The sequence below is a fragment of the Mytilus galloprovincialis genome, chromosome 11 (assembly GCF_965363235.1).
Source record: "Mytilus galloprovincialis chromosome 11, xbMytGall1.hap1.1, whole genome shotgun sequence".
Classification (NCBI taxonomy): Eukaryota; Metazoa; Mollusca; class Bivalvia; order Mytilida; family Mytilidae; genus Mytilus; species Mytilus galloprovincialis.
In genome coordinates, this window is record NC_134848.1 from 82,559,897 (window position 1) to 82,612,183 (window position 52,287).

At 35.1% G+C, this 52,287-nt stretch overlaps 1 protein-coding gene and 1 long non-coding RNA gene across 6 annotated transcripts; both read left to right on the plus strand.

Moving 5' to 3' along the window:
* The first annotated feature begins 8,098 nt into the window (after positions 1 to 8,098).
* On the plus strand, positions 8,099 to 41,758 carry LOC143052901 (paired amphipathic helix protein Sin3a-like). 5 transcript variants are annotated; one of them, XM_076226058.1, is made up of 29 exons: positions 8,099 to 8,248; positions 11,247 to 11,308; positions 12,125 to 12,240; positions 12,552 to 12,675; positions 14,664 to 14,717; positions 16,179 to 16,336; positions 17,343 to 17,544; positions 18,296 to 18,502; positions 19,188 to 19,274; positions 20,056 to 20,196; positions 20,991 to 21,131; positions 21,637 to 21,723; positions 23,429 to 23,547; positions 24,491 to 24,621; positions 25,097 to 25,194; positions 26,689 to 26,805; positions 27,144 to 27,261; positions 27,574 to 27,613; positions 28,943 to 29,023; positions 30,481 to 30,664; positions 31,024 to 31,150; positions 31,770 to 31,877; positions 33,640 to 33,869; positions 34,768 to 34,951; positions 35,896 to 36,065; positions 36,788 to 36,970; positions 37,536 to 37,711; positions 38,553 to 38,772; positions 39,993 to 41,758. In XM_076226058.1, exons 2-29 carry the CDS (start codon positions 11,285 to 11,287, stop codon positions 40,233 to 40,235), a joined length of 3,870 nt encoding a protein of 1,289 aa, XP_076082173.1. In that variant the 5' UTR covers positions 8,099 to 8,248; positions 11,247 to 11,284; the 3' UTR covers positions 40,236 to 41,758. The 5 variants fall into 5 exon arrangements, with proteins under 5 accessions (XP_076082173.1, XP_076082174.1, XP_076082172.1 ...); XM_076226059.1 differs by lacking the exon at positions 27,574 to 27,613 and adding an exon at positions 27,808 to 27,847; XM_076226057.1 differs by lacking the exon at positions 27,574 to 27,613 and adding an exon at positions 28,120 to 28,159.
* A 4,888-nt stretch (positions 41,759 to 46,646) lies between these two features.
* LOC143052902 (uncharacterized) lies at positions 46,647 to 48,224 on the plus strand. Its single transcript, XR_012971286.1, has 2 exons — positions 46,647 to 46,805; positions 47,738 to 48,224. It is a non-coding gene; the product is annotated as an uncharacterized LOC143052902 (long non-coding RNA).
* The last annotated feature ends 4,063 nt before the right edge of the window (positions 48,225 to 52,287 follow it).

Genomic DNA, 52,287 nt, shown 5'->3' on the forward strand with positions numbered 1-52,287 from the left:
ACAATGGTGTATCCAGGGTTGGTGACATGTTTTCCTGTTTGACTTGGAGTCACAATGGTGTATCTAGGGTTTGTGACAAGTCTTTCTGTTTGGCTTGGAGTCACAATGGTGTATCCAGTGTTGGTGACATGTCTTCCTGTTTGACTTGGAGTCACAATGGTGTATCTAGGGTTTGTGACGTGATTTCCTGTTTAACTTGCAGTCACAATGGTGTCTCCACGGTTGGTGACATGTCAACCTGTTTGACTTGGAGTTACAATGGTGTATCTAGGGTAGGTGGCATATCTTCCTGTTAGGCTTGGAGTCAAAATGGTGTGTCCAGGGTTGGTGACATGTCTTTCTGTTTGACTTGGAGTCACAATGGTGTATCCAAGGTTGGTGACATGTCTTCCTGTCTGGTTTGGAGTTACAATGGTTTATCCAGAGTTGGTGACATGTTTTTCTGTTTGACTTGGAGTCAGAATAGTGTATCCAGGGTTGGTGATATGTCTTCCTGTTTGGCTTGGAGTCAGATTGGTGTATCCAGGGTTGGTGACATGTCTTTCTATTTGACTTGGAGTCACAATGGTGTATCTAGGGTTGGTGACATGTCTACCTGTTTGACTTGGAGTCAAAATGGTGTATCTAGGGTTTGTTACGTGTCTTCCTGTTTAACTTGGAGTCACAATGGTGTATCCAGGGTTGGTGACATGTCTACCTGTTTGACTTGGAGTTACAATGGTGTATCTAGGGTAGGTGGCATGTTTTCCTGTTAGGCTTGGACTCAAAATGGTGTATCTAGGGTTGGTGACATGTCTTTGTGTCTGGTTTGGAGTTACAATGGTTTATCCAGAGTTGGTGACATGTCTTTCTATTTGACTTGGAGTCACAATGGTGTATCCAGGGTTGGTGTCATGTCTTCCTGTTTGGCTTGGAGTCAGATTGGTGTATCCAGGCTTGGTGACATGTCTTCTTGTTTGGCTTGGGGTCAGATTGGTGTATCCAGGGTTGGTGACATGTCTTTCTGTTTGACTTGGAGTCACAATGGTGTATCCAAGGTTGGTGTCATGTCTTCCTGTTTGGCTTGGAGTCAGATTGGTGTATCCAGGGTTGGTGACATGTCTTTCTGTTTGATTTGGAGTCACAATGGTGTATCATGGGTTGGTGACATGTCTTTGTTTGACTTGGAGTCAAAATGGTGTATCTAGGGTTTGTGATGTGTCTTTCTGTTTAATTTGGAGACACAATGGTGTATCCAGGATTGGTGACATGTCTACCTGTTTGACTTGGAGTTACAATGGTGTATCTAGCGTAGGTGGCATGATTTCCTGTTAGGCTTGGATTCAAAATGGTGTATCTAGGGTTGGTGACATGTCTATCTGTTTGACTTGAAGTCACAATGGTGTATCCAAGGTTGGTGCCATGTCTTCCTGTCTGGTTTGGAGTAACAATGGTATATCCAGAGTTGGTGACATGTTTTCCTGTTTGACTTGGAGTCAGAATGGTGTATCCAGGGTTGATGACATGTCTTTCTGTTTGACTTGGAGTCACAATGGTGTATCCAAGGTTGGTGTCATGTCTTCCTGTTTGACTTGGAGTAACAATGGTATATCCAGAGTTGATGACATGTTTTCCTGTTTGACTTGGAGTCAGAATGGTGTATCCAGGGTTGATGACATGTCTTTCTGTTTAGCTTGGAGTCACAATGGTGTATCCAGGGTTGGTGACATGTCTTCCTGTTTGGTTTAAAGTCACAATGGTGTATCCAGGGTTGGTGACATGTCTTCCTGTTTGGCTTAGAGTCACAAGTGTATCCAGGGTTGGTAACATGTCTCCCTGTTTGGCTTGGAGACACAATGGTGTATCCAGGGTTGGTGACATGTCTTCCTGTTTGACTTTGAGTTACAATGGTGTATCCAGGATAGGTGATATGTCTTCCTGTTTGGCTTAGAGTCACAATGGTGTATCCAGGGTTGGTGACATGTCTTCCTGTTTGACTTGGAGTCAGAATGGTGTATCCAGGGTTGGTGACATGTTTTACTGTTTGGTTTGGAGTCATAATGATGTATCAAGGGTTGGTGACATGTTTCCTGTTTGGCTTGAAGTCACAATGGTGTATCCAAGGTTGGTGTCATGTCTTCCTGTTTGGCTTGGAGTCAGATTGGTGTATCCAGGGTTGGTGACATGTCTTTCTGTTTGATTTGGAGTCACAATGGTGTATCATGGGTTGGTGGCATGTCTTTGTTGACTTGGAGTCAAAATGGTGTATCTAGGGTTTGTGACGTGTCTTTCTGTTTAACTTGGAGTCACAATGGTGTATCCAGGGTTGGTGACATGTCTACCTGTTTGACTTGGAGTTACAATGGTGTATCTAGCGTAGGTGGCATGTTTTCCTGTTAGGCTTGGACTCAAAATGGTGTATCTAGGGTTGGTGACATGTCTATCTGTTTGACTTGAAGGCACAATGGTGTATCCAAGGTTGGTGCCATGTCTTCCTGTCTGGTTTGGAGTAACAATGGTATATCCAGAGTTGGTGACATGTTTTCCTGTTTGACTTGGAGTCAGAATGGTGTATCCAGGGTTGATGACATGTCTTTCTGTTTGACTTGGAGTCACAATGGTGTATCCAAGGTTGGTGTCATGTCTTCCTGTTTGGCTTGGAGTCAGATTGGTGTATCCAGGGTTGGTGACATGTCTTTCTGTTTGGTTTGGAGTCACAATGGTGTATCTAGGGTTGGTGACATGTCTTTCTGTTTGACTTGGAGTCACAATGGTGTATCCAAGGTTGGTGTCATGTCTTCCTGCTTGGCTTGCAGTCAGATTGGTGTATCCAAGGTTGGTGACATGTCTTTCTGTTTGATTTTGAGTCATAATGGTGTATCTAGGGTTAGTAACATGTCTTACTGTTTGATTTGGAGTCAGAATGGTGTTCCCAAGGTTGGCGACATGTCTTTCTGTTTGACTTGGAGTCACAATGGTGTATCTAGGGTTGGTGACATGTCTTCCTGTTTGGCCTAGAGTCACAATGGTGAATCCAGGGTTGGTGACATGTTTTCCTGTTTGGCTTGGAGTCACAATGGTGTATCCAAGGATGGTGACATGCCTTCCTGTTTCCTTGGAGTCACAATGGTGTATCCTGGGTTGGTAACATGTCTTCCTGTTTGACATGGAGTCACAATGGTGTATCAAGGGTTGGTGACATGTTTACCTGTTTTGCTTGGAGTTACAATGATGTATCCATGATTGGTGACATATTTTCCTGTTTGGTTTCGAATCATAATGGTGAATCCAGGGTTGGTGACATGTTTTCCTGTTTGGCTTGGAGTCACAATGGTGTATCCAAGGATGGTGACATGCCTTCTTGTTTCCTTGGAGTCACAATGGTGTATCCTGGGTTGGTAACATGTCTTCCTGTTTGACATGGAGTCACAATGGTGTATCCAGGGTTGGTGACATGTTTACCTGTTTTGCTTGGAGTTACAATGATGTATCCATGATTGGTGACATATTTTCCTGTTTGGTTTGGAATCATAATGGTGCATCCAGGGTTGGTGACATGTCTTCCTGTTTGGTTTGGAGTCACAATGGTGTATCCAGGGTTGTTGGCATGTCTTCCTGTCTGACTTGGAGTCACAATGGTGTATCCTGTGTTGGTGACATGTCTTCCTGTTTGGCTTGGAGTCACAATGGTGTATCCAGGGTTGGTGACATGTCTTCCTGTTTGGCTTAAAGTCACAAGGGTGTATCCAGGGTTGGTGACATGTCTTCCTGTTTGGCTTAGAGTCACAATGGTGTATCCAGGGGTGGTAACATGTCTTCCTGTTTGGCTTAAAGTCACAATGGTGTATCCAGGGTTGGTAACATGTCTTACTGTTTGGCTTAGAGTCACAATTATGTATCCAGGGTTGGTGACATGTCTTCTTGTTTGGCTTGGAGTCACAATAGTGTATGCAGGGTTGGTGACATGTCTTCCTGTTTGACTTGGAGTCACAATGGTGTATCTAGGGTTGGTGACATGTCTACCTGTTTGACTTGGAGTCACAATGGTGTATCTAGGGTTTGTGACGTGTCTTCCTGTTTAACTTGGAGTCACAATGGTGTATCCAGGGTTGGTGACATGTCTACCTGTTTGCCTTGGAGTTACAATGGTGTATCTAGGGTAGGTGGCATGTCTTCCTGTTAGGCTTGGAGTCGAAATGGTGTATCTAGGGTTGGTGACATGTCTTTCTGTTTGACTTGGAGTCACAATGGTGTATCCAAGGTTGGTGCCATGTCTTCCTGTCTGGTTTGGAGTTACAATGGTTAATCCAGAGTTGATGACAAGTTTTCCTGTTTGACTTGGAGTCAGAATGGTGTATCCAGGGTTGGTGATATGTCTTCCTGTTTGGCTTGGGGTCAGATTGGTGTATCCAGGGTTGGTGACATGTCTTTCTGTTTGACTTGGAGTCATAATGGTGTATCCAAGGTTGGTGCCATGTCTTCCTGTTTGGCTTGGAGTCAGATTGGTGTATCCAGGGTTGGTGACATGTCTTTCTTTTTGATTTGGAGTCACAATGGTGTATCTAGGGTTGGTGACATGTCTTTCTGTTTGACTTGGAGTCACAATGGTGTATCCAAGGTTGGTGTCATGTCTTCCTGCTTGGCTTGGAGTCAGATTGGTGTATCCAGGGTTGGTGACATGTCTTTCTGTTTGATTTGGAGTCACAATGGTGTATCTAGGGTTGGTGACATGTCTTTCTGTTTGACTTGGAGTCAGAATGGTGTTCCCAAGGTTGGGGACATGTCTTTCTGTTTGACTTGGAGTCACAATGGTGTATCTAGGGTTGGTGACATGTCTTCCTGTTTGGCCTAGAGTCACAATGGTGAATCCAGGGTTGGTGACATGTTTTCCTGTTTGGCTTCGAGTCACAATGGTGTATCCAAGGATGGTGACATGCCTTCCTGTTTCCTTGGAGTCAGAATGGTGTATCCTGGGTTGGTGACATGTCTTCCTGTTTGACATGGAGTCACAATTGTGTATCCAGGGTTGGTGACATGTTTACCTGTTTGGCTTGGAGTTACAATGATGTATCCATGATTGGTGACATGTTTTCCTGTTTGGCTTGGAGTCATAATGGTGTATCCAGGGTTGGTGACATGTCTTCCTGTTTGGTTTGGAGTCACAATGGTGTGTCCAGGGTTGTTGGCATGTCTTCCTGTCTGACTTGGAGTCACAATGGTGTATCCAGTGTTGGTGACATGTCATCCTGTTTAGCTTGGAGTCACAATGGTGTATCCAGGGTTGGTGACATGTCTTCCTGTTTGGCTTAAAGTCACAATGGTGTATCCAGGGTTGGTGACATGTCTTCCTGTTTGGCTTAGAGTCACAAGTGTATCCAGGGTTGGTAACATGTCTCCCTGTTTGGCTTAGAGTCACAATGATGTATCCAGGGTTGGTGACATGTCTTCTTGTTTGGCTTGGAGACACAATGGTGTATCCAGGGTTGGTGACATGTCTTCCTGTTTGACTTTGAGTTACAATGGTGTATCCAGGGTAGGTGATATGTCTTCCTGTTTGGCTTAGAGTCACAATGGTGTATCCAGGGTTGGTGACATGTCTTCCTGTTTGACTTGGAGTCAGAATGGTGTATCCAGGGTTGGTGACATGTTTTACTGTTTGGCTTGGAGTCATAATGATGTATCAAGGATTGGTGACATGTTTCCTGTTTGGCTTGAAGTCACAATGGTGTATCCAGGGTTGGTTACATGTCTTCCTGTTTAGCTTGAATTCAGAATGGTGTATCCAAGGATGGTGACATACCTTCCTGTTTGCTTGGAGTCAGAATGGTGTATTAAGGGTTAATGACATGTCTCTTTGTTTTTGGCTTGGAGTCACAATGGTGAATCCAGGGTTGGTGACATGTCTTCCTGTTTTGCTTGGAGTCACAATGGTGTGTCAAAGGTTGTAGACATGTCTTCCTGATTGACTGGGAGTAAGAATGGTGTATCCAAGGTTGGTGACATGTCTTCCTGTTTGGCTTGGAGTGAGAATGGTGTATCCAGGGTTAGTGACATGTCTTCCTGTTTAAATTTGCTTGAAGTCAGAATGGTGTATCCAGGGTTGGTGACATGCAAATTAAATTTAAACAAACTTGATAAAAGTGTGTTCTGAAACAACTAGACCAAATATAACCAACTTTGTTACAATCTTTATTGAGGTATCTAATTTTAAAGATTATTTCCGATGACCTCGCTCGCTAACCAGTATATTGCTGAAGAACATATGTAGTAAAATGCTCGTTTTCTCTATAATCCTGAAAATCCTTATAGAAATAGAGGATCTGACAGTAAAACACGCTTTAAATGATTATACCGACTGTCTTGCATGCAACTTTAAATAGGAGATTTTGCCCAATTAAACATAAATTTCAAATAATAGAATTGTCTATCAATGCTTGAAAACTATTTTACATTGGTAAATAGATATAAACTTTTAAAAGCAAAATGATCAGCAAGCAAGATTTACAAATAAGTCTTATGATCAAGATCGTAAGTCGACTTGTATTGTCCATTAATGACAGTTTTCCGTTTTATAATTATAAATTTTTTTGTAGCATTTTCGGCGATTTTATCTTGGAAACTATTAAATATAGATGGATAGAAACTTTGAATCTCAAAAATATGATCAAGACAAGATCTACCAAAGCATAAGCAGTGGCGGATCCAGAAATTTTCATAAGTGGGGGCCCACTGACTGACCTAAGAGGGGGCCCGCTCAAGTCACGCTTCAGTGATTCCCTATATAAGCAACCAAATTTTTTCCCAAAAAGGGGGGGCCCGGGCCCCCTGCCCCCCCCCCTAAATCCGCCTCTGATAAGAATAAGAATAAGAATAAGAATATTTTATTTCCAATTAAAGGGCCCTATAAAGAGCTTTCATGACATTACATACAAGTATGTAAGATTAGACATAAATTAGAGACATATAATATAAGAAAACAACATTGTTTAATACTATTAAAAATGCTATAAAAGGCCAGGACAGAACCAGATAATACAATTTACATCTTTAAAATATACCATTTAATATACCACTCAAAATATGTATATTTATATCATAAATCTTAAGTTAATCTATCTTACTTTTCACTTCTTATATACCTTAATATATCAATATTAAGGTATATATAGGGGGTGGCATGAGACAATTTAGTGTCTGTGATTCTAATTCTTGGTTTAATATTGCTTTGAAAAGGTTGGATTCAGAATATTTCTTTTTGGAAAAAAAATAAACATAATTTTTTATAAATATATAAAAGTGGTCGTTCCCATGTAGAGTCTTATTGTCTTAGACAATAAGTTACGCCTAAAGCCCTTTCCTAAATCATGCATAGTCAAATAATTTTAAATCAATTCATGGGGAAACCCAGTAACCTTGATTATCTAATTTTAACACAGCACTTTGATTGGCTTCTATTTTTGCATAATTTTATGTTTGGAATTCCAAATTTCGGGCAGTTTGCCAATTCATAAAATATAAGACGAATGAAAATAATGTTTAGCATCCTGAATTTTTATGGGGAGTTTAGTCAAATTGTATTTTTAACAATAATCCACGTCTAGTTTCTGTGAAGTTGTAAACTAAAGCGAAAGAGGTGTCTGGTGATAGTACTCCAGTACACGTTTCTTGTGTATGTTGTTAAAAATGGACTCGTCTATGGATGAAAAGAAACCTTTTTAAATTATTCTTGTCCAAATGTCTGAGGATTTACTATGAGTATTCGTCTAATGCTCTTTTTAATCAAAGAAGAATACATAAATTTTTATAACAATTGATAAAAAAATAAATTTTCAAAACGTTCTCTCCGCGAAGAATAAATGTATCTAGGTCATGACTCACACAGGTGTTGTTTTTTTTTTTTTTTGTGTATACATTCGGAACACAATTCCCAATATATTATCATTTAAACAGGCGCGCGTCTTTTGGTCGTTTTACTTTATAATGAAATAGAAGCATATAGTTTACAAATGTAAATGAACCTTTTATTTCAATCACTAATTTTGTATACGTTAACTCTTTTTAGATGTCAAGGGCATGTATCGATAAAAATACTACCGAGACACGCACCTTTACAGTTGTGTTAGGACGAGTCCACTAAAATTACACACAGGGGAAGGCAGGCAGTTGTTTATACGGCCGACAAGTACGTCGGTGATACACAGCTGTGGAAAATGTTAATTTGTTAATGATTTAGGAAATTCCGATTTATGTGTTATATACGTTAGGAAAGGTAAGCTTTCATTGCAATACAAAACACTATTGGTCAACTATAACAAATATAGGATTTTGAAATTTGGGTGGAAACATAAAACTAATGTTTGAAAACCAATGTCGGCCATGATGAAACAGTGTGTGCTAAAAATATCCGCGGGAAAGGCGTTGCTTGTTCTGCATTTATCCTTCAACGTAATTACTATATTACATAGCACATAACGTTACATTTGTAAAAATAAAACAAAACAAAAACGGATTTTTTTTACATAAATTTTTGCCCCTCTCCCCCTTTCTGTGGTTGAAATTTTAGTGACGGTCAATAACAAATTGAGCTAGTGTTTAAACACCAAAATACGTTATCGTTTTAATATTATCTTAAGGTTTCCACGTAATGTTTTATAAGCAGTTCTTCATCTTTTTCTGTAAGCATGTGCTTTTATTCAGGTTACTGTTTGATGTTGATTGGTCCCTTTGCTTTTGTTACTTTGTTTACGTAGTCTTATGAGGGTGGGTCAAAGGGGTCCTGATCCCAAAATCCCTGGCTGAAAAAACATGAACTTCGTAGGTCCTGAATTTTTAAGAAATTTAAATCCTGACATCTCGAATTTAAATAAATCTAAATCCGGACATCCCGAATTTAAAGATATTTAGATTCCGAAATTGGAAAAATGAAATTCCCAGATCCCAAAAGGATCAATCTCGAGTTTAAAAACACCCCTTTATCTTGAAAAAGATCCTACCCTTCTCTCTTATGACCAGCTATACATTGCTGTATGAGTTAAAAATACATATATCTTGTAAAAACAAGAAGATGTGGTATGAATGCTAATGAGACAACTCTCCAAAATGTTGTTAATGAGTCAAATATCCAACCAACACATGTTCTTTGATTTACTCTTGAATATCTTCTAAGTTGTTATGCAAAGATTAAGGAATAATATTGATTGCAAGATTTGAAATTGGCTATTTTTCATTCATCAAAGCTTTTGAACAATTTCATAAATTGTAAAACAAAGAATTTGACTTATAAAAAGATTTTTTAAGAACTATTCATTATGTAATTCAAACGATTTTAAACTAAATTAATTTTGACCTTTTTGTCTTATCAATTTACGAATTTCTGTCCATTTTATTTTCTGACATCAGTTTGTTCAGCACAACATGAACAATTTGTCAATCTTTATCGTAATCAACACATGTTTTTTACAGCTTAAACAACAAATGTAAATAAATCTGGGTGACACATATTGGTCTGTCACATCCCATGGTATTCATATTTAGAATGAAATAATTTACACTATAAAATACAGGTCAAGTTAGTTTTGAATATTTTCAACATGTTTCATTCAAGAGTTATGTCCCTTACTGTAAAAGTTTCTATTTCCTTGGTTTTCAGATGATAACAATATTACTGTGTGACCAAAAGTTTAGGCAATTATAACACAATGTCAATCAATCATAAACAACGTGTCAAGTTTATGATATTGATATTTCTGTTCCAGAGTTATTCACCTTAATTACCTTTAAACTTTGATATATATTTTTTTGTTCCATGTGATAAAAAATCTTTTAAGATTTTTAAAAATATAATGCTACAAACAAAATGTATATGAAACATAAAATATAGGTGACATTGGATTTTAATTTAGGAACTTAAATTTCAAATTTATTTATTTATACAAGCAATGTGATCATAGAATCACTGAATTCTAGTTTTCTAATTAATCCCACATTAGAGTACAAAAAAATCCATTTCAATTGGCTAATTAGTGTAAAAAAAAAATTTCACACAAACCAAGTGAATTTTTCTTTGGAAATAAATTAAGTTCCAGGCACAGGTTAACCGATTTTAATGTAAATTGGGATTGCTTTTGGAAAATATGTGATTTTCCTGATTTTGTAAATGAAATTGAAAGAAATTTGCCAAACTGCCTTATAATTTTTATTTGACAGGAAGCATAACCAAAATTTGTATTACAAAAACATATAAGTGTTAATATAATAATGAACATTGTATACAAAAGAAACATTAATAAAAGACATAAAAGAGGGGCGATAGACACCAGAGGGACATTCAAACTCGACATAAAAGAGGGGCGATAGACACCAGAGGGACATTCAAACTCGACATAAAAGAGGGGCGATAGACACCAGAGGGACATTCAAACTCGACATAAAAGAGGGGCGATAGACACCAGAGGGACATTCAAACTCGACATAAAAGAGGGGCGATAGACACCAGAGGGACATTCAAACTCGACGTAAAAGAGGGGCGATAGACACCAGAGGGACATTCAAACTCGACGTAAAAGAGGGGCGATAGACACCAGAGGGAACATTCAAACTCGACATAAAAGAGGGGCGATAGACACCAGAGGGACATTCAAACTCGACATAAAAGAGGGGCGATAGACACCAGAGGTACATTCAAACTCGACATAAAAGAGGGGCGATAGACACCAGAGGGACATTCAAACTCGACATAAAAGAGGGGCGATAGACACCAGAGGGACATTCAAACTCGACATAAAAGAGGGGCGATAGACACCAGAGGGACATTCAAACTCGACGTAAAAGAGGGGCGATAGACACCAGAGGGACATTCAAACTCGACATAAAAGAGGGGCGATAGACACCAGAGGGACATTCAAACTCGACATAAAAGAGGGGCGATAGACACCAGAGGTACATTCAAACTCGACATAAAAGAGGGGCGATAGACACCAGAGGGACATTCAAACTCGACATAAAAGAGGGGCGATAGACACCAGAGGGACATTCAAACTCGACATAAAAGAGGGGCGATAGACACCAGAGGGACATTCAAACTCGACATAAAAGAGGGGCAATAGACACCAGAGGGACATTCAAACTCTTAGATTGAAATAAACACCTTGGCTAAAAACAAAAAGGAGACAAATAGACAAATAATGGTACACAAAACACAACATACATGTAGATAAAGACTGAGCAACACAAACCATTGTATACAAAACAAATGTCGCCTTTTTCAGGTATACATCCTATCCTAACTGCACAGTGTGTACAAATAATGCAGCGAAGAGTTGACGAGCAGGTAAGTGATACTATGAATATTGGATATTTATAATTATGACTATTTCACTAAATTCCCCGATCTTACTGACTGATAATTTCCTTTCTCAGCACAGTAGAGTGATATAAAAAATTATCGCTAGAAACTAAAGGTACACATGCCTTCGTTAATGAAAGTAACAACGTCAACACGAGAAAAATAGCGATAAACATATAATCATTGGTCATAATGTAATGGTCATATGCCTAGGCTCTGCTGTAGAAATACCTTTGTATTGACCTTATTTTAAATGTCAATTTTCTAATAATGTTAATTTTCCCTGGTCCCATATGCTACCTTTTATTGACAGGTTTGACTGTACATAGATTTTACATGACATGCTGGTTTACAGTTGGAACTTTTTACCACAAACCCTCTAGCCCCAAAAAGTAAAGACATTTCATGATGAAGATTTTATATTTGTTAAGGACAGACTGATTTAGTCCAAATGTGTAATGAGAAGGTTATCATTAGATATAACATGTATAAGAAGATGTGGTATGAGTGACTGCCAATGAGTCAACTCTCCATCCAAGTCACAATTTGTAAAAGTAAACCATTATAGCGGTCAAAGTACGGTCTTCAACACCGAACCTTAACTGGCACCAAAAACAGCAAGCTATAAAGGGCCCCAAAAATGACTAGTGTAAAACCATTCAAATGGGAAAACAACTGATTTTACAACATAACAGTGGCTGCAATACAATGTTACTTGATCCCAATGTTTAAATAGTAATATACACATGTAAACTCTTCCTGTAGTTCATATAGTTTAAACTAATAACCTTTATCTTACAGCAACAGAGACGAGTGTCAGCAGGAGAACCACCACAATATCCCAGAGTTATTGCCCCTTCTGCACAGAGATTTGAAGGGGGAGATAACCTCATGTCTTTTCCACTACAGAATTTCCCGTAAGTAAAGTTTAAAGATATTAGAAACTGAGATGATATTTAACAATGTGATATATATATTATTCAGGACAATTCAATGTTTTCTGGGGAGACAACTCTTGACAAGCTTTACTTCGGTCTTAGGTGGAAATTATGTACTATTTGATACTGATACATTATTGTCAACTCCATTTTGATACTGCTACTTGTTTATAAGAGATAATGGAGTAATTTTGTTAATAATGTTTCTGCATTTTTCAACCATTTATGATCATAGTTCTTCATAGGCTCGGCCAGTTATTTTCTAAACTTTTGTTTATTTTCCTTTAAAGATTGAACCAAGGGGGTGGAATGCACCCTGGTCAGGCACCCAATGCCCACCATGGAGTTCAACAACCAGCACACCAACAAACTCCTAATCAGTCAGCCATACCACAGGTCGTTCAGCCTCCTCAGGTAAGTCCTTTATTCACAGGTGAAAGTCAGTTACCTGTTTTCAACCAAGGTTTTATTTTTAGAGATAATAAAAAAAAAGTTACTCAACCTAGCTTTGTTAACTGGGATAAGGGAGATAACATCATTTGGTCAATTAAGAAAGGGAGATAATTTACCAAACTTAGTTTAGGAAAAGGGAGACAATTTACCTAGCTTTGTTAACTGGGATAAGGGAGATAACATAATTTGGTCAATTAAGAAAGGGAGATAATTTACCAAACTTAGTTCAAAGGAAAAGTGAGACAATTTACATAGCTTTGTTAACTGGGATAAGGGAGATAACATAATTTGGTCAATTAAGAAAGGGAGATAATTTACCAAACTTAGTTCAAAGGAAAAGGGAGACTACTTACCTATCTTTGTAAATTAGGATAAGGAAGATTGTATAATATGGTGTATCAAGAAAGGGAGATCATTTACCTAACTTAGTTTAGGAAAAGTGAGACAATTCACCTATCTTTGTTAATTAGGATAAGGAAGATTGCATTATATGGTGTATTAGGGAAAGGGAGACCATTTACCCTAACTTAGTTTAGGAAAAGGGAGACAATTCACCTATCTTTGTTAATTTGGGTAAGGGAGATAACTTAATTTAGGAAAGGGGAGATTACATAATTTTGTGTACCAGGAAAGGGAGATAATTTACATACCTTTGTTAAGAATGGTAACTGACTTGAATCTTACTGTTTGCTGCTGGATTATGATTAAGAACATGCAATTATTATTTTTGTGAATTTTATTTATATAAATCGTTGGTAGACAGTTTATTTTCTGGCATGCAGTAATTTGTATTGCTTCTATTTATACTCTAGCTTGTAAGCATGCCTTTATACATGAATTCAAACTAATGACTGAAAATGATGTCTATATTTTAGAAATTAAACATGTATCTTTTTTGGTCTTTTCTCTACAAAGAAGTGGGGGTGAGACTTAGTGTGTGTTTTAAGGCAGCATCTTTTATTTGTGATAAGATCAGTTTTAGGTGAACAACTATTTCAAGGATTTTTTTTTTAGCTGTAAACCATACTTTAATGGGAAAATAACAATATAAACATGACAAATTATATGACAGCTTTATTAATATTAGGATTGGAAAACAAGTGAAAAATCTTTTACCTGTCCTTTGTCTGTCCATAAGAGTTGAGTTAACCATTTCATATGGTCCTGTCCCCTCAGTTGGTTGACTCTGAAACTTCTGCCTTACTTTAAAACTTTCAAGTCAGCAAATTAGTCTGTTTTAGTGAATGATATTTGTATAAGCATTAGCATCTCCCATTTCCATTGTGTGTTGTGGAGAGATTCACTTATTTTGACTGTAATTATGGAAATTTCTTTAAGATTTATTTGCTTTAATTTTGTAGAAAGATCAAATCTCTAAAATAAGTCACACATTAATTTAATCTTTATAGAAGATTAAATCGAAGACCAGATACATATGAACTTATTATGAAGAAGTCAAAACAAACCAACAATCTACGGATCACAAAACTTATTCTCCCTGTAAATAGCCACTTTGTTTCATGTATTTTGTAATTGCTTTGCTTTGTGTATTATATATTTTCTCCATTGATACGTTATCATTCAGGATTGATCTTTTAAACACGTGATACCAAGAAATTAAGGGGGTAGACCTTGGTTCAGGGAGATAACTCTTTAAAATCAGTTATGCGTTTGTAAAAGTCAAGTTTCGTCAATGAATTTTAAGCATTTACCTGAAACAGATTGGAAATAATCTATGTATCCAAGAAGCTTAGAAAACATTTATGAAAATGGCTGACACAAACGTACTGATGATTTTCAGAGTTATTTCCCTTAACCTACGTCTGCCTCCTTAAACAAACATTATTTTAGAGACACATGTATACGAAGTATAAATAAAAAAGACAAATTTTAAAGTTTGTGACATTTCTTTTTTTTTTTTCTACCTTTCTTGTTTTGTTTATTTGAAGGATGATAAACACAAAGCTATAGTCATTCAAACAGATCCAAAACAAGACACTGCTGTGAGTTATGTCCCTTAGAGGAGTTATGTCCCTTGGAGGAGTTATGTCCCTTAGATTGGAGGATAACTTCCTGTATACAATGGAGGATGAATATCAGACTATTCCTTGTGATTTTGAAAGGGGGCTACAATTTAAAGATATAATGGAATTTTGACTACCAATTAAGAAATGATACTCATCCTCTTCATTTGTATGTGACTTTTGCCTAATCTAACAAGTCTTTAATTTACCTTTCACATTCTGATCTGTTAAAATAGACATTATAATTCTCTGTCATAAAGGTAATAATTGACAAATTGTACTTAATCTAAAACATAACACTTAAATACTTTCTAAAACACAGTGTGTCTGTTTTCACACTTAAATACTTTCTAAAACACAGTGTGTCTGTTTTCACACTTAAATACTTTCTAACACATAGTATGTCTGTTTTCACACTTAAATACTTTCTAACACACAGTATGTCTCTTTTCACACTTAAATACTTTCTAACACACAGTGTGTCTGTTTTAACACTATGACATGATAAAATATTAACCAGTGTTCATCTAACCTTACACTTGTGGGAGAAGTCAGGTTCATGTTTGCAATAAAGCTTTCTAAATAATTCTACTCCATTTTGATGTTTCAGTGAGATGGATATTTTCTATACCTGTTCTGTTTGTGATAGAAATCAACCAAATATATATCCATACATATGCTGAATTATTTCAGAGTTTAAAAATCTCTATATAAAGTCTGTAACTGTTTGTAAATTGGGTCGATTTAAGACCCCATCAAAACAGACCAAGAACCATCTTTCATTTTGATTTTTAATGTTCCAAAATCATCCAAAGTCATGTACATGTACATATGTAAGAGAACTTGCATACAAGGTTGATTTCTATAAGACTTAGCTCATTTGTAATAACTGCTTGTGTTTTAGAGAAAATCAAGGTATTTTCAAGTTTAAGATATTATTTTGAATGTGAAGAGGCAAAAATTAAATAAAAATCACATTTAGTATTATTCTGACTGATTTTGTAAATTGTCTCTTTATATTCTATAAATTTGTATAAAAAGTTTTATCTCCTGTGTAGCACTGGTGTCATGGAATATCATTGACATATAAGTATTATTTGTACGCATACTACTATCATTGCTTCATTAAGAGGTAATTTTTTATGTGTTTTTTGTCAGTGTAAATTATATACATGTACCTATAAGTCAAATTGTGATATTTGTGTTGCCTGACTTCATGAAGGAATTATTGACATTCAAATAAAACAATTATAAGAATTCTCCATTTATCACGTTATTAGATTAAAAAATACAAATATGAAATTTGGCTGTGTGTTTTAAAAATGTATTTAGAGGACAAATAAGCTTTAGTGTTTGTTATTTGTTTACAACAGGAAATGATTAAATTTGAGGTTGAGCCAAGAAATAACACATTGTTACAATCATGTCATTCCATTACAGGCACATACAGCACAAGTTCAGGGTCAACAGCAACAGTTTCAGAGGTTAAAGGTCGAGGATGCACTGTCCTACCTTGACCAGGTCAAGTTACAGTTTGGTAACCAACCTCAAGTTTATAATGACTTTCTAGACATCATGAAAGAGTTTAAATCTCAGTCGTAAGTAAATATTGTTAACTGCAGAGACGATTTCACTGGTTGAAATTAGAAGGACCAAAGTGTTTGTTAGTGATTGTTTGGTAAAGATTGTATTCATGTAATCAAAACCCTTATAGGGCTTGCTTGATAATTATCAGTTTTACAAATGTGACTACTACTTTTGAAAAAAACAAAACGAAGTAGGTTAAGCACATTGTTTTCTGGTCTGCATATCATATCAAATTTTAATAAATTCATAAGCAATATATACATTCAGATATTCAAGATACAAAATATTGACTATGCTTATATTAAACCATACTTGACAAGAAAATTAAATTATTGGTGGTGCATGAATCTACTATTTAACATCTAATCTGCATATATATCAATGATGTCATTGTAAAAGTAATATTTAAGATTGGAGTTATCTTCCTTTGAACAATTGTTAGTATAACCTTCCAATGTTAAATATTTATTTTTTAGTTCCCACTGCAAAATGAATGCAATCATTACCAGGTAATACTCCTCAGTGCTCAAAAGCTCTTTGATTCTCAAGTTAAGCTGGCTGTTATTTCTAAAATACATGTATAGTATTGACACCACTACAACACTTTTCCAACTGTTACACTCAGTTTGGGACAATTGCTATTTTAACTGAATCGCCTTGTATCAAATGAAATCAAAAGCGTTATTTAAAGACGGCATGTCATATTACAATAAAATAAGTTCTTTGAGCTTTTATATAGATATAAAAGATGTAGTATAAATGCCAATGAGACAACTCTCCATCCAAGTCACAATTTTCAAAAGTAAACCATTACAGGTTAAATTAAGGTCTTCAACACTGAGCCTTGTCTCACACCGAACTGCAAGCTGTAAAGGGCTCCTTAAAAACATTCAAACAGAAAAACCTACTCCCTAATCAATATAAAAAACGAGAAACAAGAAATAAAACCAACATTGTCTGGACTGTAAGTAAAATTTGATTTATAAGTGGTATAATCTTACATGTTTTTACTTGTAGAATTGATACACCAGGAGTCATCAGTCGTGTATCCAACCTGTTTAAAGGTCACCCTGATTTAATCGTGGGATTTAATACATTTCTACCACCAGGATATAAGATAGAGGTCCAAGCTAATGAGATAAATGTCCACCAGCCAGGACAACAAACTCTATGTATCCCAGTCCAAGGCATGACACCAGGACCGGTCAATCTTTCCTCGGTAAGATTATATAAAAAAAGAAGATGTGGTATGATTGCCAATGAGACAACTCTCCACAAGAAACCAAAATGACACAGAAATTAACAACTATAGGTCACTGTACAGCCTTTAACAATACCGCATAGTCAGCTATAAATGACCCAGAAATGACCTTTTCAAACAATTTAAACGAGAAAACTAACGGCCTTATTTACATAAAAAAAATGAACAAAAAATAAATATGTTACACAAAAACAAACGACAACCACTGAATTACAGGCTCCTGACTTCGGACAGGCCCATACAAACATAATGTGGTGGGGTTAAACATGTTAGCAGGATCCCAACCCTCCCCTAACCTGGGACAGTGGGATAACATTGAACTATAAAAATTTTATATAAAAAGAAATATTTTCATGTCTTATTTTGTATGTTTGAGTATTTTGAACAAGAAGTATTTGTTAAACACTATGATAAGTTCAGTGACCCACAATTTATATCATTTACCATTACCTTGATGCATAAATGGTTTCGATGCAGTAGAAACCGAGAGCTAAGTTTTATCATGTCTTTATTGCACTTTAAAGGAATTTTCTGTTAGTCTGTTGAAAGGAATGTATATCTGTACAATAATCTTGATTAGAACATACTCATCAAAGATACCAGGCCGATTATCTTGTATGTCAGACAACCTTTTGGTCTACATAAGATTCATCAGTGTCACTTGGATATTTTGTAGAATAAAGAGACATATTTGTAATTATCTTTGTAGAAAGTTCCTCCTTCAGCTCACATACCTAGCAGTCATAACCATAGCAACCAGTCATCTCACCATAGTTACCATCAATCACCTCGTCATAACCAGGAACCAGTTGTGTCTGGTAACCAGCATAGTACTCCAGTCCAACAACAACAGCAGCAGCAGGCTGGACAACCAGTGGAATTCAACCATGCAATTAATTATGTCAACAAAATAAAGGTACATTATCATGTTTATATCAATAGCCATGTGAAATGTGAATAATGGTATGTACCTTGTGGCACCTGGGGCTCTTTCCCAAAAAAAGACTTAAATTGATCATAACTTATACAGAAATGTTCATGACTTACGAAAGTTTTCACTGATAATTTTTTTTTGTGAAATCAGTGTTTTTGAATTTACTTATTGAAGGTAACAATACAGTGATAAGTCTCTATCGAGGGAAAGGTCATGTAAGAAAAGAATTTAGACAGTTCACAGCAAGTTTTAGCCTTTCTGTCATAAAACTAACTTCAATACTGAAGAGTACAAAATTTGTGCTCGAAACACCAAATAAAGTATTTTCATTGGTTGATTTCTGAATCTGAGTACTCCAAAGTTTTATAAAAGTAAGCATGAGTTTCTAAATGATCTGTTTGTAATCCAAAGACTTAAGATGTATTGGTATAATAGACCTTGGTAATAAATATTTAACTTTGTAATCAGGGAGAAAGTAGTAAAAGATTTACCAGCAAACAATATTGTGCATATTATCAAAGCAAAACTTAGTCTCTTTATTCCATTTATTCATATGTATGCTTGAAGACCTGTTGGTGACCTTCACCTTTTTTCTGCTCTTGGTTGGGTTGTTGTCTCATTTGACATTTTTCCCCATTTCTATTCTCAATTTATTATTTATTTACAGAATCGATTTCATGGACAGCCAGAGATCTACAAAGCATTTCTAGAAATACTTCACACTTATCAGAAAGAACAGAGGAATCTCAAAGAGGTATTATATCAAGTAGATGAGCGTTATCATGATTGTACCAAGTAGATGAGCATTATCGTGATTGTACCAAGAAAATGAAAATGATCATGATTGTACCAAGTAGATGAGCATTATCGTGATTGCTCCAAGTAGATGAGCATTATCGTGATTGCACCAAGAAAATGATCATGATCGTGATTGTACCAAGTAGATGAGCAGGATCATGATTGTGCTAAGAAAATGATCATGATAATGATACATTGTAAATTGAAGAACATAAAAATTTTCCTGAAATTTGTAGGATTTTTACATTGGCAGCCTCTGTAGTGTCATTCATGCATTGGTGTACATTTTTTGTAAATTAATAACCTTTTAGACATTTTGTCCTAGTTCAGATTCAAAGTGGACAGTATAGTTGTTAATGTCTGTGTCATTTTGGTCTCTTGTGGACAGTTGTCTCATTGGCAATCATACCACATTTTCTTTTTTTTTTGAAAAAGAAAATACGTGCAAAAGATACCAGAGAACAGTCAAATTCATCAATCGAAAATTAAAACTCTGAAAGCCATGGCTTCAAAAATATGACAAACAGACAATTAATAGTACACAAGAAACAACATAGAAAACTAAAGACTGAGCAACACTAATCCCACCAATAAATGGGTGAGATCTCAGTTCCTGCTCCACATGTGACACCTTGATTATCATTCCATAATAATTAAATTTAACACTATAGAGTATGGTATGCTTATTTTTGAATTCCAAGTGAATCTAATTCATACTTATGTTTTTATATTTATAGGGAATAGTGACAAGTTACAAGCCTCTGACAGAAGCAGAAGTATATTCCCAGGTTGCTAAGTTATTCCAGAACCAGGAAGATCTGTTAGCAGAGTTTGGACAGTTCTTACCTGATGCCAATGGCTCATCTTATGGAGGCTATGTAATTATTACATTTTGTTTCCATTTTGTTTCCATTTTAATAAACATAAGATATAAAATGTAAAAATTAACTAATTATCTCCCAGATGATAATAGAATAAGATATAGCATTTTAGATAATTTGATTTACTGTGTATTCAGTTTTAATGGTTGGATACCAATTTTCTATAGGCTTGTATTTACACTTTGCCAAAACCATCAAATCAAGTATCCACAAAGTAACAATAATTTGTAAAGAAATAGTTAGTGGGAATAAGATTATGATTTCATTAAAAAATGAATGGTAGACATAGATATCTTGGTTGTCTTTCTTAATCTCGATACCATTTTGGGGGTTGAAATATAAAAAAAATATCAGTAATTGTTGTAATTATTTCATCAGTTTATTTGCAGTCTTAAGTTTCAACAAAAAGTAACGTTTGCCCTCAATATACTGTAAATTCAAAAATTATTGCGATGTTATTATTATTGCAAAAATGCGACTGGGTTATAATTGCAATAATTTAAACTTGCATTTTGAAATTTTTTATTTGAATTAAACAGGACTTTTATCAATATCGCAAAAAAAAAAAAAATAAAAAAAAAAAAATAAAAAAAATCACAATTTAGTCTAAGATGACAAAATCACAACAGTAATTTCAGAATTTACAGTAATGTGGATTAAACTTTGTTTACATCAAATTATATGCTGCCGATTCCTTGCAGTGTAATGTTTCTGTCATTGTAATATTCAGATTAACATTTGATGATTCAAAATAGGAGTGAATATTCTGACATTATAATTTTTATTTCAAGTTGAATATGCTACAGAATGACTCTGCACTAGGAGTCAGGAATGATCATTCATCTACAGTCAAGAAACCAGGGATGAAAAGTCAGATGAATAAATCCAGTCAGCATAGAAGGCCCTCTAGTGGACAACAGCCACCACAAAAGGTAGGTCTAGATAGATGCTTAGGCCCTCTAGTGGCCAACAGCCACCACAAAAGGTAGGTCTAAATAGATGGCTACAGCCCTCTAGTGGCTAACAGCACAAAGGGTAGGTCTATATACTTAAAAAATATTGTAAGAAGTTAATGATAAAACAAAAATTATTGCAATTAAAAACTTCTTATGGTAGGGTTGAATTCACTCATCAAACAAGTTAGTCTTCATATGAGTACCATTTATTTGTTCAACCTTTGGCTCTGTAATGATTTTTGTGCATTTTAAGTTTTTTTCTAAAAGGCAAAAATAACCCTCATGAGAAAATGTCCATGTTGGCAGTATGTCGAACTATGGGCTCTGCTTTCATGTACATTTTCTATGTTGCAATGCTTATATTATAACTTTACAGTAAGAACCAATTTTTAATTGAGGTCATATACACCATTTGACCTTTAAGAAAGTAATAGTAAATTTGTTATGACTTTGATTAGTGAACTGGTTTCTTATTTTACAGAAACAGAAGACTGGTACCCTGAAGGATATATCATTGGCTGAAGCAGGAAGATATGGAACACTTACTGAGTTTGCTTTCTTTGACAAGGTACATAATAGTTCTGTGTCCTACCTCTGCAAAATACATATGCACAACACCCTCCCCCTTTCTTTGACAAGGTACACCACTACACAAAATACATGTGCACAACACCCTCCCCCTTTCTTTGACAAGGTACACCACTACACAAAATACATGTGCACAACACCCTCCCCCTTTCTTTTACAAGGTACACAACTCCTCAAAATACAAGTACACAACAGCTTCCCCTTTTTAGCTCACCTGGCCCAAAGAGCCTTGTGAGATTTTCTCATCACTTTGCGTCCGTCGTCGTCATCTTGTGTCGTCTGTTAACTTTTACAAAAATCTTCTTCTCTGAAACTACTGGGCCAAATTAAACCAAACTTGGCCACAATCATTATTGGGGTATCTAGATTAAAAAATGTGTCCGGTAACCCTGCCAACCAACCAAGATGGCCTCCATGGCTAAAAATAGAACATAGGGGTAAAATGCAGTTTTTGGCTTATAACTGGAAAACCAAAGGGGTAAAATTGTTAATCAGTTCAAGATCTATCTGTCCTGAAATTTTCAGATTATTCCGACAACCCGTTGTTGGGTTGCTGCCCCTGGAAATTTTGCTGTTTTTGTTATTATCTTGAATATTTTTATAGATAGAGATAAAATGTAAACAGCAATAATGTACAGCAAAGTAAGATCTAAAATAAAGTCAACATGACCAAAATGGTCAATTGACCCCCTAAGGAGTTATTGTCCATTATAGTCAACTTTTATTAATTTTCATAAAATTTGTAAATTTTTTCTAACATTTTCCACTGAAACTACTGAGCCAAGTTCATTATAGATAGAGATAATTTTAAGCAGCAAGAATGTTTAGTAAAGTAACATGTACAAACACATCACCATCATCAAAACACAATTTTGTGATGAATCCATCTGCTTCCTTTGTTTAATATTCACATAGACCAAGGTGAGCGACACAGACTCTTTAGAGCCTCAAGTTTTGACGTGGTACACAACACCACAAAATACATGTGCACATCGCCCACCCCTTTTCTTTGACAAGGTACACAACTACACAAAATACATGTGCACAACACTCAGATTCTTTTCTTTCTTTTCTGTTTTAATGCAAAAAATATAAAAAATATAGGAAAAATCATTTTTAAGTATAAAAATACTGCAAATTTAGCAAAATATACAACAATGTGTTCATTCCTTTAATTTTTTTTTTTTAACATGATCAGGTGGCCATTATTTTAAACTTTTAAAGTCTCTTATAAATGTACCTCTGCCCTGTTGGGATGACAGCAATATAGTTTTATTATTATAAATTGTTTTCAGGGATGATGAAAACATGTTGTAAGCCCGTTACAATTCACCAAAGTCGGAGATTTTCCATAAAACCTTTATTTTTTTTATTTTTATGTCCCCACCGTAGCATAAAGGGCATTCAGTTTTACCCTTGTCTGTACGAACGTCCCAAGACTGGTTTCCATTCTCTAACTATAGTTTACCTCAACCAAATTTCCAATCTTATTACCACTAAACTCAGATCAGGTTTGAATTTTGGTGGTGTCACTTTTACAGTTCTAGAGTTATGCCCCTTTACAAATGGAAAAATTGCTTCCTTTCTTGAAACCAAATTAAAAAAAAAAAATAACCAGTCATTTTCTAACAATCCATGATTCAATTGCTACAAGTATTAACATTGTGATAACTGTTTTATTGTAGGTACGTAAAGCACTGAAGTACCCTGAGGTATATGAGAACTTTTTACGATGCTTAGTTCTCTTTAACCAGGAAGTAATATCCAGATCAGAGTTGGTGCAATTAGTTCAAACATTTCTTGTGTAAGTATATGATAAGATAGAAAATAGAAATGGTGAATATGTCAAACAGACAACACCCCGACCAAAGAGCAGACAGCAGTTGAAGGCCACAAGTGGGTCTTCAATGCAGCACGGAAATTCTGTGCCTAAAGGTTCAAGTACTATCATTGCCTTTAAAAGTATATGAAACATAAACATTCTAGAACCAAATATTTGATTCTGCTTCAACAACTTCTCATTATATCTCAGTTTTAGAATTTTTTTAGACAAATGATTAACTAACTCTGTACCATTTTTATTGAAACTTTGTTATTGACAAACATTTCAACAAATTTGCATCATTTTGACCTGAATATTGTTATTGACAAGTAAGTCACATATAAAAATAAGAAGTTGTCGTATAATTTCCAATCACCACAACTCTCAACCACAGACCAAATTATATAGAAGTTAAATAACAACTAGAGGTCATTGTATAACCTTCAACAATGAGCAAAACCAATACCACATAGTCTGCTATAAAAAGCCTGTAGTTTGCATGGTTTTGTAATTGAAGATGATTCTGATGAATAATAAGGTAGTTTTGTCAGTTATTGGAGTTGGTTTTGATCAGTGTACATAATCATCATACAATCATTATTAGCCATTATTCTAGTATATTGTAAGCCTTATTTTTTACAAAGAATTCTGAAATTAATTTATAAAAAAACATTTTTTACTTAATAGAATTGAAAATTATTTAAAATCATACATGTTTTGTTACTTTCAGTCAGATTTTTGAATACGGAAAGACATTATTTGCCCCCATGCATTTTGTTCTAAGAAAGATAACTCTATTATTTATTTCCCAAGTACCAATGAATGGTTCAGGGTGGGAGATAGAATGGTCAGTGCACTGTTACTATACACATTTTTTGGGCCTAAGTCACTAACTCAATTTGTGATAGAACTTTTAATTTTTCAGTAAATATCCAGAACTATATAAATGGTTTAAAGATTTCCTCGGTTATAAAGAATCAGGTGGAACTACAGAATCAATTCCCATGGGAGCCACTGGAAAGGAACGAGTTAGTGGTGATCTGGCTATGGAAATAGGTATGTTACAAAGTATTACCAAGTGGGAACTAGAGCCTTATGGTCTAACAATGGAAATGGAACATTTATCAATAGAAAATATTGCCTTTTATGATTCTAAAGGTACAATACCATGTGAATGTTGCCATGGAAATATATGGAATGTTTTACTCTGTCATCCAGAGTACCTCTATGTTAATAAAGTTAGACCAGACTTGTACGATGATGGACAGCTTGTTCGTGTTTACAGAAAAATCATTGAAATAAATGTACTTCAGCTTCAATAATAGTATTATGGGAAGGTAGAAGCCTTTTCAGTAGTTTAAATGATTTATTTGCTATGAAAAAAATTACTCTTAATCAGAAATTATTCCTTTAGGAAATAAATTATAAGGCAGGACTATATGGGCCATGGTTAAGCAGCTCTCTTTATTATGGGATATCTAGGACACTGTTGAAAATTGACATTTCTTTTATTGTTTTTTTTAATTTTTAGATTATGCAACATGTAAAAAGTATGGAACAAGTTACAGAGCTTTACCAAAGTCTTATCCTCAGCCTAGATGTACTGGGAGGACTTCTTTGTGTAAAGAGGTTTGTCTAATTTACAATGTGATTAAGATTCCTGAATAGCAGGGTTCAAACTTGCAACCTTAAGTCTGACATGCTAGCTATCGCTGTAGTTAGATTTTTTGGACCACTCAAAAACTTAGGTGGCCAAATTTGTAAAGATTCAACTGCTAAATCTGTATAATTATTCCCCTACTTTAAAAAAGGGGGGTATAATGTTTTACCACTGTCTGTCTATCCATCCATCCATCAGTCCATCCGTCCGTCCCATGAATATTTTTCGTCGCATTTTTCTCAGGAACTACAATACAAGGATTTCTGAAATTTGTTTCAGGGTTTAGACAAGTGAGCTATACCGTGTGATGCAGTTTCAGATTCATCAGTCAACAACATCCTGTTTACCGAACACTTGCATATTTTTACACTATTAAAATTATCCACTGTGGCGGCAATATCAACAGTGAGCAGTATCTCGCAGTTTCACTTGTTTATTCTTTAAAACACTGTCTATTGGTGAACAGATCAGTCAATCATGTCTATTGGTGAACAGATCAGTCATTCATGTCTATTGGTGAACAGATCAGTCAATCATGTCTATTGGTGAACAGATCAGTCAATCATGTCTATTGGTGAACAGATCAGTCAATCATGTCTATTGGTGAACAGATCAGTCATTCATGTCTATTGGTGAACAGATCAGTCAATCATGTCTATTGGTGAACAGATCAGTCAATCATGTCTATTGGTGAACAGATCAGTCATTCATGTCTATTGGTGAACAGATCAGTCAATCATGTCTATTGGTGAACAGATCAGTCAATCATGTCTATTGGTGAACAGATCAGTCAATCATTTTCTATTGGTGAACAGATCAGTCAATCATGTCTATTGGTGAACAGATCAGTCAATCATGTCTATTGGTGAACACCCCTGAGTCAATCATGTCTATTGGTGAACAGATCAGTCAATCATGTCTATTGGTGAACAGATCAGTCATTCATGTCTATTGGTGAACAGATCTGTCAATCATGTCTATTGGTGAACAGATCAGTCAATCATGTCTATTGGTGAACAGATCAGTCATTCATGTCTATTGGTGAACAGATCAGTCAATCATGTCTATTGGTGAACAGATCAGTCATTCATGTCTATTGGTGAACAGATCAGTCAATCATGTCTATTGGTGAACAGATCAGTCAATCATGTCTATTGGTGAACAGATCAGTCAATCATGTCTATTGGTGAACAGATCAGTCAATCATGTCTATTGGTGAACAGATCAGTCAATCATGTCTATTGGTGAACAGATCAGTCATTCATGTCTATTGGTGAACAGATCAGTCAATCATGTCTATTGGTGAACAGATCAGTCAATCATGTCTATTGGTGAACAGATCAGTCAATCATGTCTATTGGTGAACAGATCAGTCAATCATTACAAACATTTGATAGAAATCAATACACTACTGATTGTGGCGGAGATGTTAGATTAATCTTGTTTCTCATTACAATTTACAGGTCTTAAACGATACATGGGTATCTTTCCCATCATGGTCAGAAGACTCTACGTTTGTTACGTCGAGGAAAACACAGTATGAGGAACATATATACAGATGTGAGGATGAACGATTTGAAGTAAGTTTATGTTCGGGCTTTTGTTATATTGATTTAAAGGTGAATACGACGTTATAAAATTCTATGCTTACGTGCAAAAATAGAAGATCTGAAAGATGAACTGTACATTCTGGAAAATATGTGGCTATGACGTTAAGGTATCTATATAAAGTTTTTTGATAAATGAGAATTTTAAGAATTGTGTCAATAGAAGTGGACCTTCTGCAATTGCATTTGGATGTATTCATGTTCATGTATAAAACTTTGATTGGGATGAGAGATGAGTTATGTTCTTTATACAATGCAAATCAATTTTGAAACATAAAAATCCAAAAAAATATATATATTTTTTTTTACAGTTGGACATAGTTATAGAGTCCAATTTATCTACAATTAAAGTGCTAGAAGGTGTTCAAAAGAAAATGTCTCGTATGAACTCTGAGGAAGCAGCTAAATTCCGTCTAGACAATACATTAGGTGGATCGTCAGAAGTTTTACATAGAAAAGCTATACAAAGGTAAGTGTCTTTCTAGGTCAGTCTAGACAATACATTAGGTGGATCTTCAGAAGTTTTACATAGAAAAGCTATACAAAGGTAAGTGTCTTTCTAGGTCAGTCTAGACAATACGTTAGGTGGATCCTCAGAAGTTTTACATAGAAAAGCTATACAAAGGTAAGTGTCTTTCTAGGTCAGTCTAGACAATACGTTAGGTGGATCCTCAGAAGTTTTACATAGAAAAGCTATACAAAGGTAAGTGTCTTTCTAGGTCATTCTAGACAATACGTTAGGTGGATCCTCAGAAGTTTTACATAGAAAAGCTATACAAAGGTAAGTGTCTTTCTAGGTCAGTCTAGACAATACGTTAGGTGGATCCTCAGAAGTTTTACATAGAAAAGCTATACAAAGGTAAGTGTCTTTCTAGGTCAGTCTAGACAATACGTTAGGTGGATCCTCAGACGTTTTACATAGAAAAGCTATACAAAGGTAAGTGTCTTTCTAGGTCATTCTAGACAATACATTAGGTGGATCCTCAGAAGTTTTACATAGAAAAGCTATACAAAGGTAAGTGTCTTTCTAGGTCATTCTAGACAATACGTTAGGTGGATCCTCTGAAGTTTTACATAGAAAAGCTATACAAAGGTAAGTGTCTTTCTAGGTCATTCTAGACAATACGTTAGGTGGATCCTCTGAAGTTTTACATAGAAAAGCTATACAAAGGTAAGTGTCTTTCTAGGTCATTCTAGACAATACATTAGTTGGATCCTCAGAAGTTTTACATAGAAAAGCTATACAAAGGTAAGTGTCTTTCTAGGTCATTCTAGACAATACATTAGGTGGATCCTCAGAAGTTTTACATAGAAAAGCTATACAAAGGTAAGTGTCTTTCTAGGTCAGTCTAGACAATACGTTAGGTGGATCCTCTGAAGTTTTACATAGAAAAGCTATACAAAGGTGAGTGTCTTTCTAGGTCAGTCTAGACAATACGTTAGGTGGATCCTCTGAAGTTTTACATAGAAAAGCTATACAAAGGTGAGTGTCTTTCTAGGTTATTCTAGATTCTGAAAAATTTGCATAGAAAAGTTGTTATACAGTAAGTTTTCTATAAAATGTATAGTAAGTTGGAAAAAACGTCTTTAAATCATCATAATATAATTTATATTTTCACTTTGGTATTCCGTTCTTGCACAGTAATATAGTTCATTTTGAGTCTTCTCGTATTCTAGCAAAGGGAGATATTTCACACCTTCTCCGTTACACATGACAGAGCTCTACACAGTTCTCTGTTACACATGACAGAGCTCTACACCTTCTCCGTTACACATGACAGAGCTCTACACAGTTATATAGAAATTCCGTTACACATGACAGAGCTCTACACAGTTATATATGACTCCATTACACATGACAGAGCTCTACACAGTTATATAGGAATTTTTGTTTAAGTAGCATTGACAGAAGTATACCAATTTATCAAACCTAAAAAATTTGAAAAAGCAAGAATGAACAAATACCTGGATATACTAGGAGGTAGATACGACAAGTTTTTTAACGACCCTGACTACACATGAAGGTCTTTCACAGTCACAAATTATGATCAATTATGCAGTCAGTACAGAGGTATAAAACCAATAGTTTAAACTGTATTTCTTTTGACAGGATATATGGTGACAAATCTCCAGATATTATTGATGGTCTCAAGAAAAATCCTGTTGTAGCTGTGCCATTAGTGCTAAGAAGGTAAGAGTTACTTCTCTTTGTATTATCTCCACTGGATTGGAGATTGAAATAAACAATTTATTTTGCCATAGGCGACAATGATAGCCTTTTTTGAGCTACAGACTTTAGAAAGTTGATTTTTCTTTTAACAAATCCTCGCTAGAATTACAGAAAAGATATTCGGACAGTTTTTTTAGGTCCAAAAATATAGGTTCTTGTTGCTTTTCTTAATGTATTGTATACTTATCTCCCAGGCCAATCAATTTTTCACTTTAAAAACTATGTCTTGTCCTAGTGTTGAAAATACAACTCATTTCCATTAGGGCTAAGAGAAATATTTTTTTTGGCCTTTGGTATAATGCAGAATGCACGAAGTTCCTTATAATAAAAAATAAAGGGCGCACATATCGACCAATCAGGATTAGCCCTACTCTTAATTCTGAATACCATGTTATGCTCATAAAATGGCTGCACCCATGCAATCTAATGGTTTATTGTAACCTGAAAGCATCACTCCAAGGAGATTTCCCATCTTGATATTTCTGTATCAAAAATTATTCGTATTTATTGCACTTTTTTTTCACAAGCTGACTGGTTTAATTTTTAACCAGATTTTTGGGACAAAAATGTCGGTTATTGATTTGGGGATGTACGGGCGGCAGGCATATGTTGTCCCTGCATTAACCTATGAACCGTTCAACCAAAGCTTTTGAAATTTTAATATGTTGTTACTGACAACAAAATGGAGGTCAAGTTCAATAATGACAATTGTAACTTTTACGGTTCTGGAGTCATGGTTCTTGAAAGATTGAAAAATGGCGTTTCCAGTCCTGTCTGTGCATTAACTCACGAACCGTTTAACCAAAGCTTTTAAAATTCAAATATATTGTAACTGACAACTAAACAAAGGTCAAGTTCAATGATGACGATTTTGACTTTTACGGTTCTGTAGTTATGGTTCTTGAAAGATTGAAAAATGGCATTCCAGTCCTGTTCGTGCATTAACTCATGAACCGTTTTACCAAAGCTTTAAAAATTTTAATATGTTGTTACTGATGACAAAATGGAGGTCAAGTTCAATAATGACGATTTTGACTTTTACGGTTCAGGAGTGATGGTTCTTGAAAGATTGAAAAATGGTGTTTCCAGTTGTGTCCGTGTATTTACTCACCAACCGTTTAACCAAAGCTTTTAAAATTCAAATATGTTGTTACTGATGACAAAATAAAGGTCAAGTATGATATTGATGATTTTCCCTTTCACCGTTGATCCATTATGGTTCTTGTGATATTGAAAAATGCCAGGAAACGAATAGATATTAATAAATCTGGTTTGCTGTCTCTCTGACAGCCTCTTGTTAAGAATGTTATAATGAACAGGTAATCTTGATCTGCTACAGTTAAGTTTTCTAGATTGGAAAGATAAAGTTTTGTATCAATACATCTACAGTGTGTTACAGATATATTTTTTTATTTCAGATTAAAAGCAAAGGAAGAAGAATGGCGGGAAGCTCAGAAAAACTTTAATAAAGTGTGGCGAGAACAAAATGAAAAATATTATCTTAAATCATTGGATCATCAGGGCATTAACTTTAAACAGAACGATGTCAAATCATTGCGATCTAAGGCTTTATTAAATGAAATAGAAACTATATATGATGAGGTTGGTATTGAATTTCAACTTTAAAATTTTGTACGCCAAAATTCTTTTTTTTTTCAATAGATCTAATTATTTTTTATACCCATTGAACATAGAATTTTTTGTCAATGTATACTTTGGATGACGTCAGGTTCAACTACTTGTTTATATTACAAGGTTGTTCAGATTTAGTTTTGTCTAGATAGTTGTCATATTTGTTCTTAGTACTTAGCTGAATAGAACTGGTTAATAAAGATTGCTAAAAAAATTAATTAAAGTAGATACAATGTTTATGCAACTACATTGGAAAAAAATGAAATTTCAGGATTTTACGAAAAGAGTTTGGAAAATTTATAGTTACAAAATATTTATTGTAATTTCAGCGACAAGAACAGTATAATGAGAGTAGTAATGAACCGTGGAACCCACATCTAAGTTTACATCATAAAGATAAATCTATGTTAGAAGATGCAGCTTCATTAATTATTCATCATGTGAAACGACAGTCAGGTAATTCTAGGTTATGGTGGGAAATGGGGAGATAAGTATATGATAGAAGATGTAGCTTCATTAATTCTTCATCATGTGAAACGACAGTCAGATAGTTCTAGGTTTTGTTGGGAAAGGGGAGATAATAGTTCCAACATACATTTTGCCATTTAAAAGATTAAAGTTATATTGGAAGATACACAAGTGTTCCATGTTTTGGTGGGAAAGGGGAGATAATAGATCCAACATACATTTTGCCATTTTAAAGATAAAGTTATATTGGAAGAAATACATAAGTGTTCTATGTTTTGGTGGGAAAGGGGAGATAATAGATCTGACACACTTTGCCATTTTAAAGATAAACATATTGAAAGATACACTTAAGTGTTCCATGTTTTGATGGGGAAGGGGAGATACAAGATCTGACACACTTTGCCATTTTAAAGATAAACATATATTGGAAGATACACTGAAGTGTTCCATGTTTTGGTGAAATAGGGGAGATAATAGATCCAACATACACTTTGCCATGTTAAAGATAGACTTATATTAGAAGATGCACATAAGTGTTCCCTGTTTACCTTTTGACATTTTAAAGATACATAGATAGTTAGATGTATGTGTTATTGTAATATTTCAGGGTTAGCAAAAGAACATAAACAAAGAATAAAGCAATTATTGAAACATTTCATTCCTGATTTATTTTATACTGCTCGAGGAGAGCTGAGTGACGATGAGCGAGATGATGGTAAGTCTATAGAAATTATATATGTTACACAGGGGAACAGTTGTTTATGTTACACTGAGTCAGTTGAACAGTGATTTATGTTACACTGAGCCAGGGGAACAGTGATGTATGTTACACTGGGCCAGAGGAACAGTGATTAATGTTACACTGAGCCAGGGGAACAGATTAATGTTACACTGAGCCAGGGGAACAGTGATTAATGTTACACTGGGCCAGAGGAACTGTGATTTATGTTACACTGAGCCAGGGGAACAGTGATTTGTGTTACACTGAGTCAGGGGAACAGTGATTAATGTTACACTGGGCCAGAGGAACAGTGATTAATGTTACACTGAGTCAGTTGAACAGTGATTTATGTTACACTGAGTCAGGGGAACAGTGATTTATGTTACACTGAGCCAGGGGAACAGTGATTAATGTTACACTGAGTCAGTTGAACAGTGATTAATGTTACACTGAGCCAGGGGAACAGTGATTTATGTTACACTGAGCCAGGGGAACAGTGATTTATGTTACACTGAGCCAGGGGAACAGTGATTAATGTTACACTGAGTCAGGGGAACAGTGATTAATGTTACACTGAGTCAGTTGAACAGTGATTAATGTTACACTGAGCCAGGGGAACAGTGATTTATGTTACACTGAGCCAGAGGAACTGTGATTTATGTTACACTGAGCCAGGGGAACAGTGATTTATGTTACACTGAGCCAGGGGAACAGTGATTTATGTTACACTGAGTCAGTTGAACAGTGATTTATGTTACACTGAGTCAGGGGAACAGTGATTTATGTTACACTGGGCCAGAGGAACAGTGATTAATGTTACACTGAGTCAGGGGAACAGTGATTAATGTTACACTGAGTCAGTTGAACAGTGATTTATGTTACACTGAGCCAGGGGAACAGTGATTTATGTTACACTGAGCCAGGGGAACAGTGATTAATGTTACACTGAGTCAGGGGAACAGTGATTAATGTTACACTGAGTCAGTTGAACAGTGATTAATGTTACACTGAGCCAGGGGAACAGTGATTTATGTTACACTGAGCCAGGGGAACAGTGATTTATATTACACTGAGCCAGGGGAACAGTGATTAATGTTACACTGAGCCAGGGGAACAGTGATTTATGTTACACTGAGCCAGGGGAACAGTGATTAATGTTACACTGAGCCAGGGGAACAGTGATTAATGTTACACTGGGCCAGAGGAACAGTGATTTTTATTACACTGAGCCAGGGGAACAGATTAATGTTACACTGAGCCAGGGGAACAGTGATTTATGTTACACTGAGCCAGGGGAACAGTGATTTATGTTACACTGAGCCAGAGGAACAGATTAATGTTACACTAAGCCAGAGGAACAGTGATTTATATTACACTGAGCCAGGGGAACAGTGATTTATGTTACACTGGGCCAGAGGAACAGTGATTTATATTACACTGAGCCAGGACACTGCGCTAGGGGAACACAGTACAGTTGAAAGGTACTAAGAGCTGTTCCTGAAAATATAATGTCCCCCACCCCTAAGTCTCTTGATAGAAATTATTAAAAGCACACCAACCAGAAGCATTTAATCTCTATATTTTTCAGATGTGTCTATAAAATAAAAAAATTATTAGACCAAATAAAGATTTACTAGTCTAGGGCATCTGTCTTATGGCTAATGTTGGAGACAGGTTGAAGACAAGCTTCAATCAAGCCCTGTTGTTAAAACACTGAAATATGATGCAAATATAAAAAAATGGGTTTTTTTTGTAGAAGATGGTAGCGATGAAGAAAAAGAAGATAGTAAAGACAAAGTGAAAGTAGAAAAAGAAGATAAAGTGAAAGTAGAAAATGAAAGTAAAGAAGAAGATAAAGAAAATGTCCCTGTAAAGGAAGAGTCGATGGAAGTTGATGCAGATGTAAAGAAAGAAGAAGATTTGTTAAAGGACGAGACACCAATGGTTAATGGAGATATTAATAATGAAGATTCAGATATGGATGACGTAAGAGTTATTTCCCTTAGAAAATATTTTAGGTAGAAATTAAGTGTCTGCCTATGCAAGGTTTGAAGTTTTTCTCCAATGATAGAGTTAACAGAATTATGGTGATGAATATATCTTTTCTACCTACAATTTTATGGTCAAATGGAAATTAACTCATTTTAAAATATTGTTCTACTATATTGTTTTGCATAATATAATGGTGATAATGTGTCAGTGTTTGAGTTTAAGTTTGTTATGAAATTATTGGGATGTTTTTATTATGCCCCACCTACCATAGTAGAGGGGCATTATGTTTTCTGGTCTGTGCCTCCGTCTGTCTGATCGTCCGTCCGTTCGTCCCACTTCAGGTTAAAGTTTTTGGTCAAGGTAGTTTTTGATGAAGTTGAAGTCTAATCAACTTGAAACTTAGTACACATGTTCCCCATGATATGATCTTTCTAATTTTAATGCCAAATTAAAAATTTTGACCTCAATTTCACGGTCCACTGAACATAGAAAATGATAGTGCTAAGTTCATGTTAAAGTTTTGGTTAAAGTTTTTGGTCAAGGTAGTTTATGATGAACTTGAAGTCACATCAACTTGAAACTTAGTACACATTTTCCCTATGATATGATCTTTCTAATTTTAATTCCAAATTAAAGTTTTGACCCCAATTTCACGGTCCACTGAACATGGAAAATTATAATACGAGTTGGGCATCCGTGTACTTTGGACACATTCTTGTTATTGTCAAAAAGGCAACAGGGTTATAATCACAATAATGTAAACTTTTTTATATGAATTAAAGAGGATTTTTAACAATATCAAAAACATTAAAATCGCATTTTAGTCCAAAATGTCAATAAATGCTGGCCATTATTTCTGAATTTACAGTATATAAATATTTATATTTTACAGGATGACGTGTACACATTGCTGCATATAAACAATAACTGGTACCTATTCTTCCGACTCCACCATATATTGTGTGACAGGCTATACAAGATATACTCCTATTCAAATAGAATTGCTGCAGAGGAAGCACTTTGTCGGAAAGATCGAAAAGAATCAACAGCTATAGCCCTCAGACTAAAGGCCCCAAGTAAGTCTTCATACACCTAGATCACTTAAACTACACACAATAATTATAACACTTTGATTAAAGTCACCAAATTCTAGAAACATAAAAAATTACTTAAGAACTAGGAGCTTTTATAGAACAGATTATGAATGTTGTATGAACAATAAAAAAAACATCGAAATTCAGACAAGACATGATAATAAGTAAACAGTAGAACAGAGCTTCTAGTGAGATTAAAATAGTCTCAACATTTATGTCTAATTATATTTGTTTAACCTATTCCATTTAAAGAATGGAAAGGAAGTGCTATATTTTGACATTTTGTAGGTCATTTGTGGCTGTATGTCCATTTGAACTATTCACAACTGGGGCCAAGTGGTTTATGTAGTTCTGCTACTGTAATCACTAGCCAACACTGAGGTTGTAAGTTTGACCCTCGCTAGTGTGGGTGCAATAGACTCCGATCTTAAATGACTTGAATTGTTAGTTTTCCTATGGAAGCACACTTCAGCTTACTCCACCAATAAAAGCTAGCCGCCACGAAATAGCCATAAAATGGCTCTTAAAAGTGACGTTAAAAGGCTAACAATCAATCTATCCAAAACAACTCCCAAGAAATTATATATGATGTGGGAAGACTTTTCAACTCTTTCATGGCCTTTTTAACAAAATAGCCCTTAAGAAGGTACCAATACGAATAAAAAAAAGACCATTTGTTATGTGCATACTGTGGATTCATTATTTTTCTTTGGATACCAATTTTTGTGGCTTTTGTGGATACAGTATAAACCAAGAAATTAAATGTTCAACGAATGACAAATTTTCTTAAGGCTTGTATGAGACTTCAGCAAAACCACGAAATTGAATATCCACGAACATGTAAGTTTTCTGTCTTCCACAAAAATTGGTACCCAACGAAAATTGATGTATCCACAGTATGTATCATGTATGTTGTGTGTTTGTAGGTGAAGTAGAACCTGATGAATATTACTCGTACTTCCTGGAAATGGTCAAAAGTTTACTGGACGGGAACATGGAACCGACTCAATACGAGGACCAATTACGTGAGATGTACGGGATCCATGCCTACATAGCATTTACTATGGATAAACTGGTCCAGAACCTAGTCAGACAGGTAATTAGTAGGAGTTAATATGACAATATTTAAACATTATCTACAATAACCCATATACCACTTACAAACCACTATAACTTATTATTTGTCTGAATTCCACTGAATCAATGTTATTGCCCCACAGGGGCCCATAGTATTCTGATAGAATGTTATTCTATCTGATGTTGGGCTAGTATATTCCTCAGGGTTGTATGGCAATATTCAAACAAATTCCACTGAATCCATGTTATTGCCCCACAAGGGCCACATAGTTCTCTGATAGAATTTTATTTCATATCTGATGTTCATCCAGTGCATTCCTGCTGGCTGTGAGACCCAATTCATTAAAACTCCACTAAAATGATGTTTATATTGCCCTGCGATGAGGTTGAGAAAGCCGTATAGTTTTCACTTTGTGTGTCCATCAATAATGTTTTTCAACTCATAAAAAAAAGACTAATGTTTGAAATTTTACACAGGTTTCCATTTAATTTGTTTGTAAAAATTGGCAAATTCATTTAGAATTAAAAAAAGTTTTCTAAGAAAAATTTACTAATTAACAAAAAAAGGTCTTGTTAGAAAATTACAATTTTGAGAAACATTTTATTTTCTATTTAGGATTTTGATGAAACTGATGCATAAGTTAAATATGTTATGTGTCAAAAATTGGTGAAACAGAACTTAAAAGGCTGCTGCCTCTCACTTTAAAACTGTTCAATTACACAAGATCTTTTTACATTTAGGTACAAAATATGGTCTGTGAAGACACAAGCTGTAAAATCCATAGCATGTTCCAAGATGAGAGGAAGAATCGTGCCACCGGTGGCCGTGTAGCCACATACCACCAACGTTCCAATGCTGAATTAGCTTACCAGAAAGCTACAGAGCATTTACTGACAGATGAGAACTGCTTTAAGGCCATGCTGGTATAAATATTGAATTAAGAAATTACAGCATTCCACCTCTTATATGATAAAATGCTTGTTTAATCTGATTGGTATTGTAAACAATTCAAATTCAATTAGGATTTTTTATGGCATATCTTTGCTTTTGACTAATCACATCAATCACTAAAAAACATTTATTACAGCAGTCACAAAAATTGTTCACTTATTCACATGAAGAAGTTTAAATGTGATATTATAAACATTTGTTTTGAGTTGAGCTGGACTTGTTTTCAATAGATATACGAAGATGTGGTATGAGTGCCAATGAGACAACTCTCATCCAAGTCACAATTTGTTAAAGTTAACCTTTATAGGTCAAGGTACGGTCTTCAACATGGAGCCTTGGCTCACACTGAACAGCAAGATATAAAGGGCCATAAATAACATGTGTAAAGCCATTCATACGGGAAAACCAACGGTCTAATCTATATGTAAAAAATGAGAATTACTTATGTACCACATGAACAATGTCAACTACTGAACATCAGATATAAATTCTTATCATTATTAGTGGGATAGCTAAATAATGATCATTTTATTTCAGTTTAAACGTGACTGTAAATTAACATTAGAGTTATTGGACACTGAGCATGAGCAGTCAGATGATCCTGTCGAGGTCGAGCGATGGTCAGAGTATGTAGAGAAATATGTGGCCAACGATGACACAGTGTCAGAGGATCTGAAAGATCAACTTGCCAGAAAACCTGTGTTCTTACCAAGGTATATACTAACATCAATTTTCTATTTTACTGATACAAATTGTGTATTTAAACACATGGTTTATATGAATACTGTAAATTCAGAAATTATTGTGTGCATATATTATTGCAATTTTGTCATTTTAGAACAAAATGTGATTTTATTTTTTGGGATAATGAGAAAAATCATGTTTAATTCTTATAGAAATTTTCAAAATGCAAGTATAAATTATTGCAATTATAACCCTGTCTCATTTTTAGCAATAATGAAAACTTGCAATCATTTCTGAATTTACAGTAATGGGGCAAGTTTGGTATATATGTTAATGAGACAGTAAATGAATTACACCAAAAAAAGTTAACAGTAATGGCTTTTATATAAAATAGATATTTCCAATTAAGTAACAGAAACATTTGGCCCATACTAAGACTATAACTTTATTTTTCACCATTAATCAAACCAAAATAAAATAATTCAGAGGGCAACACAAGTACACCAGATAAGTTGAAATATTCTGGAGAGCGTGATAAAAAGAGTTCAGAAGTGTCAGTTGTAATTAATTTTAGCTATTGGGAATTTTCTGTTATAACTTGTTCAACAAAGACTTTGTTAATTTTGAGGGTAAAGGTCAACCACATATTTATGCAAATTTTCAATAGGCTTTATTTCTGAAATAGTTAAAACAACAAAAAAATGAAACTATATATAGATACAATTTGTCCTCATTCAAATAAAAGTGGTAGCTACATCTATAAATGAATCCTATAGTATTAAGTTAAAAAAATAAGTACAGGCAAAAAAAATCATTATTTTACACTTGACTCTACAACCACTGCTATTTTATCCTTTTCATCTGTTATAGAAATGTTCGACAATGGCGACAACGGAACAAGAATGAGAAAAGGAAAGATGAAGAAGAACAGGAAGACGGTGGCTCCACCTCTCCGAAAGCTAATACTGATGACATGGACATTATGGACAATACTGAGTGTAAATTTAATGTCAACTCGTTTAAAATTGTCTATGTCGTCAACAGTGAATACTACCTCTATAAACGTACAGCTCTTACTAAAGCCAGAGAGGTGAGTAGATGAAAATATCTATTTCTGTAAATTCAGAAATTATTGAATTTGTCATTTTAGACTTAAAAATGGTTTTAGTTTTTGCGATATTGAGAAAAGTCCAGTAAATATTATGAGTTTAAATTATTGTGATTATAACCATGTTGCATTTGTTTACAATAATAAAAACATTGCAATAATTTCTGAATGTACAGTACATACCTGAGAATGAATACCTTTGTAAACATAATGCCCTTTGACACATTTCACACAAATTTTACTTTAGCCATGAACATTTCAGTGTCAATTTGTTTCATAGATTTCTTTTGTTGAAAAAGCCCCTGTCTTTTAAGAGTTGAGATAAAGTTATGATAAATGTTTTCAAAGGAGCTGACTTGGACCACTGTTAATCAATCCCTTCTGGATAAATTGGAAGGGGTGAACATATGAAATTGTATAACTAGCCAGTCTATATCTGTAAATACTGATTTTATTCCACCATGAACTACAATATAAAAAGATGATGTGGTATGATTGTCAATGAGACAACTGTCCACAAGAGACCAAATGACACAGATATTAACAACTATAGGTCACCGTACGGCCTTCTACAATTAGCAAAGCCCATACCGCATAGTCAGCTATAAAAGGCCTCGATAAGACAATGTAAAAAAAAAAACAAATATGTAACACATAAACAAACGACAATCACTGAATTACAGGCTCCTGACTTTGGACAGGCACATACATAAATAATGTGGCGGGGTTAAACATGTTAGCGGGATCCAAACCCTCCCACTAACAAGTCTTTTACTACTCTTGAAGTACTTCTAAAAAAATTGATTTAAAAGTGTTTGGAAAAAAGTTAAACCAAAAAAAAATACTTAACTCCAAGGAATATCAAAAAAACGGAAAGTCCATAGTCAAATTACAAAATCAAAAGCTCAATCACAGCAAACAAATGTATATCAACTGTCATATTCATGACTTGGTACAGGCATTTTCTTATGTAGAAAATGGTGGATTAAACTTAGTTTTATAGCTAGCTTAACCTCTCACTTGTATAACTGTGACAGAAAACAGTGTCAGACTGAGACATATTAAGTAAAAGAGTCCAGAATAGGGGTGCAGCAGTCAATATTGTTTTATAATCTTAAACACAATAATAACAAATATATAACAAAGGAACACAAAAAGCATATAAAACATTGTTTAAACTTGCATGTTCTTATTTATTTTAGTCACACAAGAGAGTGTCATTAAAGATGCATGAAAAGTTTGAAAACCTTGTGTCTAAGTGGCGAGAAGAAAACGTGACAGAAGACATGATGGAAACTAGCGAGCAATGGATTATGGGAGAAACGGGTGATGTCAGACCGAGTGAGACGACAAAACATCTAATATCAGACCCTGACCGATCTCCTTACTATGATTATCATAAGTACAAAGCTGTATTCTTTAAAGAAGCAGAGACAGATGAATAGATGTGTCTTCTTACTTAATGAGTTTGTTCAGTAAGGAATTCTGGGTAGACTATCGATTGTGTTATTGTCTGAAATACTTCTGTAAGGACTATTCCATTAAACTGGAAGTGTGAGGAAAGAATAAAGTTAAATTTTTCAAAACATGGATAGGGGATTATTTAGGGTTGTATGTCAAATTAATGTTTTCAAAATTATTTATTAGTAAAATTTGTTTGTTGTTTGTTTTTTTTAAGAGAGGGTTGGGTAGATCTGAAGTCCCTTCATACACAATGGAATAGCCCTAACAATGAAAGAGATATCAACTTTTCTTTATTTACATTTTGGTAAATATACTGAATTGTTTACTATTTACCTCGTACAGAAGGAAATGTTCTGAATTTACTTAAACAATTTGGTTGCTTGTTAAATTACAATGTTATCTGTCAGAACTTTTGTAAACTTGGAATACAAATAAGGAGAAATTTTAGTGATGTTGAATTACACTGCTAGAATGACAAACATCAATTTTGGTAAAAATAAGAAAATGTTGATATTGTGTGTTAATGATTTGATACAGAAATAAATGATAACTTCAGCTGTTCAAAGTATAATATCGTGTAAATAAAGAGAGATTACTGTTTTTGAAATATTCAACTGCGTTCGTTAACTTCCAGCATTCAATAAACGTATGAATTGATATGGGTAACATACTGCTGCACAACAAACATTTATGTCCGATTTAGATATACATGTAGTATTATATGAGTTTGTTGAGAGTCGGAAGGATAACAAACATTGTAGACTATATGTTTATATGCAAGGATGATATGAATATGTAATATTTACAGAGCTAATGTCACTGCCAAACACATGACTAATAAAATGGCTACCATCTCTTAGATATCATGTACGTTTCAAAACAACTTTGTTGATAATAATAAAAATAGGTTTGTCCCAAATGTGTAAATTTATTAATGTCTCTATGTAAACCACCTGCAGTTCTACGGTCAATTTATGCTTAATACAATTGCTTGGAATTTTTATATCTTCCCTAAAATAATTGACACTTCAATAACACTTCATCGGAAAAGACAAGCTAATAAATTGAATTGATTTTCAGCTACAGTAGACTTTATTTTTGATAAGCTTCTAATTATTTCTTACTGGCATGCTAAACTAACACAAAAACAGTAAATAAAAATAAACAATGGAACGGTCAGTAAAGATGACATTAATCTTGTCAAATATTACTGAAGGCTGGACAGTAATGTTAAGATGACCACTTATTTTGGTCTTGATATTAACTACCTAGAAAAAGTCTGACATATGACCACTTTTATTGGTCATAATATTGACGAAAGTCAGGACATTATGTAATTGTATGTAAATAATGTGTGATAAATTGTAATATTAAACCAGTCAATAATGTAAATAATTGACCAATGAAATGTGTTTATTTATGTTAGATAGACATTGTACATACCAGTTTTTACATTCAATCATCTTATCATTAATATCAAATTAAAAAAAATTACAATGTACAATTTGTTTTATTTATCAGTCCAGTGAGTCCACAATTCCTCCAAATATATGAGGCAATTTGACTTACAGTGCTTGAAACTAATTTTGTTGTTCTAATAAATCCGTTCAATTAACATTTTGTCAAGGAAATACAAGGAATGAAAAGAATTCCTACAAGATGTATGAGGCAATTTGACACACACTTCATAAGTCTGTTCTTGTGTTAAGAGAGTGCCATGCTCTTTGCACGTTAAGGATTCCCTGCAACAATTCCATATTTTAAACTCGAAACTCGTTGCATCCAAGAAAAAAAGCGCCTATAACATGATCATGTGTTAATGTAGAAAGTGTATGTAAACAATTGTCACATGCTTATTGTGCATCAAGTCTTTACATCCCTAAACAAACGACTATATTTAGTGACAGTTTGAATGTTTTTAATCAACTAATAGAAGTTCCTGTGTGTTTCTTGCACAAATGCATGAATTTTAACCTATATTTTTGTTTCCTGCTTTACCAAGTGTGTAGAATCTAGATGCTACCGTGTTTTAACCTCCAAATTGAAGAGTTTGAGTGCTACTATTGGTCAAGAATAATGTTTTTGGAATGGGCGTGACTTTAATCTACCGATAGATGACGCATCATTTTTATCACAAATGTTGGCCTTAATCTGCCAAGGGTGGAGAGGAGGGCAGTGGATCGTAACCCTTGGCTAGCAAAGATGTTCAAAAAGATAATTGGATCCATTAACTGAACTTCAAAAAATCATTAACATTTATATGTTTTTTACACATCTTCATTGGAAGAAAATTACACATCTTCATATATAGAAAAATTGAGATGTACCAGGTATGATTGCCAATGAAACAATTACCAACCAGAGTTCAAATGAAGTGGATGTAAGAAATCATAGGTCACCATATATCTATGTGTATAAAATTTAAGAGAAAAGGAAATGGAGGGTTCGACCCCTTGCTGTGTAAATTTGACAATTTCAATGGTATTTTCTATTTCTCTGCCAAACATGCAAAAGTTTGAAATAACAGTTGGTCGACTTTAGTGTCAGAATAATGTATAGTTTGTTGGTGTGGACATATTGAAAATCAGACTCACTATGATGAAGCATCTCTTTTCCATCAGATGAACATGTCATCATATCAAAATAAACCTATAATATATGCTGTTTTATAAAAAACATCCTTCAATTATTACTAACCGAGAAATCTACAAAATGCCATCAAATATATGGTCCGACCTGCCAAGAATTCCTGCTCAGTTTCATAGGTCTGATGTTCCTGACAGACTGCATATAAGGATTTATAATTTGTATATTACAGGCAATGTTGTCTTGACTGCATAAAATATTTGCCACTGGGTGTTAAGCAAACCATAATACATTTATCCAAGGTCAAGTGTCTCCTGAACGACCGACAGGTACATATTCGTCGTCTTCATTACAGACCAGATGTCCCCTAGATGACCCACATGTACAAATTACAACTTCTGTACTGTAGGTCGAGTATTCCCCTAGAAGACACACATGTACAAATTACAACTTCTGTACTGCAGGCCAAGTATCTCTTTAGTAGACGGATCAGTACAAATTACAACTTCTGTACTGCAGGCCATGTATGTCCCTAGTAGACGGACCTGTACAAATTACAACTTCTGTACTGCAGGCCAAGTGTCCCCCTAGTAGACGAACCTGTACAAATTACAACTTCTGTACTGCATGTCAAGTTCACTCCTAGAAGACGGAACTACAAATTATAACTTCTGTATTCAGGGTCAAGTGTCCCTCTTGAAGACGGACATTTATACTCAAGGTCAAATTTCCCCCTAGAAGAAGGACCTGTACAAATGATTTCAATATCCAAGAAAAGATGTCGTCTAGAAAACGGACTTGGCGTCTTTTTCGTTTTTGAGTGTGTAATGGGTTTTGCTCATTAATTACTTCTTCGTCATTTGAACACTGATGGAGAGTTGTCTTATTGAACACTGATGGAGAGTTGTCTTATTTACAATGATTTAGAATCATATCCCATCTTATTTTTATACGTACAAATTGCAAGTTTTGTACCCTAAATCATATGTCCACTATAAGACGGACATTTACAAAGTTGCTTTTTTAGCTCACCTGGCCCGAAGGGCCAAGTGAGCTATTCCCATCACTTTGCGTCCGGCGTCCGTCGTCGTCCGTCGTCGTCCGTCGTCCGTCGTCGTTAACTTTTACAAAAATCTTCTCCTCTGAAACTACTGGGCCAAATCAAACCAAACTTGGCCACAATCATCATTGGGGTATCTAGTTTAAAAAATGTGTGGCGTGACCCGGCCAACCAACCAAGATGGCCGCCATGGCTAAAAATAGAACATAGGGGTAAAATGCAGTTTTTGGCTTATAACTCAAAAACCAAAGCATTTAGAGCAAATCTGACATGGGGTAGAATTGTTTATCAGGTCAAGATCTATGTGCCCTGAAATTTTCAGATGAATCGGACAACCCGTTGTTGGGTTGCTGCCCCTGAACTGATAATTTTAAGGAAATTTTGCTGTTTTTGGATATTATCTTGAATATTATTATAGATAGAGATAAACTGTAAACAGCAATAATGTTCAGCAAAGTAAGATTTACAAATAAGTCAAAGTGACCGAAATGGTCAGTTGACCCCTTTAGGAGTTATTGCCCTTTTTAGTCCATTTTTAACCATTTTTCGTAAATCTTAGTTATCTTTTACAAAAATCTTCTCCTCTGAAAGTACTGGGCCAAATTAATCCATACTTGGCCACAATCATCATTGGGGTATCTAGTTTAAAAAATGTGTGGCTTGACCCGGCCAACCATCCAAGATGGCCGCCATGGCTAAAAATAGAACATAGGGGTAAAATGCAGTTTTTGGCTTATAACTCAAAAACCAAAGCATTTAGAGCAAATCTGACAGACGTAAAATTGTTTATCAGGTCACAATCTATCTGCCCTGAAATTTTCAGATGAATCGGACAACCCATTGTTGGGTTACTGCCCCTGAATTGATAATTTTAAGGAAATTTTGCTATTTTTGGTTATTATCTTGAATATTATTATAGATAGAGATAAACTGTAAACAGCAATAATGTTCAGCAAAGTAAGATTTACAAATAAGTCAACGTGACCTAAATGGTCAGTTGACCCCTTTAGGAGTAATGGCCCTTTTTAGTCCATTTTTAACCATTTTTCGTAAATCTTAGTTATCTTTTACAAAAATCTTCTCCTCTGAAACTACTGGGACAAATTAATCCAAACTTGGCCACAATCATTTTTGGGGTATTTAGTTTAAAAAATGTGTGGCGTGACCCGGCCAACCAACCAAGATGGCCGCCATGGCTAAAAATAGAACATAGGGGTAAAATGCAGTTTTTGGCTTATAACTCAAAAACCAAAGCATTTAGAGCAAATCTGACAGGAAGTAAAATTCTTTATCAGGTCAAGATCTATCTGCCCTGAAATTTTCAGATGAATCGGACATTCCGTTGTTGGGTTACTGCCCCTGAATTGGTAATTTTAAGGAAATTTTGCTGTTTTTGGTTGTTATCTTGAATATTATTATAGATAGAGATAAACTGTAAACAGCAATAATGTTCAGCAAAGTAAGATCTACAAATAAGTCATCTTGACCAAAATGGTCAGTTGACCAATTTAGGAGTTATTGCCCTTTATAATCAATTTTTAACCATTTTTCGTAAATCTTAGTAATCTTTTAGAAAAATCTTCTCCTCTGAAACTACTGGGCCAAATTTAACCAAACTTAGCCATAATTGGGGTATCTAGTTAAAAAAATGTGTCCGGTAACTCGGCCAACAAACCAAGATGGCTGCCATGGCTAAAAATAGAACATGGGGGTAAAATGCAGTTTTTGGCTTATAACTCAAAAACCAAAGCATTAAGAGCAAATCTGACAGGCAGTAAAATTGTTGATCAGGTCACGATCTATCTGCCCTGGAATTTTCAGATGAATCGGATAATCGGTTGTAAGTTGCTGCCCCTGAATTGGTAATTTTGAGGAAATTTTGCTGTTTTTTTGTTATCTTGAATATTATTATAGATAGAGATAAACTGTAAACAGCAATAATGTACAGCAAAGTAAGAACTAAAAATAAGTCACTATTACCAAAATAGTCAATTGACCCCCTAAGGAGTAATTGCCCTTCATAGTCAATTTTTAACAATTTTCTTAATATTTGAAGATTTTCAATAACATTTTCCACAGAAAGTACTGTTATAGATAGAGATAATTGTAAGCACCAAGAATGTTTAGTAAAGTAAGATCTACAAACACATCACCATCACCAAAACACAATTTTGTCATGAATCCATCTGTGTCCATTGTTTAATATTCACATAGACCAAGGTGAGCGACACAGGCTCTTTAGAGCCTCTAGTTTTCGTTTTCCAAAGGTCTATATTTGTCAGTTGACTTAAAACTTCGGGATCCTGACATTACATAAAATAAATTAAAGAAGCTAAATGCAGAAAAATCAGTTGACACCTTTAGTTGATTCAAAATTCAAAACTTCGTTGTTACCTATTTCAGTGACTAACCTCCTTATTGGGGTTTTGATTTTGTGATAACATTGGCCGGGTTTTTTATTTGGTTATTTTAATACCAGACCAAATATTTCATGATTATTTGATTATTTGATAACCAATGCCATAATTTTTGATTATTTGATTACGTTGTTGAAAAAAAAGTAATTAATGATCATGTGATCATGTTGGCTAAGAATTGTAATTACTTGGACCTCCCCATGAGGGGCCTTATTTCATTAACCTTACACAAAAACAAATTCGAAGAAAGATGAAAATGATAGGCCAGGTAAAAGCACAGATGTTACATGTATCATTTTTCATTTGTTTTGCTCCCACATTGCCTGGGAAGTTATCACTGTATGTTTGTTGTTATACATTGTTAATGACAATGTTGCTATCATTTTTGGTCTTTTCTGTGTTCCTGTCGTATACCTTTGTGTCTTCGAAACACACCATTAAAAGACCAGAAACTAGTGACCTGAATGAACTTAAAAGGGAAGTTAGAGGTATGTTTATATGTTATAAAAAATCTTAATGAAATGTGAAAAATGGGTTTTTTTCGTACTCTTTCTCATTCGTTTTGTGCGTATCCTTGCTGTCTTCCACCCAATCAATACCAATACATGAATACACATGTCATCTACTTTACGGAAATCAGATATATATATTTGCGGGAAATCGTGTGCTCCTTTCTGGTGTAACCAGATACAAAATTTCAGGAATTGTATGGTGTTTTACGTAAGAAAAAGTAAAACCAGAAAGTTAGTACTTTTGTGGCTAGGTATACATATAGTTACAAGCCCATCTAACATTTATGCCTCCATCGGGGGTATATATAAGAACCAGGCATGACAAAATGTGAACCAATTTCGAATAACCAGCAACTTAATTTATGCGTAAAACAATTTAAGACAGGCAGCAACCTGCGACGAACAGTGAATAACAGCCTTCTGATTAGGGTAAGCCACATCAGATTAAAGAGGGGGGGCAAGGGGTTTAGCTGTTATGCTGTTATGGGGCATTTTAATTCTTTGTTATCTGTTATTTTGAAAATATATTTGCTGTTAGCTGTTATTGTCTTATTCTTTGTTAGATGTTATTGGGCTTTTAGTTTTTTTGTTATCAGTTATTTTGATAATGTATTTGCGTTACAATATGGGCTTTATCAGCGAAGAACTTATCACGATCGACTGTCATGTCACTGTGACTGTGACTAGTATACGTACTGTCACTGGTACTTTACTGTAATCAAATAATCGACAGCCACCGATAGTAGACCAACGATAAATGAATTAACAACCAGTGCTCAAACTTTTTAACACGTGATATAACTCCATATACCTTAAATGTAACACACTGAATTTATATAATAGATAAAACTGTATTCCTATTTCTTTGAATTATCGTTTCTATGATAATATATACCATATCATTGCAGCACATAGAGAAACATCTGCCGCTGTTGCCTTCTTTGCATATCGAAGTGGAAATCTTGGTATAAGCTCCAGGTATGGTCGAACATACAGGACTATTATCTACGACCGTGTTGATCTTAACATTGGGAATGCATATAACAGACATAACGGTATAGTCACAGCACCATATACGGGTGTGTATTTGTTCCATGTTTCCACGGCCGTATGTTTTAAATCATGGGCAATAATTCAATTAATACAAAATGGAAGAATCCGAGATATTAGTATGCCTGATTCCTCAATGAATGGAGGTCACTTTAGGAATCAAGCAACAACATCAACACCCTTATATCTGGTAAAGGGGGATAGTGTCTACGTCCGCATTGGTCACGCACATGCTGGACAGTGTATTGAAAGTAACAGGGATATAAGAACCAGTTTTTCTGGGGTCAAGATTCATTAGAAAGAAACTTGTTATTATGAAGATTCTTAATAGAAGATTTTTATCTCTTTCATTTTTAAATTGAACTCGTCTTGGTTTATTTGGTACCATGCAGTCTCTTTTAGAGCAAGATAAACCTAACCTCAATTCTGTTCACATTGTTATACGTGATTAAATAATGTAAAAATAAACTTTGAAATGATTGAATATATAAGTGAGCTTACATTTAATCGTAGTGTGATGTTCAGTGTGATATTAATTTTTAAAATAGACGGTCGTTAAAAAGGTCAAATAATTCTTTGAAAGTTATTATGGCCACGCAACGAAGTTGTCGGTGCCATATAGTTTTATCCTTGTCCGAAATTCCGTAATTCCATAATTCCGAAATTCCGTAATTCCGCGTCACTCCGTCATTCCGCAATAAACCATTACACGGAGTTTTTTTTTTCTAAACGCCTTCGAATACTGGGCTAATTTTTGGTATGTGAGTTAACCAAGATAAGTTAGGCAGCAACCGTTTGATTTTCGGGGGGGGGGGGGGGGGGGGGGCTATGGATTTTTTTTTTGGACAAACTTTTTTTTCGCGACAAGTCAAAAACAATTTTTTTTCTTTCAATTTTAGCATTACATATAGTGGCAGCTGTGGGGATTTTTTCAGAATCAAAAACAAATTATTTTTTTCTCCAAAAACTGGAAACAAACCTTTTTTTGTCCAAAAAAATCCAAATGATTTTTGGTATGCGAGTTAACCGAGATTAGTTACAGATCAAGTTAAAGTTTTGTTCCGCTCGGCTAATTTTTGCAGAAATTCCGGGCTATGGACTTTGATAAATTGTTGAAAATCACAGTTATATATACAGACTTTTTTCTAAACGCTTTCAGATATTGGGTTGATTTTTTGTATGTGAGTTACTCATGATGAGTTACAGATCAAGTTTAAGTTTCGTTCCGCTCTGGTAATTTTTGCCAAAATTAAGGATTTACTACTTTGAAAATTGTTGAAAATCACATTTATACAGGCTTTTTTTTCTATACGCCTCCAGATTTTGAGCTACCATCATGTTTGAGTCCACATGTGTCATTGAAATTGCAGATTTTTCTTTTTTTTTTTGAGACGGGGCCATTCGTGACGCTTTGACACATCTAGTTTTTTAGCTCACCTGGCCGGAAGGGCCAAGTGAGCTTTTCTCATCACTTGGCGTCCGTCGTCCGTCGTCGTCGTTAACTTTTTACATTTTGAACTTCTTCTAGAGAACCACTGAATGGAATGAAACCAAACATGGCATGAATGTTCCTTATGAGGTGCTGACCAAGCGTTGTTACTTTGTAGCCGATCCATCATCCAAGATGGCCGCCAGCGGGGGACTTAGTTTAACACAGGACCCTATGGGAACTGCATACAAATGACATCTTCTAGAGAATCACTGAATGGAATGAAACCAAACATGGCATGAATGTTCCTTATGAGGTGCTGACCAAGTGTTGTTACTTTGTAGCCGATCCATCATCCAAGATGGCCGCCAGCGGGGGACTTAGTTTAACATAGGACCCTATGGGAAATTCATACAAATGACTTCTTTTAGAGAACCACTGAATGGAATGAAACCAAACATGGCATGAATGTTCCTTATGAGGTGCTGACCAAGTGTTGTTACTTTGTAGCTGATCCATCATCCAAGATGGCCGCCAGCGGGGGGACTTAGTTTAACATAGGACCCTATGGGAAATGCATACAAATGACATCTTTTAGGGAACCACTGAATGGAATGAAACCAAACATGGCTTAAATGTTTCTTATGAGGTGCTGACCAAGTGTTGTTACTTTGTAACTGATCCATCATCCAAGATGGCTGTCAGCGGGGGACTTAGTTTAACATAGGACCCTATGGGAAATGCATACAAATGACATCTTTTAGAGAACCACTGAATGGAATGAAACCAAACATGGCTTAAATGTTCCTTATGAGGTGCTGACCAAGTGTTGTTACTTTGTAGCTGATCCATCATCCAAGATTGCCGCCAGCGTGGGGGACTTAGTTTAAAATAGGACCTATGGGAAATGCATACAAATGACATCTTTTAGAGAACCACTGAATGGAATGAAACCAAACATAGCATGAATGTTCTTTATGCGATGCTGACCAAGTGTTGTTACTTTGTCTCCGATCCATCATCCAAGATGGCTGCCAGTGGGGGGCTTAGTTTAACATAGGACCCTATGGGAAATGCATACAAAAGTCTTCTTCTAGAAAACCACGGAATTGAATGAAATCAAACATAGCATGAATAGTCCTTTCCTTATGAGGTGCTGGCCAAGTGTTGTTACTTTGTAGCCAAATTTTATCTGTTTTTATATGATTTCAAAAACCCAAGTAGAGTCAGGTGAGCGATACAGGCTCTTGAGAGCCTCTAGTTTATATATAAGGTAAATTTAGAATGATAGAGAGGTTAAAGATACCAAGGTGATATTCAAAGAGACTGGCAATGCCATGACAAAAAACTAAAACGGACGAGAAGACAAACAATAGTACAGGAAACTAAAACGGACGAGGAGACAAACAATAGTACAGAAAACTAAAACTGACGAGAAGACAAACAATAGTACAGAAAACTAAAACGGACGAGAAGACAAACAATAGTACAGAAAACTAAAACGGACGAGAAGACAAACAATAGTACAGAAAACTAAAACGGACGAGGAGACAAACAATAGTACAGAAAACTAAAACGGACGAGGAGACAAACAACAGTACAGAAAACTAAAACGGACGAGGAGACAAACAATAGTACAGAAAACTAAAACGGACGAGGAGACAAACAACAGTACAGAAAACTAAAACGGACGAGAAGACAAACAAAAGTACAGAAAACTAAAACGGACGAGAAGACAAACAATAGTACAGAAAACTAAAACGGACGGCAAGACAAACAATAGTACAGAAAACTAAAACGGACGGCAAGACAAACAATAGTACAGAAAACTAAAACGGACGAGAAGACAAACAACAGTACAGAAAACTAAAACGGACGAGGAGACAAACAACAGTACAGAAAACTAAAACGGACGAGGAGACAAACAACAGTACAGAAAACTAAAACGGACGAGGAGACAAACAACAGTACAAAAAACTAAAACGGACGAGGAGACAAACAACAGTACAGAAACTAAAACGGACGAGAAGACAAACAATAGTACAGAAAACTAAAACGGACGGCAAGACAAACAATAGTACAGAAAACTAAACACTGAGTAGCTCGATCTCCAACAAAAGCCCGGCGTGATCTCAGGTACAACTTGATCGTTAGAATCCCACTTAAACTGGTTCTAGGGACAGTCTTAAATTGGCAGTGGGGCGTGCGAGAATAAATTGGCAGTGGGGCGGGCGATAGTTTTTTCTCCATGTTGACACTAAACACGATTTAAATAATTGAGTTTAAACATTAAAGAAAAGAACTAAACGACATCTAATGGACCCAGACCTTATTCTTATTTTAGAGAGAACATTTAAAAACCCTTATCTTATTATCCTGAAAAATATAGCAAATAGTTGCAAGGAAACACGATTTAGACAATTTTAAATCAAACATTCAAGTTTGAACTAAACGACATTTAATGGACCCAGACCTTATTCTTATTTTAGAGAGAACATTTAAAAACCCTTATCTTATTATCCTGAAAAATATAGCAAATAGTTGCAAGGAAACACGATTTAGACAATTTTAAATCAAACATTCAAGTTTGAACTAAACGACATCTAATGGACCCAGACCTTATTCTTATTTTAGAGAGAACATTTAAAAACCCTTATCTTATTATCCTGAAAAATATAGCAAATAGTTGCAAGGAAACACGATTTAGACAATTTTAAATCAAACATTCAAGTTTGAACTAAACGACATCTAATGGACCCAGACCTTATTCTTATTTTAGAGAGAACATTTAAAAACCCTTATCTTATTATCCTGAAAAATATAGCAAATAGTTGCAAGGAAACACGATTTAGACAATTTTAAATCAAACATTCAAGTTTGAACTAAACGACATCTAATGGACCCAGACCTTATTCTTATTTTAGAGAGAACATTTAAAAACCCTTATCTTATTATCCTGAAAAATATAGCAAATAGTTG

Excerpts from the sequence above, each read along its gene's own strand:
- LOC143052901 (XM_076226056.1), top strand. The coding sequence starts at position 11,285 with ATGCAGCGAAGAGTTGACGAGCAG. Across the intron at positions 31,878-33,639 it reads TGACGATGAGCGAGATGATG|AAGATGGTAGCGATGAAGAA; the intron begins GTAAGTCTATAG and ends TTTTTTTTGTAG. Across the intron at positions 37,712-38,552 it reads AAACCTGTGTTCTTACCAAG|AAATGTTCGACAATGGCGAC; the intron begins GTATATACTAAC and ends CATCTGTTATAG.